This window comes from Capricornis sumatraensis, chromosome 11 (genome assembly GCF_032405125.1).
Source record: "Capricornis sumatraensis isolate serow.1 chromosome 11, serow.2, whole genome shotgun sequence".
NCBI classification, from domain to species: domain Eukaryota; kingdom Metazoa; phylum Chordata; class Mammalia; order Artiodactyla; family Bovidae; genus Capricornis; species Capricornis sumatraensis.
The window spans coordinates 32,085,492-32,157,580 of record NC_091079.1 but is presented as its reverse complement, the minus strand read 5'-3'; the positions used below and the strand labels follow the sequence as shown (position 1 = coordinate 32,157,580).

General features: G+C 44.9%; 1 protein-coding gene across 1 annotated transcript; it reads left to right on the top strand.

Moving 5' to 3' along the window:
* The first annotated feature begins 42,356 nt into the window (after positions 1-42,356).
* MYC (MYC proto-oncogene, bHLH transcription factor) lies at positions 42,357-47,344 on the top strand. Its single transcript, XM_068983606.1, has 3 exons — positions 42,357-42,733; positions 44,456-45,221; positions 46,476-47,344. Exons 2-3 carry the CDS (start codon positions 44,465-44,467, stop codon positions 47,036-47,038), a joined length of 1,320 nt encoding a protein of 439 aa, XP_068839707.1. The 5' UTR covers positions 42,357-42,733; positions 44,456-44,464; the 3' UTR covers positions 47,039-47,344.
* The last annotated feature ends 24,745 nt before the right edge of the window (positions 47,345-72,089 follow it).

Below are 72,089 nucleotides of genomic sequence, written 5' to 3'. Positions count from 1 at the left end.
ATTTCTCTTGTGTCTGATTTCCACACCTACAAAAGGTGGATCAATAATACTTACCCCAGTAGGAGTTTGGAGATTTACTGAACGCTTGCAAAGCACTTTGAGATTGGAGATGAAAGGGTCTTTTAAAGAAGCTGTTAGTGCCAGCACCCAGGAGCAGTTGGTCTCCCAGGAAATATAATCAGGGTGAGGGACCACAGTGCAGGCATCTCTTGGGCTACTCTTTTCTCCTTAAGAAGCTGTGCTGGGCTTTTCACTGTTTCCTAAACCTGGTGTTCTTGCCACCAGTTCCTGTCCTCAACCCCCTCCCTCCCCTGCACATGTTGCAGCTCTCCAGGAACACTTCACTCCCATCTGCTCTGCCATCCTCCCTAACCGTTCATTCATTCATTCATTCAACAAGGTTTCAGAGTGCCTACTGTGGCACTGGGAACCCTGTTCAAGATTCCTGTCCTCATACAACAGAAGTGGAGACTGGGACTCAGATAGGTTATACAATCCATCCACGATCACATGGCGAGTTAGTGACTAAACCAGGATCGAAACTCACACATCCCAGGCTCCAAATCCCATACCATTTCTTTTACTTTATGCCACCTCCTACCACAAATTAAAGTACATGGCCCAACAGGGAAAGCATTCTGACTCACCTAATTATAATTTGCAAGCTCAGTACAAACCAGGTGGCTAAATCTCACATATGGGCTGTCCTTGACATTCCTTTCATAACTAGGTCCCTTCCCATCATGTCACCAAGGGAGTGACTTGAGGTTGGAGACAGAGGAAAGCAAAGTGCCTCATTCTAAGAAAAACAAAAACTGGTCACTCTACATGCCCCATTTCACAATCCCCCTGGCCAACACTGCTTCCAGTCAGATTGTCACTGCTGAGTTCCTCTCAAATGAAAACTCCAGAGACTTCATGCTCTCTCATTCCTGATGCCAGAAAGAAAATACAGGAGTGTAGGTAGTGATGTGGGCTTTGAACAGACCAATAAGAGATTCCTGCCTTGTCTCTTACTGACTGTAAGACCTTGGGCAGATTAGTAAAATTCCTTGGGACTCAGTTTCCTCATCTGTCAAATGGGCACAATGATGGAGCTTGGCACCCTCCCATGGCCACACATCAAGTATCTCAAAAAGTCATTTAAAGAGCCATGGCCAAGTGATAATTCTACTGTTTTGGTGCAGAGAAGCAAAATTCAGGAGGATGTGAGGCTCTGGGATGCTGGGAGTTGAAACCTCTCCAACTACATCCTGCACGGCCTCCAACTCATGAGGGCACCCAGGACTCTGAGGCAATTCTGTAGACGGTGCACAAGAAACCACCAGATCATGTATATTTCTTGCCTAGGCTTTGCAGGCATTTGTTTTCTATGCCTAACTGAACAGTATCTGGGACTTAGAACATACTGTTGCTTCTGCCTGGAAGGCCCTTACCACCCTAACACTCTTTCTCAGCCACACTGACTCCTACTTAGGAGTTCTACTCACCCTTCAAGACAAACTCATTGATCACCTCCTCCAGGAAGCCTTTCCTGATGGCCACCTCCACTTTTCCCTGCCTGGGTTCCTGAATGTTTCTGTTATCTACTGCTGCATAACTAATGTCTTGAAACAACAATAAACAGTCATTATCTCCCAGTTTTAATGGGTCAGGAATTTGGGAGCAGCTTGCCTAGATGATTCTGGATCAGAACCAGGCTGCAGTCATCTGAAGGCTTGACTGGAACAAGGCTTGCTTCCCAGATGACTCATTCATGTTAGGCAAATTGGTACTGGCTGTTTATTGGAGAAGTCCATTCCTCACCATGTGAACTATCTATAGGACTAGTTACATGTCCTCGTGACCATGACGTGGCAGCTGGTTTTTACTAGAGAGAGTGATTCCAAAAACAGGGCAAAAACCACAGAGTTTTCTTCTGATCTTGCCGTGTAAGTCATGCTCCATCATTTCTATAACATCATGGTTTTTTTGGGGGGGAGGGGGTTGTACCACGCAGCATGCAGTATCTTAGTTCCCTGACCAGGGAGTGAACCTGCACTCACTGCAATGAAAGAGTGGAGTTTTAACCACTGGACCACCAGAGAAGTCCCTACAGTATCATTTGTGCCTCTCAGGTCAGCCTTTTCACAGGAGAGGGGACCAGCTACATAAGGGTATCAAATATGAGGACCTCTTGGGGTTGTCATGGAGACTGGGTACCACATTGAGATCCAATCGGCTTTCTACGTCTGTCCTGGCACTTTTCATGTAGTATTAAAGTGTATTATTGCCTTATAGAGCTCTCCCAGGAAAACTATGACTTATTAAAGGGTTATCTCTTTGAGACTGATATTCCCTGTGCTGGTAAATAGTAACTATAAGCTCACTGAGGAAAGAAGTCTTTGTCTCTCTCATTTCCTGATAAAGCTCTATCACCCATAACACCGTAGATGCTCAAAAAATTATCATTGATGTGAACAAATAGATGAACCAATTTACTGGTACCCCTGAGTCTAGAGGTCAGAAAATCTGCCATGCTATTTTAAATCAGAGATGAAGAAAATTCAAGATTCTACTTCAGTTTCCAGAGAACATTCTGACAATGCTCAGAGGTGGATCAATGCATAAGCATTTGTTCAGGACACAAAATGAGGTTATGGATCAGAAGCCTAGCTCTGTGCTCAGCATGCAGGGGGCATCCGCCCAGGCTAGGCTGCTTTCTGTCACCTGTCACCACCTGAACAGGGGCCACCCTCCACCCAGCTGTAGGAATCCCCATCATTCCTACAGTGTGATGTTCAAGTTCATGAACTAACTGAGGATGACTGGGGGGTCAATCCCCGACTGCCCTCCTGATGATCTAAAGGAACTTCAGCAAATTATTGAGCCGCTCTGTACCTCGACTTTCTCATCTGTAAAATGGGAATTGAAACAGGTGCCTTCTCACACATTTGAGGTGAGGGCTGAATGAGATCATGTGATCATGTGTTTCCTTTAGCACCGTGCCTGACGCAATTAAAAGAAGCATTTAATCAATGCCGAATATCTTTATTCAGCACTGACACAGCATATGATGGACTATATTAGAAACGTCAAAAAGATAGATTTAATAAACAAACAAGATTTTTAATGGCCACATTAGTATGGATTAGAGGATTAAATCTATTCTAACTCCTGCTGACTGGTTAATATGCCAGCTGTGCATATGTGCTAAGTCACTTCAGTTGTGTCCGACTCTTTTGACCCCAGAGACCATAGCCAACCAGGCTCTTCCGTCCATGAGATTCTCCAGGCAAGAAAACTGGAATTGGTTGCCATTTCCCTCTCCAGGGGATCTTTGCAACCCAGGGATCGAACCCACGTCTCCTGCATCTCCTATATTGGCAGGCAAACTCTTTGCCACTAGCACCACCTGGGAAGCTCCAATATGCCAGGGAGGCATCCTCAAATACAAAATCACTTTATCTACCTTTCATTTAAAGGAGCAGGGGGGAATCAATGAACTTTTGTTTTCCTCTCTTACATTTGCTTACTTATATGCCAAAGAAGGTTATTGTGCAAAGCACCACGGTGTGACCTCTCAATGATCACCAGCCCCTTTGTGTAGCCAATATCAGCACAGAAAGGTTCTGAAAGGACTTCTTTTGTCCAGATCGTTTTTACTGTCCCAGATCTGACCCTAAACATAAATGCTGGCAGCCTGGTTGGCATATAAAAGCCCGGTTGACCCACTGACCCAGTTTACGGAGACAGCACCACACAGAATCACTTTAGCCCTGGCTGCTGAGGAACCTCCTGGCACACAAGCCTAAAGCTTCTCATTCATTCACTCTGATTAGTCCTGGAAAACCCACCATCCGAGGGCTCTGGGCTCAGAGATGGTCGTAAGCTGTGCCAACACCCAGCTCTGTCCAGGGCTGACTTGAGTCCTGTCTGTTATGAACAAAGAGTAACAGAGGTGTTTCTGATGTTTCTAAGAGAAGCGGTTGATAGTATTGCTTCCTGATCGAATGAGAAAGCCCACCTGAGTCAGCGCCAAGATCCATCTCCTCCCAGTAACAGAGCAGATCCTCTGTATGGAGCCAACATCCATCTTTCTTTCTGTTTCCCTGTCTACTGTGCTATTCCTGCTGAGTAGAACAGAAAAGCAAAGAGTCTCACCCAACACAACTCATCCCCACAGGAACAGGAAGCTGAGAGAATGGACAGTGTGGGCTGCGCTGCAAGGATCACCCTAAAAACAACATCTCAGTCCTACTGCCTCGGCTCGTCTTCTGGAAGCTGACCGTCAGCTAATCATCCCAGCTTCTCTGTCTTGACACCAGTTGGAACTCAGAGCCCCACTGGCACTGAAGAAATCACAGCCAGTCTGACTTCTGGCAACTTCTAGCTGATAAAGAGTTATCCCGTGATGTTATTTCATTTGATCCCATGACCACTCATTCAATTTTGTGTGTCAGTCCCAGGGTACAGATGGACACACTGAGAACTTGTGAGGCAAAGTAGCTTGCCCAAGGCCATGTGGTTAATAAACAGCAAATTCATGAGGTCAAACCATGTTTATCCATCCTGGACCTTGTAGTATGACAAAATGGTTACCTGTGTGGGCCCTAGAGCTAGCTGGCTGCTGCTGCTAAGTTACTTCAGTCGTGTCTGACTCTGTGCGACCCCATAGACAGCAGCCCACCAGGCTCCCCCGTCCCTGGGATTCTCCAGGCAACAACACTGGAGTGGGTTGCCATTTCCTTCTCCAGTGCATGAAAGTGAAAAGTGAAAGTGAAGTCGCTCAGTCTGGGATCAAATTTGAGCTCTTCTCTCAAGCCTCCTCATCCATATGTCCCTTCATTTGGTTCTTGCTGAATGGTATCTTTTATAATAAACCAGTAAATGCAAAAGAAAAGGAAACATTTATTTAATACATGAATGGAGGAAAGAAGGGAGAGAGAACGAGAGGAACAAAGGAAGGAAGGAAAGAAAGAAAAGAAGGGGAACATCATTGCTCAGATAAGCAGTAACATTATAAAATAATAATAATAGTCATGTGTTGAGAATCAACAACATTTCAGAACCTTTGCATCCATTTTTTATCTCATTTAGTCTTCACAGTGATCCTGGAAGACAAGAATTAGAAACCCCATTTGACAGGTGAGGACCCCAGGGACTAGATGACAAGCTAGTATCCTGTAGCTAGTCAGAGGCATGGCGTGGGTCCACACTTGGGTCTTCCTGACTTTCTCCAAAGACAGCTAGCTGCTACCCACTGGTATTGACATGGGTATTTGAAATCTGTGTATCTCTACCTGAAAGAGTTCATAAAATTTGGTTAAACCCGTTGAATATCTAAACAGCCTTCCTCCTAGTTGATGGTTAATTCCTTAAATATTTTCCCTACCTTAAAAGGATGACAGGTTCATTAAGCTGTGAGATAGTATCTGTTCATTAATGTGTGCTAAATTGCCATGCAATTTCTATTGAATTAAATTACATATTCAATGAATACGCAAATAATTCATCAAGACTAATGTGACTTCTGTGAATGCCAAAGCAAGATTTGGGCCATTTACTTATCAAATGTTGATTTCTTAAAAAAAAAAAAAAAAACTCACAATGAAATAATAAATAATCAGCTCGAAAGTTTCATTTGGTATTCTGGTTCAATCAGGGACATATGCATAATACCAGGGGCCCTCGTTGGCTTCCAAATAAGGTGGCACTCAGAAATATGAGCCCATTCATTTTCATTCAGCTGTGTGATTACAGGCTAAGGCTGTACAGCTAACATACACACACATAACCAAGCATAGCATCTAGGCTACTTGATGGGAACCATAGGCAAGGGCAGTGAAAAGTATTCAAGCAAATGTGGTATTTTATGGGATCTGCCTGACCTGAGCACCAGCAGATTGAGACGGGGAACAGGGTTGCCTCCCCGCTATGGAGTTCTCCAAGTGTGGTCGTGAGATCAGCAGCAGCTGCATCAACTGGGAACTTAATAGAAACTCAAATCTCAGGTCCCACCCAGACCTTCTGACTCAGAAACTCTGGGGGTGGGGTGATTCCTCCAGGTGACTCTGATACAGCAAATGTTTGAACCACCAGCCAACCTGTAAAAAAATACCAGAAGAGCATGGGGTTTCCCCTTATGTAGATCTAAGTTTGAATCCTGATGGCTACATACCAGTTGCATAGCCCTGGGCTGGCTATTTAACTTTTCTGAGCTTTGTTTTTATCATTTTTTTTAAAAAAGGTTAAAATACGAATGTGACCTGCTTCCTAACCTTGGTGGTGGGTCCATGGAGATGATATGGGCAATGGGAACACAGGGAGCCCTGGCATTTTCCCTTGTGTGGGGATGTCTTGAAAGATTCAGCATCATCTCTCTCCCTGAGAAGTTCACCTCCTGGCTGCATAAAGGGAGCTGGGCTCATTTCCCAACTTTTCTTTCCTTGTGTGGTTCCTGGGAAGAGCTGGCCAGTGAGAGACCCGATCCTGGAAAGCACAGGGGAGGAGGGACTGTTTGCTTCGGAGGAGGGAGTAGCAGCCAGGCTGTGAGATTCACAGCAGCTTTCCAGCGGGCTCCTGAGAACACCCGCTTTCCTGCTGTAGCCCAGGAACTTCGGGTTGTTGCTTCCCAGACACACTTGGGAATGAGAGCTCATGAGAACCTTTTGGCTGCTTCAGGCTAAGACCAGCCATGGTAGTTTTCCTCCTCTAGCTGTTCCAACAGTCTTACTTGCCCCTAATTCCTTTTAGTAAAACCCTTTTTCCCTAGAATCTACAGAGTAGCTCTTGTTCTCCCAACCAAACCCTGATTTATTCACAGCTCTTGGGTTGGCTGATAAGTTCGTTCGGATCTTTCCATAAGATGGTATGGAAAAAAAGAACAAATTTCTGGCCAATCCAACATTTTCCTCCCTGAGAAAAATCTTCCCATGATGAGCGGAAGAATTTCACTTCCTTCAGAACTGGGAGGCTCTCCTAATTACCTAAGGGGACCCCCCTCCCCCTGCCTCCCTCCAAAAGCATGCAGCCCCACCGCACACATGGAACGTTCTTCCAAGAATCCAGTATGTTCACTGGCATGTTACACTCATATTTCTGGCCTTTTTTTTTTTTTTTTTGGTATTTAAAATAACTGCTTAAAGATTTTCTACACTTTTGAGTGTGATTTCACATCGTTGCAAGCCCCCTGCCCCCATGGAAACCAATCATCGTTCTTTATGCAAATCAATGGGGAAATATGATTCAATTAACAGAAACTGGCTTAACAGTCATCAGCAAGGGCTTGTTTTTTTAATTTGACTTTTAATGTTTTTCTAATGTCAGATAAGCCATTTTTCTCCCCTCTTCCAGAAAATGATTCTAAATATAAAAGGCAAAATAATAATGAAACCTCAAATAGGTGAAGCACTGACAGCACTTCAAAGCCCTGTGATCTTTCATCTCTGGTTGTCAGGTATTCTCAGCCTCACACAGAGGAAGCCACTGAGGCATGGAGAAGGCATGAGCATGACATTAGGTCACACAGCTCGGGAGAGGAAGAGTGATAAGAGCACTTCAGTTCCCCGAATACCCCCAGCAAGTCCCAGGTCCCTGTTGGTTGGAAATCACTCTTTGATTAGATGCTAAATAAATTATCAGTCCTTAGTAATAAATCCATGAGTAGCAGAATTAGTCCAGAATTGCAGAAGTGGGGCTTGCTCTCTCTCTCCCTCTCCCTCTCCCTCTCTCTTTGGAATTTTACTCATGCAAATCTGAACACGGGCTTGAGTTCTTTGGCTAAAAGATCTTTCCCAGAACATGGGCTGGTTTCCAGACTTCTGTTTTCTAGTGAATATGCGCACTGTTTTGGACTCCTTGGTTTTCCAAGGTCATGGCTACCCAATCTGGCTGTGGTAGGGACACTGATACACTAAATCAATGAAGTTCTGTAATGCAGACTGTTTTCCAAAATGAATTCATGGAGATGCTATCATTGAGAATATGGAGGAGGAGGGGATGTCCTAACCAAGGCATTGGCCACATTGATTTTCAAATTGGACACAGAACATATATGGAGGTAAAAAAAAAAAATGGAAGTCAGAATATTCTAAAATGACTCTTTAAACGAAATGCAAAAGATAATCAAAATAAGTAGCAAAAATCTGTAAGTAGCTTGTTTAAATCTCTGGTACAAAATTGAGTGTACAAAAAGGATCAGTACCACCATCTGAGCTACCAGGGAAGCCCAAGAATACTGGAGTGGGCAGCCTATCCCTTCTCCAGCAGATCTTTCTGACCTAGGAATCAAACTGGGGTCTCCTGCATTGCAGGCAGATTCATGACCAGCTGAGCTACCAGGGAAGCAGAAAAGCCCAAGAATACTGCAGTGGGTAGCCTATCCCTTCCCCAGGAGATCTTCCCAACCCAGGGATCAGACCCAGGTCTCCCACACTACAGGTGGATCTTTGACAAGCAGAGCTACCAGGGAAGCCCACCACCCAGAAGATGATGGCTTTTCTCCTCCAGGATGAGCTGGTCCCTCCAGGTCACTCTTTTGAGCAGGACCTAAAATGACCCCACAGAAAGTCTCTCCCTGGTCCATAGAAAGTATAGAGACTGACAGAGGATCCTGGGAGATTTCTTTCAAGAGAGCTATTCCCCCACCCAATGGGAGGTTTGATTTGCTGTCTTAGTAATCCTTTGCTATAGGTTATACCATCCCACAGCTGAGGGCTCAAAATCACCATAATGGTTGGTGATCCCTCATGGTTTTGTGCGTGAGAATTTAAGTCAGCTCTGGTTCGGGATCTCCTGTGGTTACAGTCAAACGTTACCCAGCGCTGCACCATCCAAAGTCTCCACTCTACTGGGGCCGAAGGATCCACTCCAAGGCGCTCACTCACACGGCAGGCAAGTTGGTGCTAAGTTGTGGCCAGGTCTTTTTTGTAATGTCATCACTCTAGGGCGTCTTGAGTGTCCTGACCGCATGGTAGCTGGCTTGCCCTGGAGAAAGAAAACCAAGGGATCAAAGACCTGCCCTTGGATGTCACACCCACGGCTTCCACAGTATTCTCTTGGTTATACAAGTCAGTCTTAGCTCTGCACCAGAGAGTGTGAAAAACAAGAAGCTAGTATCCTTGAGCGCCATCTTGAAGGCAGCCAGCACTCAGCACACGGCACATGACTTTTGCTGAGAAATCTAAAAGGGAAAAGGCTGATGAAGCAGTAGAGTCAGCAAGCGGGGGGTAGAGGATGTGGGTTTCCCATGGACCAGATGTGGACCTCTCTGTGAAAGAGCCCTGCTGAGGAGTCAGATTAGAAACGTGATGAAATATAACCGGGTTATATTCATCAGGACAGGCTTCAAGCAGGGCTCTCAGAAGGGCCCCACACTTGGGTTTAATGCTCAGCTACTGTCATTTTGAAATTCTGAATACTTTTTTTAACAAACAGCCTGATGCTTTCATTTTGCCCTGGGCCCCACTAATTATGTAGCTGCTCCTGGGTAGAGGCTAAGGAAGAAGATAACCATCCATGGACATAAAGATGCCATTGCTCTATCCAGGAAGTACGGGTGAGCGATCCCCAGTGATGGGGTTCCCTGAAGAACCCATGAAAGCACCTCCCAAAGAGTCAGTCTTAAACTGTTGAGAAATCTGAAATGGTATCTAATGGATAGATTTCTGTTTTAACCCACTGATATTATTCAGTCACTAAGTCATGTTTGACTCTTTGCAACCCCATGGACTGCAGCACGCCAGGCTCCCTTGTCCTTCACTGTCTCCTGGAATTAGCTCAAATGTATGTCCATTGAGTTTTAGCCTGAGCACTTCCAAAAAGCATAGCTTAAGACAAGGGCTTGCAGGCAGGTAGTCCATTTGAGGAAATGACTACTAAATACAGGTTTGGGGGTTCAGAAGGAGCACAGCATGGGGAGGAGGAAATTATGGTCCATGCTTGTTTCATTGAGCTCCCTTCTCTAGGCAACCAGGGCTCTGTCTCCCTAGGAACCATCCCAGAGGTTTATAGGGTGCCCCTCGGATCAACCTTCTGAGACATGGGAAAGGGGAGCACTAGTCCATCAGGAGCCACCCCCACTCATCAAGGGTTGCCCCACTGGGTTCTCATCCCTCATGCATACATTGGAAAGGCTGAGAGGAATCCTTCAGCATCATGGAGAGTAACAGTAAAGAAACTCTGGGACAAGAAGCAAAGAATAAGCTTGTGTTTCCAAGTTGCTCCTACTTGCCACTGGTTGTTGCAGCAAAAGATGGAGCAAACTGTCAGGCTGAGAAGTTCACATGGCAGCTCATTGGTCTCCATGCAGTGTCAGCAGAGTGGAAACCTCCCTACCCCTCCCTGAATTCTGAAGCTGGAAGGCTCAGAAGCCTTGACAGGAAGACAAGGACCAGCAGTGAATTGGAGAAGCCAATTCTCTGCCCCTTCCCCAACTTCAGGCTTCCCTCTTGAGCTGGAGGAAAAGTAAAGTCTCAGCTCTCATCAACATAGAATTATATTGAGTGACTCCTACACTGTTGGTGGAAATGTGAATTGGTGCAGCCACTACGGAGAACAGTAGGGAGGTTCCTTAGGAAACTAAAAATAGAGCTAGCATGTGACTACAATCTCACTCCTGGGCATATACCCAGAGAAAACACGATCCAAAGGATACATGCACCCCAATATTCATTGCAGCACTGTTTGCAATAACCAAAACATGGAAGCAACCTAAATGTCCATACTACTCGACCATTAAAAAGAATGAAATAATGCCACTTGCGGCAATATGGATGGACCTAGATCTGAGTGAACTCCAGGAGTTGGTGATGGACAGGGAGGCCTGGCATGCTGCGATTCATGAGGTTGCAAAGAGTCGGACACAACTGAGCGACTGAACTGAACTGAACTGAGAGAGTGCCATACTGAGTGAAGTAAGTCAGACAGAGAGGGAGAAATACTGTATGACATCCCTTACATGTGGAATCTAAAAAGAAATGATACAAATGAACTTACTTACAAAACATAAAGAGGCTCACAGACTTAGGAAAAAAAAAAAAAACCTTACGGTTGCCAGGGGGATGGGAGAGTTAGGGAGTTTGGGATGGTGATGTACACACTGATATATTTAAAATGGATAACCAGACAAAGACCTGCTGTATAGCACAGGGAACTCTGCCCAGTGTTATGTAGCAGCCTGGATGGGAGGGGAGTTTGGGAGAGAATGGATACATGTATATATATGGCTGAGTCTCTTCACTGTTCACCTGAAACTACCACAGCACTGTTAATCGGCTATATCCCAAAACAAAATAAAAGGCTCAAAAGAAAAAAAAGTAAAAAGATAAAAACAACCGCAACAGAAAAAAGTCATATTGGGTGAGACATTTTAATTCTTCCATCAAAATGCTGTTTGATGATAAAGTGAAGAGACACCAGGGTAATCCTTGGGCCTGAGTTTTCTCCTAGGACCAGGAGGATTAGCAGGCTCCCAGAGTGGACTTAAAAGGGTGGAAGGCAGGCTGAGTAAAGCACATTTGTGATCACCCCCAACGAGTCATGCTTTCTCAACCTAACAGAATATATTCAAAATATATTTGTACTGATGGTACTTGGGCAGAGCAAGAAAATGAAGTTAATGGGGGAAATAGAAATCTCCTTTATATCACTGAAATGGAAACTGGAACCCGTGTCCCTTTCACAGCTTCCTGTTTTTCCATAGGCTGTTATTCTGCCTAAAACCTCTCCTCTACCATCCTATTTTCCTCCTCTCTATCATGTGTCAGCTCAAGGGTCTCTTTCTGATGGTGAGGGGGGAACGTGTATTGTTATTTTTGTTTTTGTTATGTCATCTTTTTCTGCCTAGAGCAAAAATATCCCAGGAAATCTTAAAATAAGATAGAAATGACATAAATTAAAAGGTAATGAGAATGAAAGATAGCAACTTAAGAAAAGATAAGAAATTACAACAGAATCTAGAATGAACTCCTGTAACTCTACGAATGCCTTCAGTTACTGACAGGCGCAATGGGGTGAGCCAAAACTTTGGTTCAAATTTCATCAACAACTGATCTCTAAAGGGGCATCTAATCTCATCCCAATCAAGGCAAAACTGAATCATTTCTCAGAAAAGAGATTTGTTCTTGCTGAGGCCAGTTGGTCAATTGCTCTCCCAGAGTTCTCCTAAAAAGGACGCACAATGTCCATGTGTTCAGTACCATTCTCCACAGCATCTTCTCGCCAATGATTTTTCATAAGGTCTCTCCACCTGTGACAAAGACACCACAAACAGAAAAGAATCTCCAAGAGCCAGGTTGGTGGCCAGCACCTTCAGGCCACACTAACACCCCTTCAGAGCCCTTACCATTTCCTGTTGTAATCATTTCTACACCTATCTTTGTCTCTTTTAGTCTGTGAGTTTCTTAAGCGTTAAAAACCATGTCTCGCATATCCCTGTGCCACCACTGGCAAGCATTTTGCTTCCTGTACATGCAAGGAACTCATACATATTTTCTGCTTAAATGGGAAAATTACAGATTAGCACTGTTAGAGTATATGGGGCAACATTCAAGGCAGGAAACAAATAAATAGGTGTTGCTTAGTCTGGGGCTCTGGAGAAATTTGGCCTCTAAAATGTATGAAACCAGGTGGGAAGGAATAGTCTGAGTAAGGGAATCTGAATACAAAACGCAGGAATCTTTTGGCTGCAAAGTTTCTCAAAACTTGTGTCAACGTCCATGTTGGTTATTTATTTCTCCTGGCCATTTCCTCATAGAAATGAGTGGCAAAAATTCTTTTGAAACAAAAATATCCTTTTTGTTGGTCTTGAGGCAACAGAGAAGGAAAATCTATCCCACAGTCCGCATCCCTCATCCTGTTGAGTGAATCTCTCCCCCCAGCATTTAGGATCATGTGCTGACCAATGGTATTTGACCTCCATTCCCTCAACAGACATTAAGTGAACCCTATTCTTCTCAGTACAGAAGATAAAATGATAATCAAGACAAAGCCTTTTTCCCCAAGAGACCCTTGTCTATTTGAATTTTTTAAATGATGAACAAGATTTCTTCAAATCCTAGTTTGGTCTTTCGTTTAAAAAAAAAAAAAAAGGATACAATTTACTGCACACCTAAGTCAAAACCCCTCTAGTCAAGGCTATGGTTTTCCTGTGGTCATGTATGGATGTGAGAGTTGGACTGTGAAGAAGGCTGAGCACCGAAGAATTGATGCTTTTGAACTGTGGTGTTGGAGAAGACTCTTGAGAGTCCCTTGGACTGCAAGGAGATCCAACCAGTCCATTCTGAAGGAGATCAGCCCTGGGATTTCTTTGGAAGGAATGATGCTGAAGCTGAAACTCCAGTACTTTGGCCACCTCATGTGAAGAGTTGACTCATTGGAAAAGACTCTGATGCTGGGAGGGATTGGGGGCAGGAGGAGAAGGGGACGACAGAAGATGAGATCCCTGGATGGCATCATTGACTTGATGGATGTGAATCTGAGTGAACTCCGGGAGTTGGTGATGGACAGGGAGGCCTGGCATGCTGCAATTCAAGGGGTCGCAAAGAGTCAGACATGACTGAGCGACTGAACTGAACTGAACTGAAGTCAAAACCCACACCAAGACCTATCACACAGTGATCTTGTCAAAAAGACATGTTGGAGTGAAAACCAGAGATGATATGGATCCTCAGAGGATTTTTAACCCTTGCTTTGTGGTTTCTTGCTCAAATCTTGTCTTTTCCCACAGCTCTATGAGATACACTTTCAATGCCCCTCTTGGGTGATCATGTTCTGGAAGATTCCTGAAATACGGAATGAAAGAACTAAGAATGAGTTATAACAGCTGCCTTATACTCAACTTTAATTGCAGAAAAAGCAAATCCCTTGCTCCCCTCACTCAATGTGACTTCCATGATGTCACATTGTTACCTCCTGATACTCCTTATGAGTTCAAAGGTGATGTGCCATTTTCAGAGAGAAAGTTGGCCAATCTGCCCATCCCAACACAAATGTGTATTATTAAACAAACACTAAGTAGAACCGCAAACCAAATCTAAGTGTGCTAAAAAAAAAAAAAAAATTGCTGGGCTGGTTTAAAATATTCTGAGAACCAAAGCAACTGCTCTCTTCCAAAAGCACTGGGGAAAAGATTGTTACACAAAATCTCATTGCTGCCAGTGAATATCTGAACAATATATCTCACTATGAACATAATTTGAGAAGAGTGGCTCCTGTCTAAACCCCTATTTTTGGTTCACTCAAACAAGAAAAAAAAAATTCTTTCAGCCTTAAGTTTCTCTGTCTCGGCCTCTAGTCTGAGGACCATATCCGTTTGAAGACTTCGGCAATTTCTGTGGAGCCATGTTTAAATTGGGTGAGTGAAAAACTAACTCTCTTTAATAAAAGTGGCATTGTTTTGCAGTCAGGTAATTCCAAGTGGGCTCACTTTTTACTTTCCATGGGAATAGTCCTTGAGGAAGAAAGGACCTTTGTTGAGTTTTGTTTTGTTTTGAGAACAGTCAATTGGTTCTTTCTATCCTTCCTTCTGGGGCACCAATCTCTCCAAGAAAAACCACAAAGCTCAAGCAGAAGCAGTGAAAAAAGAAAGAAAAGAATCTGTACTGTATGTAAACCCAATTTGTCATTATCTGGGGTTGTTTTCTATCATTATACCCACCCCTCACCTTCCCCAGCCCATACCTGGCAGAGAGTCAGAGGACCCCCCTCACCCAAAACTCTCTGCTTTGTCCCTATTTCTGTACATAAGGATGTGTGGAGGTGAAACTTTGCTATAAATGTCCTCTTTCTCAAGTAATCCTGCTTTCTAAGTTTCTGCATAATTGACTTCTTACCTTCAAACTCACAGAAGTTCTTGTTCGATTCAGATAAGGGGTTGAGATTTTTAATTGTTCTCAATTGGTCCATTTATCAGTACAGCTGTTTCAGTTTCTTCAAGACAAGTGATTAGGTCCTCCAGTCTTTATCAGCATGTCGCAGTGTGCTCTTCAGGTGTGGACTCAACTTTGCCCTCCACTTCCAGCAGCCATTTCCAATCCATAACTAGGGTATAGATACTTTGAACACACACACATACATTTGCTCCAGGTTATTTTGGAAAGTTTATTATCTACCACTGACATCAAACAACCACAAAAGACTCTGTTTTCTCAAAAAGGAAGCACTACTCTATATCTGAGTATGAATTGGGAATGGATAAAAACAAAAGAAATGAATAAAGCAGAGAGTGATAGGGAAAACTAGGCATTCTCAATAACTGAGAAAGAGAGAATAAAGTAGATGAAGTGCCTATAAGAGGTCAGGGGCTCCCCAGGTGGTGCTAATGGTAAAGAACTTGGCTGCCAGTGCAGAAGACTTTAAAGACACGGTTTGATCCCTGGGTGGGGAGGATCCCCTGGAGGAGAGAATGGCAACCCGCTCCAGTATTCCTGCCTGGAGAATCTCATGGACAGAGGAACCTGGAAGGCTACCGTCCATGGGGTTACAAACAGTCGGACACAACTGAAACAACTTGGCATCCACATGCCCAGCTGCAGAAATTGAGGTTCAGAAAGATGAGGAGTGGAAGAGACTGTTACAAGGGAGGGCACATGTGTATACCTATGACTGATTCATGTTGATATATGGCAGAAAAGAAAGAAAGAAAGATCGTGCTAAGTTGTGTCTGACTCTTGCAATCCCATGAACTGGAGCCCACCAGGCTCCTCTGTCCATGGGATTCTCCTTTCTCTTTCCAGCGGATCTTCCCGACCCAGGAATTGAACCCAGGTCTCCCACATTGCAGGCAGATGCTTTGCTGACTGAGCTATGTGGGAAGCATATGTGGCAGAAGCCATCACAATATTGTAAAGTAATTATCCTCCAATTAAAAAGAAAATAAAATTAAGAAAAAGAGATGAGTAGCTTGCTGAATGTTATATAGGCAATAAGCGGTGGAACCTTGCAATAAGACCAATCCTTTTCACTTTTTAAATAAAAAGTTATTTTTTTGGCAGCATCAGGTCTTAGCTGCATCATGCAGGATCTTTTACTGCATTACGCAGACTCAGTAGTTGTGGTACTTGGGTTTAGTTGCTCCCTGGCATGTGGGATTTTAGTTCCCCAACCAGGGATCAAACCTGAGTCCCCTGCACTGCAAGATGGCTTCTTAACCACTGGACCACCAGGGAAGCCCCCAGTCATTCCTTTTTATTAGCCAAGAGAGCAGTGGGACATAGTGGAAAGAACCTCAAGCTAGAAGTTCGTGGATCTGCATTGTAGTCCCAGCTCTGCTCCAATAAGCCATCCCTCCAATGCCCCTCTTTCACAGTTTTACAACAGAATGAATTGGACAAGACATTCTGTGGCTCTAAGAGCAGTGCGAGAGATTCTACTGTAGACAGCACGTGCACAATAACTATTTACTGAATTAGCTCTTAACTGACTGATTACTGAGGTGCATGGCAAGGTAACAACCTAATATCTGCAGCATGAGGACGTGGATATCAGAGAAGACCACCGTTACATACTTCACTTTAAATTATTTGATCAAAAATTCTCTCTTTAAATGCTTGATCCCTGGTTGGGGAACTAAAATCTCACAAGCTGTGAAACAACTAAACCCAAGAACAGAAACTTCCCTCCTGGCAAGCTTTCTGAGAGTAGGGATTTTGACTTGTTCATGGCTGTGGCCCAAAAGCCAGAAGAGTATCTGGCACATAGATGGTGCTCAATAAAATGAGCAAATGAGGGAATGAATACAGTAAGAATTTACAGAGCAAACCAAGGAAGGTTTATAAAGGCAGGAGCATTTGACCAGAATCGAGAAAGATTCTTAGAATTTCAAAAGTGAAACAAAAAATTTGTTTTAGCACTCACCATGTGTGAGCAATATTACAATGGATTGTTGACCAAAGGACTAAATTCGGAAAACAGTCCAGGAAATAGCTTGGAAGAGTCAGATTTCGAGAGCCATGAATGGGACAAGGCAGCAATATATAACAGCTACCTACTGCTGCATATAAACCAGCCAAGATGTAGTGCCTTAGAAAAAAAAAGAGTAACTTTATGGTGGAGAAACCTGGCAAACACTCCTTTAACCAAGTGTCAAGCTTAACATCATCAGTGTCGTCAAGTGGATCTCAGGATAAGAACAACCACTTCTGCAGGATTTTAAAAAATCCATAGCCCCAGTTTCAGACAAACCCAAACTGAGACACCGTTTACAAAACTCCCAACTAGTACCCCTCTAAATCTCAAAGTCATGAAAACTAGGAAGACTGAAAAACTGTCACAGATTGGAGGCGACTAAGGAAATACATTAACAAAATGAATTTTGGTGTCTTGTTTTGAACTCTAGAATAGAAAAGGGATATTAGTGGGAAAACTTGCAAGATCTAAATGATATCAACAGTTCTGTTCATAGTGATATGCCAATGTTAGTGTCAGTTTTCACAAATGTACCACAATAATATATAAGATGGTAATATTAGGGGAAATTGAAGCTAGGTGACAGGCATATTACCTTTTCAACTCTTTCAAAAATTTGTAATTGTTCCAGAATAAAAAGGCTATTTCAAAAATGGGATGTTTTCAAACAACAACCATTCATTTAGTGCACAACTGCATGGGCAGACAGTGTAGGCTGGGCTCAGCTGAATGGTTCTTCTAGTATTGGCTGGATTCAGCCATGCATAGAGTCTACTGAAGCTAAGAAGGCAGCTCTGCCTCTAGGGCTTCGCTGGCTTTGGGCAGAGGCATCTTGGTTCTGTTCCATCTAATCTCCCATTCTCCAGCACCGTAGCCTGAGTTTGTCTTCATGGCATCTTGGCAGGGTCCAAGACAGAATAAACAGTACTGCACAAAGCTTCTTGAGACCTAGAGTTAAAAGTGGCATGCCATCAACTCCATTTTGTTTTAATGGCTAAAGCAGGTAATAGGGCTAGCCTAGACCCATAGGACAAGAAATGGACATTATCTCTTGATTAGGAGCTGCACCAGCATAGTGCAAACACATTAATTCCTGTCATTTCTACAACCCATCTTACATGTGGTGTCATTTTATCTCGTTCTTCTTGATCCTTAAAGCACTTATGTATGGTCAAGAAAAGTTCAGTGAAACAGTTTCTTGTCATTTGTTTGCAGCCATTGGTAAATAGAGTCTCAGAGTGGGGAGGTCCAGCATTAGCAATTCTCACTAGGACTCCTGGCATAAGCAGAAGAACACAGACATTGCAGACATAAATCTGAATCCCAGCTCTTCCACCTATGACTCTGTCATCTTTGCCAAATTTTACCTCTCTGCAACTCAGTGTCCTCCTTTATAACATGGGGATAAGAGTAACAATGGTAAAGAGTTGTTATAAGGATAAACTTTATATAAGGCAGTGTCTGGCCCTACCTACATTCCTCTTTTCAGCATGGACTTGACTGTAGGTGAGGAAAACATCAGATGCAATTCTCATTTAAGAATTTTCAAGCACAGACACATCACAGCTCTGCCAGAAAGAGCAACTCAGAGCAGCTTCAGGTTCTGCCTGGTCTCTTGAAAAACCAGATCATCCTCTGTAGAGTTTGAATTGAACAATAGTTAACTAGACACCAGACCTCAGGTTAAGACACCCAGTTGAGAGGTGCTACGATTCTTGCTTTATGGAGAATGAGGAATGCAGAGCTTGTCACATCACTATGAAGTGAGAGAATAAGCCTTAGAACCAGGCTGTTGGACCTCAAGCCCAACCTGGCAACTCAAGTTATTGTCTCCACCACTAGCTATCTGATCCTTCATCATCCAGCCCCCACTTAACTACAGGCTCCGTTCCAAACATAGTAGAGTCCTTGATGGAGACTGGGGTGCCCCAGGGACAAACTCTGAGCAGCATTTGGTCACTTCAAGGTTCTACATTAAAAACTCCAAATACTCTTCACTTTCCCCAGTGGAACTATTACCAACATTGTTATTCCAACACTCCTTCCCCCCAAAACAATATTTGTTTAGAAGCAAACATTAGGGAATAAGATAATGAGACTTTGAAATTACCAACATGATTCAACCCCAAAGCTCAAATGGAAGCATTTGCAGCTTCCCGTCCACCCCCACTGATGTCAGTGTCTCTCTGTCACCACTGAGGAACCAGGAGAGGTGTAAAGATGCAAATCCCTACGCTTGCAGAGCTGAGAAAGGAGCTAGTCCACTGAATGGCTAGCCCAATGCTTTTATTGCACAGATGCAAAAAAGAAAGCCCAGGAAGACCAAGGGACTTGTCCACAAGGCTAACTGGAAACATGAGGAGTCCAAAGTGTTTCTCTGCCCAGGATTGCCTGTTACAAGGACATTATGAGGCAATAAGACACAAAGTGTTATTTTGCAAAAGAGAGGCTGGGTTGGCAGATCAAGAGCTTGCAGAGGATTTGGGCAGAGCTGGGAATAAGACTGCTGATGCATTAAATAGATTCATCTGACTCCAGTTCAGTTCAGTTCAGTTCAGTCGCTCAGTCATGTCCGACTCTTTGCGACCCCATGAATTGCAGCATGCCAGGCCTCCCTGTCTATCACCAACTCCCAGAATTCACTCAAACTCACATCGAGTCAGTGATGCCATCCAGCCATCTCATCCTCTGTCGTCCCCTTCTCCTCCTGCCCCCAATCCCCCCCAGCATCAGAGTCTTTTCCAATGAGTCAACTCTTCGCATGAGGTGGCCAAAGTACTAGAGTTTCAGCCTTAGCATCATTCTTTCCAAAGAACACCCAGGACTGATCTCTTTTAGAATGGACCGGTTGGATCTCCTTGCAGTCCAAGGGACTCTCAAGAGTCTTCTCCAACACCACAGTTCAAAAGCATCAATTCTTCAGTGCTCAGCTTTCTTCACAGTCCAACTCTGACATCCATACATGACCACTGGAAAAACCATAGCCTTGACTAGACGGACCTTTGTTGGCAAAGTAATGTCTCTGCTTTTGAATATGCTATCTAGGTTGGTCATAACTTTCCTTTCAAGGAGTAAGCGTCTTTAAATTTCATGGCTGCAATCACCATCTGCAGTGATTTTGGAGCCCCAGAAAATGAAGTCTGACACTGTTTCCACTGTTTCTCCATCTATTTGCCATGAAGTGATGGGACCAGATGCCATGATCTTCGTTTTCTGAATGTTGAGCTTTAAGCCAACTTTTTCAGTCTCCTCTTTCACTTTCATCAAATAGCTTTTGAGTTCCTCTTCACTTTCTGCCATAAGCGTGGTGTCACCTGCATATCTAAGGTTATTGATATTTCTCCCGGCAATCTTGATTCCAGAAGACTCTACACATGGATATCACCAGATGGTCAACACTGAAATCAGATTGATTATATTCTTTGCAGCCAAAGATGGAGACGCTCTATACAGTCAGCAAAAACAAAACTGGAGCTGACTGTGGCTCAGATCATGAACTCCTTACTGCCAAATTCAGATTTAAATTGAAGAAAGTAGGAAAAACCATTAGACCACTCAGGCATGACCTAAATCAAATCCCTTATGATTATACAGTGGAAGTGAAAAATAGATTTAAGGGACAAGATCTGATAGACAGAGTGCCTGATGAACTATGGATGGAGGTGCGTGACATTGTACAGGAGACAGGGATTAAGATCATCCCCATGGAAAAGAAATGCAAAAAAGCAAAATGGCTGTCTGGGGAGGCCTTACAAATAGCTGTGAAAAGAAGAGAAACGAAAAGCAAAGGAGAAAAGGAAAGATATAAGCATTTGAATGCAGACTTCCAAAGAATAGCAAGGAGAGATAAGAAAGCCTTCCTTAGCAATCAATACAAAGAAATAGAGGAAAACAACAGAATGGGAAAGACTAGAGATCTCTTCAAGAAAATTAGAGATACCAAGGGAATATTTCATGCAAAGATGGGCTCGATAAAGGACAGAAATGGTATGGACCTAACAGAAGCATAAGATATTAAGAAGAGGTGGCAAGAATACACAGAAGAACTGTACAAAAAAGATCTTCAAGACCAAGATAATCATGATGGTGTGATCACTAATCTAGAGCCAGACATCCTGGAATGTGAAGTCAAGTGGGCCTTAGGAAGCGTCACTACAAACAAAGCTAGTGGAGGTGATGGAATTCCAGTTGAGCTATTTCAACTCCTGAAACATGATCCTGTGAAAGTGCTGCACTCATTATGCCAGCAACTTTGGAAAACTCAGCAGTGGCCACAGGACTGGAAAAGGTCAGTTTTCATTCAAATCCCAAAGAAAGGCAATGCCAAAGAATGCTCAAACTACCACACAATTGCACTAATCTCACATGCTAGTAAAGTAATGCTCAAAATTCTCCAAGCCAGGCTTCAGCAATATGTGAACCGTGAACTTCCAGATGTTGAAGCTGGTTTTAGAAAAGGCAGAGGAACCAGAGATCAAATTGCCAACATCCTCTGGATCATGGAAAAAGGGTGAGAGTTCCAGAAAAACATCTGTTTCTGCTTTATTGACTATGCCAAAGCCTTTGACTGTGTGGATCACAATAAACTGTGGAAAATTCTGAAAGAGATGGAAATACCAGACCACCTGACCTGCCTCTTGAGAAACCTATATGCAGGTCAGGAAGCAACAGTTAGAACTGGACATGGAACAACAGACTGGTTCCAAATAGGAAAAGGAGTACATCAAGGCTGTATATTGTCATCTGACTCCTGATCCATCAAATGGACAAGACGATGTCTTGTCTTGACTTCGACTTGTAACTTGTCTTTAGGTAAATCAGGACTTCTCTGAACCTTAGTTTTCTTATCTGTGAAACAGGGATAAATATGATCATACCACAGAGCCACTGAAGGAATTAAAATGAAAGAATAGGGACTTCCCTGGTGGTCCAGTGGTTAAATCTACCTGCCACTGCAGGGGACATGGGTTTGATCATTGGCCCTAGAAGATTCCTCATGCTGCAGGGCAACTAAACCTGTGTGCACAAATACTGAAGTCCTAGAGACCGTGCTTGGCAACAAGAGAAGCCACCACAACAAGAAGCTGGAGCACTGCAACTAGAAAGTAGCTCCCACTTGCACAGCTGGAGAAAGCTCATTCATCGCAGCAAAGACCCAGCACAAGTATAAGTAAATAGATTAAAAAATGGTAATTGTGCTCCCTGATATTTACTCAAAGCAGCTGAAAACATGTGCACACGAAAATCTGCACACAGATGTTTATAGCAGCTTTGTTCATAATTGTATAAACATGGAAGCAACCAAGATGTCATTATATAGGTGGATGGATAAATAGAGTGTGGAACCTCCAGATAATGGTTATTATTCAATACTAAAGAGAAATGGGCTAAGAAGCCATGAAAAGATATGGCAGAAACTTAAATGCCTATTGCTAAATGGAGAAAACTAACCTGAAAGGGCTACATACTGTAGGGTTCCAATTATGTGACATTCTGGATCAAGCAAAACAATGAAGACAGCAAAAATATCAGAGTTGTGGGGTGAGGGGTTGGGAGGGGGAGGATGAATAGATGGAACACAGAGATTTTTTAGAGCTGTGAAAATCTTCTGATGATACCATAATGATGGATATATGTCATCACACATCCATCCAAACCATAGAAAGTACAACAGCAAGAGTGAGTCCCAGAGTAAAGTACAGACTTGGGGTTTGTATGCACCAGTGTAGTGTGCATCAGTGTAGACTAATCCTTGGTAGAAATGACCCATTCTGGGGAGTGTGGTTGATAATAAGGGAGGCCATGCATGAGTGGGGGCAGGGAGTATATGGAAAGCACATGCATCTTCCTTACAATTAGGCAGTGAGCCTAAAACTGCTCTAAAAACTCTTTTTAATTAAAAGTTAATAAAATGAAAGAATGGTGCATTGAGCTCTTGATGCAGAATTTAGCAGGTGACACATGCTACGTGAGTGACAGCTGCTTAGAGGATCATTTTATTTCCAAACCCAAATTTTTACAAAGTAAAAAATTCCATTACTGAGTAATGGAATATGACTCAGTCATAAAAGAATGAATGAATGCCGTGAAAAGAATGAAATAATGCCATTTGCAGCAATGTGGATGGACCTGGAGATTATCATACCAAGTGAAGCAAGCCAAAGACAAATATCATATGATATCACTTTCATGGGGGAATTAAAAAAAAAAGAGAGCGAGCAATACAAATAAATTTATATACGAAACAGAAGCAGATCCAAAGACATAGAAAACAAACTTATGGTTACCAAAGTGGGGGGTGGAGGATAAATTAGGAGTTGGGAATTAACATATATGTACTATTATATATAAAATAGATAACCAACAAGGACCTACTGTATTGTACAGAGAACCATACTCAATATTTTGCAATTAGGCTATAAGGGGGGAAAAAGCTGAAAAACAATAGATAGATGTAAGTAAAACTGAATCACTTTGCTTTATACTTGAAACTAACACAACATTGCAAACCAATTATACTTCAACAAAAATAAAATTTTAAAATATTATGCCTTATCTGGAGTTTTTAAAAGGTTTTGATGGGCTCGCTGGTCTCCATTCAATTCTTTTCCTCTTTCTTTTTCCACCAAAAGGGTAATTTAAAGTGTCAGTTTCAAGACACTGAACTTTTGTTTGAGCTCTGATGTAATATCTAGATGATTTATTCACAGAAGCTAATCTGCTAACTCAGGCACCTTGTTTTATGGTCCAAACTCTTTCCATCTCATTCAACTCAGCTCTAGCCAGTTCCCCAGAGACAAAGTCTAAACACTGCTTTCTGAGACAGAGATCCTACTTTGATCCTGAGCAGCAGAAAAGCACTAGATTTTGTTTTGTATTGTCTTATTTTGTTCTGTTGATCCTTGATGGCCTAAAGGAACACAATTCACAGTCCATGTCGAGAGGCCTTACGTCTGAGTGCATCCTAGTCTGTTCCCAGTGGACCTTGGGTCCCCCTTTCTCCTGATCTCTACACATTAGATAAGTTCTGCAGGCCTATCTCTCAAAAATTCTCACCAGTCAACACATTTCACAGCAAGAGGCTTTGTAGTTAAAACCTTTGACCTCAGAATTTTATCTTATCCCCTTCCTGGGTCATCCAAGACATTTCTACCAATCCCATAGAGTACAGGTGAAGCTAAGCAAATATTTGTTGAAAGAAAGAATGACTAAATATTAACAGCTAACATTTGAGTATTTATGATGCACTAGGCAATAGAAGCATATTATATGCATAATCTGATTTATTTCTTCTAAGAATACTATAAGGTAGGTACTAATACAATCCCCATTTTAAAGACAAGAGGACTGAGGCTCAAAAACTTTTAGTTCAGATTTATAGGGCAGGGACAGCAGGATTTGAACCCAGGGGCTTCTTTTCTCTAACCACTCATGGTTAGAACCACTCTCTGCCCACTTCATGGATTATGACTATGAGAATATACAAGTAAATGGATAATTGATAGGAAGGTTCCAATTCTTTCTTCAGACCTTGGCCCTCAAAAGCATATGTGTGGGTCAGTTGATCTTTCCTGATATCCTATTTCAACTGATTTAATTGATATCTTTCAGGAAGCCAAGGTTGGCTCATCTGTTTTCAATGAAAATTCAGCCTTTTTTTTTTTTTTAGTCAGGAAATGTACCACAAAAGAATGGATATACATATAGGTATTGCTGAGGCCCTTCGCTGTTCACCTGAAACTATTATAGTATTGTTAATTGGCTATAACCCAATACAAAATTAAAAATTCAGAAGAAAAAATAAATAAGAAATCTACCACAATAGACCACATTTTCCCAGTGACTTACATGATTTTGCTCTCCAATTTTTTTATAATATATATTGTATTTATTTATCTGGCTGCATTGTTGCCCCATGTGGGATCTTCATTGCTGTGTGCAGAGTCTTTAGTTACAGAATGCAAACACTTAGTTGCAGCCTGTGGGATCTAGTTCCCTGACCAGGGATGGAACCCAGTCCCCTTGTACAGAGAGTCTTAGCCACTGGATCCCCAGAGAAGTCTCCTTTGCTCTCCAATTTGAAAGTCTCCATTCTGCCCTCTTCACACTGCCTGAGTCTGAATCCTTGCTTCATTGCTTACTAACTATTCGATCCTAGGCAGATGATTGAACCTCCTCATGCTGCAGTCACCTCTTCTGCAAGGTGGAAATAAGAGTGATGATATGCATTTGGTGGGGTTGCTGTGAGGTCTAAGTGCTGAGTACATGTCAGTGCTTGGAAGAAAGTCTAAAGATGGAAATCTGCTCTCCACCTTTCAACGTGTCTCTGGAATTGCATTTATAACCTCATTTGGAGACAAGGGCCAAATATCTCTTTGTGAATGAGGGAATGGACCAAATGGGCCTCCTCCTTCCTCCTCCCACTCCCCAGCCTAGGTTCCCTGCTGAGAAATCACAGAGAAATAAAATATTCCCTGTGTGTGCATGCTACATTGCTTCAGTTGTGTGCAACTCTGCAATTTTATGGACTGTAGCCAACCAGGCTCCTCTGTCCATGGGATTCTCCATGCAACAATACTGGAGTTGGTTGCTGTATCCTTCTCTAGGGGATCTTCCTAACCCAGGGATCAAACCCACATCTCCTGTCTCCTGCATTGGCAAGTGGGTTCTTTACCACTAGGCCACCTAGGAAGCCCCCAAATATTCCCCAGGTAAATCAAACTAAAACAAAACATTTGAAGACTCTTAACCTCCCAGAGTTCACTAAGGCTTCTTCAGTCACAGCATTTTCCATCTTAAGTCCCATCACATGTGCCTCCAGCAGCTCTGTCACCTGCAATGTGTGGATTTTTTCCTTGCACTGTCCAATGTAGCCATCATTCACAGGGGAGTAGGCCTCTCTATTCTGATAAAGCGTAAAATATGAGCTACAGAGTAACAGTCCAGCCATATGTCCTTCTGCCTTATCTGCAAATCCCCTTATCAGCTGTTTTATTGAGGCTGTTCAGGACACTTGATTCTCCTATCCTCACCAGAAAATGCCCTCATTCAGTCTTTCCTGGGATCCTGCAGGAAATGCACCAATAATGTAATATGTTTTTTTTTGATTGGCATATCAATTAAGACATGCTACCATTGTTTGTATAATCATTAGATTTGTCCCCACTGTTAATCAAAGAAATGCAGATCCAGGCAAAGCTTTCCTTAGAATGATAATACACCCAGGGCTGACACTGTTATATATATTGAAGGCAGTCTAAATCACTGCAACATCTTCTCTGGGCTAGTACTTTAGCAATAGACTTCAAGGGCCTTCAATGCCTCAATAATTTCACTTTTGAGACTCTATGCTAAGGAAATAATCCTAAACATATAAAAAAGATCTTTGTGCCCCAAGATGTTCATGTCAGTGTTATTTACCATAGCAAAAGCAATGGAACCATATAAACACTTTTTTAAAAAAAGGAAATGGTTATATGAGCTATTTTATAATGACCTCATAGAATACTTTGTAGCCATTTAAAATGATACTTTCAATTAAGTTGACAATTTTTGTAATATCACGTGAAATGGGGGAAAAGGCAGAATACAAATCTACACATATTGTTGTTGTTGTTCAGTTGCTCAGTTGTGTCCAGCTCTTTGTGACACCATGGACTGCAGCACACCAAGCTTCCCTGTCCTTCACCATCTCCCAGAGCTTGCTCAAACTTATGTCCATTGAGTCTGTGATGTCATCCAACCATCTCATCCTCTGTCATCCCCTTCTCCTCCTGCCTTCAATCTTTCCCAGTATCAGGGTCTTTTCCAGTGAGTCAGTTCTTTGCATCAGGTGGCCAAAGTATAGGAGCTTCAGCTTCATCATCAGTCCTTCCAATGAATATTCAGGATTGATTTCCTTCAGGATGGACTGGTGTGATCTTTTGCTTAAAAGAAAGATGAGAAAACATAAAGACACTAACGAATGAATGCTGTCACAGTAATGGTTCAGAATGCTGTGAGAGTGGATAAGTGTTCAGATTTAGACTGGAGGAGCAGGGAAGCCTCTCAGAGAATCTAGAAGTTAGCCAGGGAAAAGGACTACTCAAGGAAGAGGAAACAGCATGTGCAGAGGTTCCGAGTCAGGAAAAACACAACAAATAGACGTTTCTGAGGCTCTGACTTCTGGGTGCTAACAATGCATCAAAGTCTTTGTTTTAGATTTGCTTTCCTGTCCAGAACCAGGAGCTAAAATTTCCTTGTAAGTAATAAGGATTAATATCATCTGAAAGTGAAAAATCACTCAGTCGTGGCTGACTCTTTGTGACCCTATGGACTATATAGTCCATGAAATTCTCCAGGCCAAAATACTTGAGTGGGTAGCCTTTCCCTTCTCCAGGGGATCTTCCCAACCTAGGTCTCCCTCATTGCAGGTGGATTCCTTACCAGCTGAGCAATCAGGGAAGCCCATCTGCTGAAAAGACACTGGCAACTCAGTTTGACCTTGGCATGTCATGGGGAAAGGAGCAGTAACAGCACTTGTCACCTGCAGTTGTCAGGGGGCTGAGGATTCCTTCACTTAAGCCCTTAAAACAGGCCTGGCAAATGGCCAACAAGCACATGAAAAGATGCTCAATATTACTCGCCATCAGGGAAATGCAAATCAAAACCACAGTGAGACACCATTCCACACCAACTAACATGACTATAATTAAAAAAAAAAAAAAAGGACAGATAACAACAAGGGTTGGTGAGAATAAGGAGAAATCAGAACCCTCATACACTGCCAGTGGGGGCAGTGGTGGTGGGGTGGGAGGCAAGTTTTGTCCTACTCTTTGTGACCTCATGGACTGTAGCCCACCAGGCTCCTCTGTCCATGGGATTTCCCAGGCAAGAATATTGGAGTGGGTTGCCATATCTTGACTCAGGGATTGGACCCTGGTCTCCTGCATTGCAGGCAGATTCTTTACTGACTGAACCACTGCAGCTCAGCACACTGCCAGTAGGAATAAAAAATGGTTCAGCCACATGGGGAAACAATTTGCAATTTCCTCAAATGGTTAAACATAGAGTTACCATAAAACCCAGCATTCCCGCACCCAAGAGAAATGAAAACCTATGTCTACATAAGAATGTGCAGAGGAATGTTCATAGCAACATTATTCACAATAGGAAGAAGTGGAAACAACCCAAATGTCCATCAACAACCCAATGGATGAAGAGATAACAGAGATGTGATATATCCATACCATGGAATAGTATTCATTAGTCAAAAGAAATTAATAAATAAATTAACTTAAAAGAAATGTAATATCAATAAATGCCACAACATGAATCTTGAAAACATTATGCTAAATGAAAGAGGCTGTCACAGAGGACCACATGTAGTCTGATACAATGAACACGAAATGGCAAAAATAAACAAACCCATGGAGATAAAAGAGTACTTGATGCTCAAGACAGGAGTGTTGATGGGAAATGGAGAGTTCCAATAGGTACAGGGTCGCTTTTGAGGGTGATAAAAATGTTCTAAAGTTGATTGCAGTGATAGCTGCATAACTCTGAATACAGAAAAAGAACTCTGAACCGTGCACTTTTTTTTTTTTTTTTTTTTGGCTGCTATCTCACAGCTTGCAGGATCTTAGTTCCCTGACCAGGGACTGAACCTGCACCGTTGGCAATGAAATCATGGGGCTTTAACCATTCGACCACCAGCGAATTCCTTGAACCATGCACTTTAAGTAGATGAATTGTATGATATGTGATTTTTATCTCAATAGAGTTGTTACAAAAAATAGGGTCAGACCAATGGGCACATAGTGTGTGCTTAATGTTGGCTAATATCATCACTATTCAATAAATACCTCTTTTCTTTGGATGAAACTTTTCCTTACAATGGCAACTGTGAATCAACCAGGAAATTTTCTGAATCAGGGTCATAAATTCAAAGGCTTACAAAAACCATGCGGAAGCCAGAAAAAGGTCATAAAGTGAAGGTGCCCAGAGTAAGGGAGTGGTGGAGACTGAGTCCAAATGGAAAGCTGATTGCTTCTCACCTCCATCCACATGGGAATCTAGGCCCAGAATTACCAGAGCTGGCTTTTCAAGGGAAGGCAGACTTTCAGATTTTTATGTGAAACCTATTGACTTCTAAGTACTGGCATGCATACCTGCATGCTCAATTATGTGCAACTCTATATGACCCCATGGCCTGTAGCCCACAAGGCTGCTCTGTCCATGGGATTTCCCAAGCAAGAATTCTGGAGTGGGTTGCCATTTCCTCCTCCAGGAGATCTTCTCCACCCAGGGATCGAGCCCATGTCTCCTTCGACTCCTGCATTGGCAGGTGGATTCTTTACCACTGAGCGACCTGGGAAGCCCAAGTATCAGCACCTACATTAAAATGTTATAAACACTGAGAAGGTCAAAACTTACACTTGAGCCAACATAGCAGCAGGAAAATTTCAGTCTTCAAGTTGCTCTGTTGTCTCCGCTCACAGTTCTTTAGTATGATTCCCAAAATTGTCCCCTGTCCACTTCCCTCCTCCTAGACTCTGGTTTATTCCTCACTTCCTCTGCCAAAACCTATCCAGGCTAAAGAGACAGAGAGTGAAGTGAAGCCGCTCAGTCGTGTCCGACTCTGCGACCCGTGGACTGTAGCCCACCAAGCTCCTCCATCTATGGGATTCTCCAGGCAAGAATACTGGAGTGGGTTGCCATTTCCTTCTCCAAAGAGACAGAGAATTCATACATAAATAGTTTCTACACATTCTGGTAGATGCCAAAGTTAGAGTACAGTAGCATGGAGAGGGATTGGGGGCACATAGCTTTTGATTCCTAATCCAACTAGAGAATCCTACAATAGAGTTTTTATTCAAAGACCAAATTTAATGTTCAATCCTACATCTCCAGTAGGGCTTTCCTGGTGGCTCAGATGGTAAAGAATCTTCCTGCAATGCAGGCGACCAGGGTTTGATCCCTGGGTCGGGAAGATCCATCCCCTAGAGCAGGAAACCCACTCTGGTATTCTTGCCTGGAGAATCCCACGGACAGACGAGCCTGGTGGGCTACAATCTGTGGGACTGCAGAGTCGGACACGACTGAGCCAGTAACACTTGCATCTCCAGTGAAGCCGGTTTTCATTAATTTCCAGCACAATATTCAGATATACTGGCCAGAACTTCAATAAGTTTTTATTTAGTGTTTAATCCTTTAGAGCATTACAGTTAATTATTTCAGCTTTATGGCACACTGGAGGCAACAAGCATCCAAGCAGGATGCCTTCTGCCTCTCCTCCCACCCAGTCAGGCCAGGGAGGTGGCAATATAATTATTTAAGGAGTTGAAAGGTAAAGGACAAGGAAGAGGAAGGGAATTGAGCCCGCAATTATGCACTAATGCTTCGACAGAGAAACAGATGGCATTCCTTGCATAAATTATTATTTATCCGTGGAATTCCCCTCTGCCTATTACCAATTCCACCCTTTTAAAAAATTCTTTGTTGGGCCTGTGAAGTCCCCTGGCCAGTGTCCAACGTCAACTCCCTCCCCCACTTCCCTCTCGGTAGAGACGCAGCGAGGGTGAGAATTCCAAGATGGCCGCAGGCGGGCAGCAAGAGTTTCCGAGGGCATTGATGTTGCGGTCACAGGGAGGAGTTCACTTTAATTTGTAGGCTGGAGGCAGGGTGCAGTGACTGCCTGGGTGTGCAAGCAGAAAGTGACGAGCAGGGTTACCCAGCCTCTGCTTCACCCTCAATAATGAGACTACGTTCCCTGGTGGTCTAGCGGTTACAATTCAGTGATTTCTCTGCTATGACCCAGGTTCAATCCCTGGTCAGGAAAGGGAGATCCCCAGGCCATGCAGCATGGCAAGAATAATAATAATAATAATAAGACCTATTACATATGGACACCCACCAAAATGCCAGCTCAGGCAACATAGCTTGGAAATTACTATGCATGCCCCCATAGAACCCTTGCATCAGCCCCCAAGGCAAGCAAGAGCATTTCATTGTGGAGAAAAAAAAAAAAAAATGAAGAAACTGGAAGCTGTGAGATAAAGAATTCTGCTAATCCTAATAACAAGATACCTTTTTTTAAAGACTATATAGCTGCATTTTTCTTCTTCCTTTTTTTTTTGTTTTTGGCTTGTACAGAGTTATAAAAATCATTTCTACCTTTTCAACTATATGTTTTTTTAATTCTTATTTTTTTCTGAAGAGAACAGGACTTTTAATCCATGTAATTAAATGCCCCCAAAAAACAGTTTTTAATTCCAGAATACTGAAATGAAAACAAAACCCACAAGACAGTAATGATACCCAAAACACCTATGGTTTTTGAAGACAGCTGGTATTCTCAGCTAACCTTCAGGACAATTCTGGGGGGTTAGGCTTGTTACAATTTCCTACAGATGGGGACACTGAGACTCTGTTCATTGAAGTCATTTCTCAAAGCCTCCAAATCCACAGTCAGCATGATGTTTGAACTCGGACTTACAGGGATTCCCAGGACAGCCACAATCTAGTCTCTCCTATGTATACCACCACCGCCCTCACTCTCTCACTAACATAGAAATCTACTTCCCAAACACACATATTAGCTGTCTCTAGACATTTTTCAGCAGAGAGAGAACAAATCCTCTTGGAGGGCAAAGATTATCCACTGTCTTGACACTCATGCTGTTCTTGCCTCCTTGGCAATTATAAAGCAGGATATAATGGGTATATATAAGAGGGTGTACATGTGTAGGGTAGCCATGAGAAGCAAAGTGCTCAATTTGATCCCGCTAGCATTTCGCAGAGAAAACTGGCCCTGGCCAGCAGCAGCAGAGACATGGCAAGCACTGGGCATCAGGGCTGACTGAGGCTTGCGGTGGAACAGATGAACCCAAGACTGTGGCATCAAAAGGATTTGGATGCTGAATGCCACCTCTGCCACTCACTGTGTGAGTTTGAACAAGTCCCTCCAAGGCATTAATTTTCCCCATCTGTAAAATGGAATACTAATCTGCACCTCATAGGATTACTGTGGAGACATAATGAGATAATGCAGTGAATTTCTAACATTTTTAATACACAATTAGAAATGCGGATGGTGACTGCAGCCATGAAATTAAAAGACACTTGATCCTTGGAAGGAAAGCTATGGCATACCTAGACAGTGTATTAAAAGGCAGAGACAAACATCTATATAGTCAAATCTATGGTTTTTCCAGTAGTCGTGAATGGATTTGAGAGTTGGACCATAAAGAAGGCTGAGTGCCGAAGAACTGATGCTTTCAAATTGTGGTGCTGGAAAGACTCTTCAGAGTCCCTTGGACTGCTAGAAGATAAAACCAGTCAATCCCAAAGGAAATCAACCCTGAATATTCATTAGAAGGACTGATGCTGAAGCTGAAGCTCCAGCAACCTGATGTGAAAAGCCAACTCATTAGAAAAGACTCTGATGCTGGGAAATATTGAAGGCAAAAGGATAAGGCGATGGCAGAAGATGAGATAGCTAGATAGCATCACCAACTCAATAAACATAAGTCTGAGTAAACTCCAGGAGATAGTGAGGGACAGGAGAACCTGGCGCACTGGAGTCCATGGGGTTGCAGAGCATCAGACACGTTAGTGACTGAACAACAAAAGAGATGTAGTGCATTTCATGTCATAACCAAGTTCATACAGAGAGAAGGGGGATTCATAAAACCATGCTTAGTAATATTCTTTGATAGCTTGGATACTTTCTTTGCTAGTCCACTTTTGTGAACTACCACACCTATGGTTTTTGAAGACAGCTGGTATTCTCAGCTAACCTTCAGGACAACACAACCAGCTAAACTGACTTCATATCCAGTAAAGGATCATAACTTTTCCCTGTGAAAAGCCAGACACAATAAGCTTCTCCCTGCCCAGCTCCAATAACCGTGTTCGCACACCTCCTTTCTTCTGCTGGATTCTGGTAAGAATTTCCTCTGGGTTTGATTATAAACTTGTGAGGAAAGGGACCTGCAGGGGTGCTGTTTTAAGTGGTTGTGAATTCTGGTTTCGTTTTTATTTTACCCTCTTTGGTTTTTGGTCGTTGAGTACAGTTCTGCTTATCTGGATGGCTTCTGTCTTCATCGTCCTCCTCAACCATCTCCAGGCTTCAGCTATCCTCAAGGAATGTGAACAAGACCCACCCATCAGTGGAACTGAAGCAAGGAAGAATTCTCAGATCTCTCTCTTTGGATTAAAACTGGGCTGGGCTACATATGTCTTCCTCTTGGGAGCTCCCTCTGATAGCACTCATTTAATAAGCATTTATATGACTTTCCTCATGGTCCAGGGGTTAAGAATCCATGCTCCCAAATGCAAGGGGCCCAGGTTCAATTACTGGCTGAGGAACTAGATCCCATATGCTTCACCTAAGACCTGGTTCAGGCAAACAGAAAAATAAAAATAATAACTTGTACATGAGTGTTCATAACAGCACTATTAGTAACAGCCAAAAAAAAATGCAGCAGGCAGTGTGCTAGGCCCTGGAGATCACAGACTCTGCAAGTGGCAATGCAGAGGCTTTCTTAGTGGGTGCCAACGTGAATATGACACAGTCCTTCCTGACCCCAGAAATTTCTGTGCCTGGAATCACAAAAATCCATAAAAGCAGTAAACTGTTAGATTTCTTATCACAAAAGCATGGACAGTTAAGACTCTCAAGGGGAACTTCCTTGGTGGCTCAGTGATAAAGAATCTGCCTGCCAATGCAGGAGACATGAGTTTGAACCCTGGTCCGGGAGGATCTCACATGCCAAGGAGCCCACGCACCACAACTAGAGAGTAGCTCCCACTGGATGCAACTAGAGAAAAGCCTGTGCAGCAACGAAGACCCAACATAACCAAAAAATCAATAAATAAAAAGACTTGCAGTGGAAGGGGAAATACTATCAGAAGAGGAACACTCTTTAGGTGGCTTATTAACATGTAAGAGCAGAGATCTCAGACAGGCAGACTGAGCGCTGAATCTATTCCACAAGCAGGTTTCGCTTCTATATATAATCTTCCCTGGCAGCTCAGCTGGTAAAGAATCCGCCTGCAAGGCAGGAGACCCCAGTTCGATTCCTGGGTTGGGAGGGTACCCTGGAGAAGGGCATGGCAACTCACTTCAGGATTCTTGCCTGGAGAATCCCCATGGACAGAGGAGCCTGGTGGGCTACAGTCCATGGGGTCGCAAAGAGTCAGATGCGATTGAGCAACTAAGCACAGCACAGCATAATTTTTAAACTGAGTCGCCAGCATTTGATATTCCACCTTCCCTGAAATGCCACCTTCCCTGAAAAATTGGAAGTGTTGGCACCAATGAGCCCGTATTGAAGGACAACAACCCACAGATGCCGAGTAGCAACTGCCGGCTGCATACAGACGAATGTTCTCCCGTCTGTCGCAGTCCTCACCACTCCCTTCAGGCTTCCTCATCTACATTCCCTGCTGGGCCCCTGGAAGCATTCTAGTTTGCACCCCTTGATCTAAAACATGATGAAGGAAATGTGGATCCGAAGTTGGGAAGAGCTTTTCAATTAGGGTGTCAGTCTATGCTTTAAAGGAATAGTTTTCCCAATGTCCCTGTCAGTTCACCAGGGCAAGAAAACAGATGTAGATTTCAGCAGAAGCTTTGTTCAGCCAGGAATTCACTCTGGGGTTGGCAGGACCACACTGATGGTCAGTTACTAGATAGTATATGAATTCAGTCAAAGGAGGGCAATTCTAACAGAATGCCTGGATTTGTATTAATTAAGAACAATGCATAATTTGACCTTGCAGATCTTCCAGAATTTTGCTCTTTCTGGATGAAGGGATCTATGAAACGGCTTAAAGTAGGAAGAGTCAGTCAGTCTTACAGCAGATGGAGACAGGCAAGGGGTGGGTTAGGAATTAGTCATCAAACATTATGTAATCTCTCTGGGAGAAGAGACACCCCCTCCAGTTCTCATCTGTCCAATGTCACATGTGTACTCATCCACCATTTTTCAAGTTTGATGAAGTGATGGAGGCAAGAAATGTCATGGAACTCTCTGGGAAGCACCATGACATAAGAATACATTAAACTTAAACTAACTCAATCCATAACTTTCTGCGAAAATTCTAACAATTGCTAGCATTTACTGACCATAGGCCAAGCATTAGTGTGCATGTGTGTGTGGGTTCAATAGAGTCTGACTCTTTGTGACCCCATGGACTATAGCCTGCCAGGCTCCTCTGTCCATAGAAATTCCCAGGAAAAGATATTAGAGTGGGTTGCCATTTCCTACTCCAGTCCAAGTACCAGGTTCTGTATCAAATGCATTATCTCATTTAATCTTTATGATATCCTCAATAAGAAAGAGAAGGCGATGGCACCCCACTCCAGTACTCTTGCCTGGAAAATCCCATGGATGGAGGAGCCTGGTGGGCTGCAGTCCATGGGGTCGTGAAGAGTCAGACACAACTGAGTGACTTCCCTTTCACTTTTCACTTTCATGCATTGGAGAAGGAAATGGCAACCCACTCTAGTGTTCTTGCCTGGAGAATCCCAGGGATGGGGGAGCCTGGTGGGCTGCCGTCTATGGAGTCACACAGAGTCGGACACGACTGAAGTGACTTAGCAGCAGCAGCAGCAGCAATAAGAAAGATGCTATCCTATGTACAATAGCCAGGACATGGAAGCAGTCTAGATGTCCATCAACAGATGAATGGATAAAGAAGTTATGCTGCATATATACAATGGAATATTACCTAGCCATTAAAAGGAATGAATGTGAGTCAACTGTAGTAAGGTGGATGAACTGAGAGCTTGTTACAGACTGAAGTAAGTCAGAAAGAGAAAAACAAATACTATATACTAATGCATATATATGGAATCTAAAAAAAAAAAATAGCCAATGAACTTATTTACAGAGAAGAAATGGAGACACAGACATAGAGAACTGACTTGTGGACACGGCGGGGGAAGGAGAGGTTAGGCCAATCGAGAAAGCGGCATTGACATACATACGTTATCATGTGTAACACAGATAACTACTGGGAAGTTGCTGTATGGCGCAGGGAGGCCAGCCTGGCCCTCTGTGACATCTAGAAGGGTGGAATGGGGAGCAGGAGAGAGGGAGGGAGTATATATACAATTATGACCAATGCTCATTGATGTACAGCAGAGACCACTACAATATTGCAAAGCAATTATCCTCCAATTAAAGAGAGAGAGAGAAAGACACTACGATGACAGCAGTCCCGCTTTACAGATGAGAAAAGTAGTGAGACTTAGAGATGTCATGGGATTTGCCAGATTTAGCAGTGAACGAATCAGTGCGCAAGGTTAACTGGAAGGGGACCCTCAGAACCTTTTGGAATCCACTGCAAGCCAAATCTAGGAGCGACCTGTAGAGAAGAAAGAAGAGTCAACGGTGGAAATGGAAGAAGCAGCTGGATATGTTAATGTCAGGAGAAGGAGTCACACTGGGATTCTCACTCTGATGTATCAGGGCTGACACTGTTCTGTTGGGGGGCTGTCCTGGGCACTGTTGGACATTTAGCAGCATTCCTGACCTCTACCCAGTGTATGCTAGTAGGAACACTCCTTGGTAACAACCCCTGAACGTCTCTAATCATATTCAAATATCCCCTGAGGGCAAAATCACCTTCAGTCAAAGACCACTGATCTACCAAAGAAGAAATCATCTTCGAAAGCCATCTGTCTCCCTGGCAGCAGCAAAGTTAAGAAAATGGGAAAGGGCCAAGGTGATCCAAGGGCACTAGGTACTTTCAAGAAATTCCCTTCTGTCACGAAATCCGTTTAAAGGTAGTCACAGAAGGAACAGAATTTAAAACTACGAGCAACCAAGGGTGAGATATTTGCACAAAGTCCGAAAGCCTTGGTCTGGGATCTCCACAAGCCTGTCCAAAGAATAGTCTCCCATCCCCCTGGCTTCCAAAGGAAGGTCAAAGATTGAAAAGTAGAAGTTTCTACCCAGTGAGTCTCCATTTCAGTCATCTCCTCACCTCCAACCCAGCTAGGGTCCATCCTGGAGACAGATGTTGCCCAAAAGGACCATGGCAAAGACAGGCCAAGTGAGCGAAAGTGTGGAAACTTCTGAGATTGGCTTGGGTTTGGCACTTACAGAACAATAAACCAAGCCTTTGAAGAGGCTAAACAAAGGAACCATTTGTCTATTCTAGCAGCTACAAAGCGAGGCAAGATTACAGCGAAGGACTAAGGAGCAAAAGAAGAATGCCAAGCTGGAGAGGAGACCAGGGTTTATCGAGTCCAACTCGGACCCTCTGCCAGCATCTAAGGTCCGTGGGTAAGACAGGCAACTGAACGTACTCAACGCGACAGAGGAAATGTAGGCTTTAGAGCTTTATGTTAAAAACACTTGCTGAATTTTTTTTCTTTCTCAGCTTCTTTAATGTATGCAGTGTGCTAGAAGCAAGAGTGGGGGGAGAGAAACAACATTCAAAAACATGCATTTTTAAAAAGGCACAAAGCTTTTCTTCACTGCTTTTTTTTTATATCATTCCTATGAATTAATGATGCTAGATTTCATTTGCTTGTCTGTTGGAGAGCTTTCCTGTACTTCTCTCATTGGGAACAAGGTTGGCATTAAAATGCTCGTCAGACTTTCCCTTCTTTTAACATTCCCTGGCTAGCTTGGTTTTAATCTAACAGTCCTTTCCAAATGATCTTTCTGCTGGAGCTATGTATGTATTTATCATTCTCCCCCGACCCTTTCCTTGACAGTCTTCAATGACTTGAAGTGTTTTTCTTTCTTTTTTAAAGTCAGTTACTTATTGATTTTGGCCACACAGCATGTGGGATCTTAGTTCCCCAAACCAGGGATTGAACCCAGGCCCCCTGCATTGAACACACAGAGTCCTAACCACTGGACTGCCAGGGAAGTCCCTAAAAGGGTTTTGAAATAGCATTCCAATCACCTTTGAGGGGCTTTCTGTCTCATCTCCAGGTTGTAGCTAGCTTTTTGATCACCCACGTCCATTTTCTTTCCAGGGCTCTTGTCTAAGGAAGATCCATAGCAAAGTTTCTCAGGGTGGGCTGGAGGGGGAGAGATATTCAAAGAAGGGGAGGAAACTGGTGTTACGTTATACAAGTCACGCATTCTGAATCTCACCATCCTGTGCCTGCAAAGAAAGGAGAAAGTGTGGTCACATTGCTCATTCTTTCTGTACTTCATTTTTCCTAAGTATAAAACTGACACATGACTGTTATTGTAAGAATATGCAGAGATCGAATGACTTCCAGTTATACCATCCTGAAGGAAAAAAATAAATGTTTCCTGCAGTGACACAATGTTCTCTTCCATGAGGCAATCATACTGGACCCATACTGGGACTGGAGTCCCAACCCTGTGGGTGAAAACAGAGCTGCCGTTTGGGCAACCTGTCTCTTCTTAGAAATCCAGCAGCACCCCAGAAAGGAAGGAGACACACAGCTTGGGAGCGTCCTTAGACCAGCAAACCAGAAATGTTCATTTAATAGACGCCTTGCACTGACTTTCCAAAGGAAGTAGAAAGACCGAGGCTGTCCCTTAAAAACTTTTCTTAAAAGACAAACATCATCAGCTGTCTCCAGGTGATCAGGATCAGAAACTCTTTCGTTTCATTCTAAGTTCTGTTATTTTTCTGTTTATAACTTTTATTTTACAGTAACGTGCATCTCTTTGGTCATCTTGAATGATATTATTAGTTTAAAATTCCCTTGCCATTTCTCAACCCAGCAAATGTCCCTTCTAGGTCAAATGGCTCTTTAAAATTACTAAAAGAAAGATAGAGAAGTCCCTTAAGACAAGCCTTGCTGAGACATGGCCTTCCATTTCCTCAGCTGTGAAATGGGATGGCCCCTACCTTATTTGGAAGCACAAAACTCCAGGTTGCTACTTGAAAATAACACCACAGTTGATACTACTAGCCTGGGAGAGAAGGTTGAGTCCTGAACCCACCAACAGCTTCTCTCCTTGGGGTTCACATCGCCTACACATGGCTGGCATGGTTTGGTAGTCAGACCTTAAGACAGGTATAACAGTCATCTTTAGCAGCTTTCAGAAACTACCATCTGAGATCAAACTAGACCTACTTTTATTGTTGTTGCTTGATTTACTGGTTTTGAGTTTGTGTGTGTATGTGTGTGTGTGTGTGTGTTTTCTTGCCACAGTAGAGAGCAGTCATTCAGCCTCCACAGAGTGATGCCAAAGTGCAAGATTCCTAGGAAAACAGCTCAAGAGACCTTTTCCAGGAAGGAGTTCCTGCTGTCACGTTTCCTGAGGATCTATCTAGGTGATCAGACACTGTCAAGCATCCTTCTGGTCACAGAGACCTATCTGAAATATTCACACTCATTAAGCATGCTATGTAAATTTCCTGCACATTTACCTCCACCTTTATCGCTCAGTTGTTTTGATATGAAAGCTTTTTATTAAAATGATCCTTTACACTTTTTTCCCAGTGGAATCCCAAATGCCCCGCCCCTTCATCGTTATGAAAACATCTGGCTCTTCACCAATTTTTTATTTATTTAAATAAAACAGTAAGCAAAATTAACTCCTCACCTTTCCCCTTGCCTTCACTTCCCCAATAAATCTAACGTCTTTCTCTAAAACTTGGTGGCTAGAAGATGATTGGTTTCGATGGTGTGTGGTCTAAAGCGTGTTTTGCTGCTTTAGAATTTTGCTGGAATTTTTTTCATGTGCATACTTGTTAATTATTTCACCGTTTCCCATAAATGGAATCAGCTCTCTATAGGGTGATGTTCGTTGTCTATAAGTGCCTGCGTGCTCAGTTGCTCAGTCATGTCCGACTCTGCGACCCCATGGATGATAACCTGCCAGGCTCCTCTGTCCATGGGATTTCTTCAGGCAAGAATACTGGAATGGATTGCCATTGAAACCTTCAGGGGATCTTCGCGACTCAAGGATCGAACCTCCGTCTCCTGCGTCTCCCGCATTGGCAGGCAGATTCTTCACCACTTAGCCACCTAGGAAGCCAGCCCGGAGGTAGCTATGGGTTAATTTTCACCACCTCTTATGCAGTTGGACAGCCGCCTCTGAATCACTTTTCTCTCCGGTGATTCCTCTTCTTTCCACCTCTCTGCAATTGGCCTGAAGGAATCATAAAACGGCGGCTGGAAACTCATTTTAAGGAACCGCCCCTTCCTCAGCCCGATGCTCCCGGACGCCCCTGCCCCCACCCGACCAGCCCGCCCTCAGCTGGCATCCAGACGCAGCTACCTAGGCTGCCAGTAGAGGGCACACTTACTTTAACTTTCGAAACCTGGGGCGAGGGTGCAGCTCTGGGAGGGGGCAGGGAAAGACGCTTTGCGGCAAAACCCTGGCTAGGGATTGGTCACTTGCGTTTGCGGCAAAGACCTGGAGGCTGGAGCAATTTGCAGTCATTAAAACCGACTTGTGCCTTGTGCCTGATTTGGAGGAAGTTACTACTCTTTTAACAATCGAATGCCGAGCAGCAAACTCAACGGGTAATAATTTATCTCAAACACAGGCATGACATAGGCGAGCCCTCCCCATCCCGAATTTTTTTCACTTTTGGAAGGAGGGGGAAGGGGCGTGGAAAAGTTATAACGCCCTTGGATGAGGGACTGGGGCTGGGATAGATCGCCTCTGTATAATGCAAAATAGTAAATCCCGAGGGGATATGTATTATATATTAAATATAGATTCATTGAGGGAGTGAACAAATCATGTGCCGTGTTGGGCAAAATTCTAGGTTGACGTGAACATGAAAAGTATACACATGTACGTGGATTCTATTATACATACACAGTTCACTATGGTATTCAGAAAAAAATTTAAGAGTCAGTGAACTAGGAAATCAATGCCTGAAATTCGGCCAATTTTTAATTGGCTCAAGACACTGCCAGCACACCCCCCCCCCCAGAAACGGAAGTAATACTTGGCTCCTCTCCTTAGATGAGAATCGATGCATTGTGTGTGTGTGTGTGTGTGTGTGTGTGTGTGTGTGTGTGTGTGTGTGTGTGATTTCGAGCCCAATGATAAAGAGAAAAGCAGACTCAGAAAGGAAGTCAACGTTCGGTTTGTCCGAGCAGGAAAGAGTTAACGGTTTTCCTCACCGGGGACTCTGCAGACTCCCCAGGCAGGATCCGCCGGCTTGCCCCCTTCCCTATTCTGGAGAGTCTGGTCCCGCGGCTCGCGCCCCCCTCCCCCGGGCTGTATCCTCCCGTCTAGCGCCTTCGATTTTTCCCCAAACCTGGGGGCCCCAGAGTGGTGCAAACCGGCGCCACGGGGCGCAAAGAGGATTCGTCTCTCTTCTGAAACCTGGCTGCGGAATTGGGAACTCCGAGAGAGAGGCGCGGGGGTGGGATGGGGGTTTAGAGGGACGGGGGTGGTCCCCCGCGGCGCGCACCCGCAGGCGCGCTCCTCCCTTATTCCAGCTCCGGAACCCGCAGAAAGATCTCAGGGATTAGCGCGTACTGGGTGGGGGGAGGGGCAGGAGGAACGCTGGCTCCCACGGAGATCCGTGTAGGTCTGCGCGGGCAGAGCCAGGAGTGGGGGTCCTCTGCGACTTTGGCAGCAATCGGGGGATTCATTGTGGGTGGAAGGTGCACAGTCGAGAAAGCTGCGCACACCCAGAATGCATAACACCCCCAACAAATGCAATGGGTGTTTATTCATACCGCGCTCTCCAAGTATACGTGGCAGCGCGTTGCTGAATTATTTTAGTAATTCCAGGCACCATTTTTCTTCCCCATACCTCTGATCATGTATCCCATCGACACTTAACAACCCCCCAGCACACACACACTCAGAGCGCACGCCCATCAATACCCCTTCTTTCCTCCTCTCTTCGTAGGAGTTATTTTCCAAAGGCTGCCCCTTCCCCGGCCTTAGGGAGGCGCCTGTCCACCCGGGACGTGCATGGCGCAGCCGGGGGTACACGGTGTATTCTCAGCATCGAGGGATCAGCGGTTCTGCCCCAGATGATTTAAGAACACAGGACAAGTATACGGTTTGTCCAACACAGCGCTGCTCCACAGGAACCAAGCAGCAGAGAGACGGTTTGAGCGGGAGCAAAAGAAAATGGTAGGCGCGCGCAGTTAATTCATGCGGCGCTCTGACCGTGTTTACATCCGAGAGCTCGGCGCACTGGAGTGCCAGGCTCAAAGAGCTGAATCTCCTCCCCTCCCGCCCTCCCTCCCCACCAGCGCCCCTCCCGGGTTCCCAAAGCAGAGGGCGGGGGAGACAGAGAAAAGATCCTCTCTGGTGAGTCCCCGCCCACCAGCCCTTTATAGGCGAGGGTCTCCGCTGCGGAGGACCCCCGGGCCGCGCATCTCGCGGCTACCGCTGCGGCTGGTTCGCCGTGGCCGCCGCCTGGCTCCACCACTGCCTGGAAGGGCAGGGCTACTCTGAGGCTTGGCGGGAAAAAGAACAGAGGAGGGGCCGTACCTTCTCGTATAAAAGCCAGTTTTTTCTGGGCTTTATCTGACTCGCTGTAGTAATTCCAGCGAGAGGCAGAGGGAGCGAGCGGGAGGGCCCTCCAGGGTGGAAGAGCCGAGCCAGCCTAGCGAGCGGAGTCGCGCTCCGGGCGCCCGGGGAAGGGAGATCCGGAGTCAAAGGGGGGCTTCTGCGCCTCCAGCCCGGCCGGCCCCCACCCCACCCTCCCCGCGGACCCCTGCTAGCGGTCCGCCACCCGCGCCGCATCCGCGAAACTTTGCCCACTGGAACTTACAACACCCGAGCGACACCAAGACTCCCCGGACGCTGAGAAGCTCTTCTGCCTTTTTGGGGAGACACTTTCCCCCGCCGCAGCCCACGACCCGCGCCTCTGAAAGGCGCTCCTCGCCGCTTTTTGGACGCTAGATTTCCTTCGGATAGTGGAAATACGGGTGAGCACCCGGACCTATTGGCCTTTTTCATTTATTTTTGCTACCGCCTTAACGCCGCGATGAGCAGAACGCCCGAATCGAGCGTCTTTTCTCCCATTCCTGCGCTATTGACACTTTTCTCAGAGTAGTAGTGGCTGGTCGGGGTGGAGTGGAGAGGAACCAGAACTGGGTCGGGGTACAGTGACTTGTCAAGATGGGAAGAGAGAGGAAGGCAGAGGGAAACCGGGGGTGCGTTTTCTGAAAGTAGCCTTTAGAGGTTTTTGCTCGCCTTAGATGGACGCTGACCCCGGCCGGGTGGACACTCATGCTTTATTGCATTAATTGCTTTTTTGCCTTTTGTCGGGGAGAAGGGTATGCTTCGGGGTTGACAGAAAACCCTTTACATCCTGAACTCCTTGGAGTAAGAATTACACATTGCATGTCTGAGCGAAAAGAGCTCCGCAGCCGCTGACTTTTCCCTGTCTGGAAAAGGGCATTTAAATTTCGGCTTACTGCATTTCTGACAGCCGGAGACAGACACTGCGGCGCGTCCCGCCCGCCGATCCCCTCGGCGTCTCCAACGCTCCCGGCTCCTTTTAGAAGTTGGCCTTTGACTTTTTTTTTAAAGGATAGTAAAATTAAAGATTTTGGTCTACCGAGAGGTTAGGATTCGGTGTTGGGAAGGCGCGGGGACGGGGAAAAGGAAGCTGGGGCAAAGATGTGTCCGAGTCTCCTGGAATTATTGACTCGGCGGTGGTGGTGGGGGGGTGGGGAATGAGGGCAAAATCTCTGCACCTAGCCTTGGCTCCCCGGCCGCCTCCGGGGTCCCCGCGCGGGTGTCCCTGCGCCCCCTGAGATGCTGAGGACGGCCAGGAGCGAGGCACCGGGCTTTTCGAGAACAGCTGCTACCCTCGGCGGGTGAGGGAGAAGACGCCCGGCTCCGGGCGCGAATCGTAGCAGGGTCTCTGGCGCAGTTACGTCGCCGTATTGAGTGTTGAAGGGAGACGTCTCTGTTATTATTTAACACTCTCCTTTTATTTATGAGGGTCGGGGGTGGGGGGTGGGGGTTGGAGAAGGGCTAAAGGCTCGAAGCTGAGCTCGCCACCCCAGCCGGAGAGAGAAGGAAAGCCCGCAAAGGAAAGAAGGGGGTTGAGCTGGGGGTAGGGATGCGGGAGGCGGAGAAGGGAGGCTGGGAGGGGCGGCGGCGCCGGCAGGGGAAACAGCGAGACGAGGGCGCGCGAGTGGGAACGGGCGCGGCGCTAGGGGCCCGGGAGCGGGAGGGGGCCGAGCGCAACCGCTCCAGCCGCGGCGTCTCTCGCCGCCTCCTTCAGGTGGCGCAAAACTTTGCGCCCCGGCGTTTGGCAGATCCTATTCCCCACCGCCGCCGCCGCCTACCCGGGCCTGTGACGGAGGCCAAAGCTGATTTCGATTGCTGGGCGGTCGCGGGGCAGACTCCCGGGCTTCGCGCTCCAGGCTCCCCGGAGGGGAGCAGAAAAGCCCCGCGGCGTTGCGGAGCTGGTTCGCCAAGTGTGTGTCTGAGATAGTAGAGGGTCACTCAGAGCGGGCTAAAAGGGTGCCTTTTTTGTCCGTTCCCCACCTCCCATCAGCCTCATTTGGGGATCGCGCTGGAAGGGGAGTGGTTCTGGATTGTGGCGCGCAGAGCGCGCTGCGTGGGGGTTTCGGCACCATCCAAGACCCCTTTAACTCAAGACTTGCCCCGTCTTTGTGTGCCCCCTCCGGCAGGCTGCCGCGATGCCCCTCAACGTCAGCTTCGCCAACAGAAACTATGACCTCGACTACGATTCGGTGCAGCCTTATTTCTACTGCGACGAGGAGGAGAACTTCTACCACCAGCAGCAGCAGAGCGAACTGCAGCCGCCGGCGCCCAGCGAGGACATCTGGAAGAAATTCGAGCTGCTGCCCACCCCGCCCCTGTCCCCTAGCCGCCGCTCCGGGCTCTGCTCGCCGTCGTACGTCGCGGTCGCCTCCTTCTCGCCCAGGGGAGACGACGACGGCGGCGGCGGCAGCTTTTCCTCCGCGGACCAGTTGGAGATGGTGACCGAGCTGCTGGGAGGCGACATGGTGAACCAGAGCTTCATCTGCGACCCCGACGATGAGACCCTCATCAAAAACATCATCATCCAGGACTGTATGTGGAGCGGCTTCTCGGCCGCCGCCAAGCTCGTCTCGGAGAAGCTGGCCTCTTACCAGGCTGCGCGCAAAGACGGCGGCAGCCCGAGCCCCGCCCGCGGGCACGGCAGCTGCTCCACCTCCAGCTTGTACCTGCAGGACCTGAGCGCCGCCGCCTCCGAATGCATCGACCCCTCGGTGGTCTTCCCCTACCCGCTCAACGACAGCAGCTTGCCCAAGCCCTGCGCCTCCCCGGACTCCACCGCCTTCTCCCCCTCCTCTGACTCTCTGCTCTCCTCTGCTGAGTCCTCCCCGCGGGCCAGTCCCGAGCCCCTGGCGCTCCACGAGGAGACCCCACCCACGACCAGCAGCGACTCTGGTAAGCTGGGACCCTCCAGGCGCGTCAGAGGGGTCGGCTGGCTCTTTCCTATTCTCATTGGCTGCCAACTCAAGGGGCCATACTTCAGTTGTCCCCCACTGCCCCCCACTGCCTTTTTCTCCTTATATTTGAAAAAGAAATGTCAGGTCTGGAAGAGTTTGGGAGCTCACCATCCCTGAAACACTGAGCTTTAGTGTTCTTCCCACTCCTTCCCCTAAGATCGCCCTAGTGGCCAGTCCTCTCCTTTCCCTTCCCTCCCCTTAGGAATTTCTTTTGGGTTTTTAAATCTTCCAGCTTATCTAGCAACTCAATCCGCTCCCTCTTACCCATCTTAAGCATTTTAATTGCCCTGGAAGGGGGCGGGGCGAGTCGTCGTTGTGGAGTTAAGAGAGGATTGATCTCCGAGAGTGAATGAATTACCTCCCTCCTCCCTTCTGAGTTGTTGGGATTTAATGGACTACAGATCAACAAAAATGAGGAAGGGCAGTGTACAGAGACCGGGCAGCCTCCCCCTGAGCTCCGGGAGCTAGTGAAAGTGCCTTAAAAGTGTATGGACTGAGTTGGGATCTTTGCACCTCTTTTGAACACTAAAAGCCAATCCTTTACAAAATTGGACTTCGTTTTTTCCTTCCCCCACCTTCTAGGACTTCTGGCAAAGCTGCAAGACTTGTTTTTTTGTTTGTTTGTTTTTTCTTTTTGCACTTCCAGTAAGATAGGGAGTTGCTAAAGTTATACCAAAGATTTGCAGCTATCATTTGCAACACCTGAAGGGTTCTTGGTAAAGTCCCTTGCAAATAGGAGGTGCTTGGGAATGTGCTTTGTCTGGGTGTGTCCAGGGCCTCATTAAGTCTTAGGTAAGAATTGGCATCAATGCTGTATCCTGGTAAATTGTAATTTTCTTGTCTGTGCCATAAACCCAGCTGTCATTTTCCTCCCTGAGACTCTGCCTTCTTGAGAAGAAAAGCAGAGATCATTGGCTACCTGTCTGGGAATAACTTTGTGCCAGGGTCCTTTTTTTTTTTTTTTTAGCCTCACCCAATGGCATGTGGGATTCTTAGTTCCCCAATCAGGGATCAAAACTTGCCCCCTGTGTTGGAAGCATGGAGTCTTAACCACTGGACTGGCAGGGAAGTCCTCCGGGTCCTCTCTTACCTAATAATCCCTCGTGTTGGCATAGTATTAATTTCATCTAGTCTTTGATTGCTTTAAGGAAACCGTTGTTAACTGGGTGATTTTTTCCTTTCTTTCTTAAAGAGGAAGAACAAGAGGATGAGGAAGAAATTGATGTTGTTTCTGTGGAAAAGAGGCAGCCCCCTGCCAAAAGGTCAGAATCGGGGTCACCCTCTGCCGGCAGCCACAGCAAACCTCCTCACAGCCCGTTGGTCCTAAAGAGATGCCACGTGTCTACCCATCAGCACAATTACGCAGCGCCCCCCTCCACTAGGAAGGACTATCCCGCCGCCAAGAGGGCTAAGTTGGACAGTGGCAGGGTCCTGAAACAGATCAGCAACAACCGCAAATGTGCCAGCCCGAGGTCTTCGGACACGGAGGAGAATGACAAGAGGCGGACACACAACGTTTTGGAGCGCCAGAGGAGAAACGAGCTGAAACGCAGCTTTTTTGCTCTTCGTGACCAGATCCCAGAGTTGGAGAACAATGAAAAAGCCCCCAAAGTAGTTATCCTTAAAAAAGCCACAGCATACATCCTGTCGGTCCAAGCAGAGGAGCAAAAGCTCATTTCAGAGAAAGACGTGTTGCGGAAGAGGCGAGAACAGTTGAAACTCAAACTTGAACAGATACGGAACTCTTGCGCCTAAATTGACCTATTGGAGGGAGGAACTGAACTCCCTCAGGAAATTCTCATTTGTTACTAAGGGAAAGTGAGGAAAAAGGTTCCTCTGTCAACTCCTTACATAGGAACGTCTTTCATATGCATGAACAACCTCACAACCTTGGCTGGATCTTTAAGACTGAAAGATTTAGCCATACTATAAACTGCCTCAAATGGAACTTTGGGCATAAAAGAACTTTTTTTTTTTATGCTTACCATTTTTTTTTTTCCTTTAACAGATTTGTATTTAAGAATTGTTTTTAAAAACTCCTGAATTTCACCCAATTTTCCTTTGTAAATATAGCCATTAAATGTAAATAACTTTAATAAAATTTATAGTAGGTATACCTACTATATAGTATAATTTTTTTATTTAAGTACATTTTCCTTTTTAAAGTTGATTTTTTTCTATTGTTTTTAGAAAAAATAAAATACCTTCAAATATATAATTGAGCCAAATCTTAAGTTGTGTTTTGTTTCTTTCGCTTTTTCCCCCCTCATTCCCTTTTCATTGATTGCAAATTAACAGTATTTGGCCCTTAAGGGAATGAGCTTACAAGGATGGGAAAAGAAGTCATTTAAGAAAGGGTAAGGGCTTTTCTTTGTTCTGATGGGTCTGGGGACTTAAGGTCTTTAAGTTCTCAGGGCTATAAGATGCTTCCTGGAGATCTGTGATAAGGGCCAGAGATGATACTTCAAAGAATGAAAGGGCAATAGGCTAGTGAGAGGGTTAGAGGTAGGTAAAAGGGATGCTAGAAGTTAAAGATAACAGTTATGAATACAAAAGAAGGTGAGGACTAGGGATTTGGAAGAAGATGAAGGAAAAACTCAGTTTGGAGGTTCCATGCCATTCCCCAGCTCCATTGGAACCCAGAGGTTCTGCCCACTGAAACAGTCAATGGCAAAAGAGTAGAAACTGACTTTTGCTGCTAATCTGCAGTAGCAGGCACTCTGGGAGACAAGTTATTTACCCTATTTTACCAAAAAAAAAAAAAAAAAAGGAATATAGAAGCTCAGAGTGGTTACAGAACTTCTCCACAGCTGCACAGTAAAAGGCTGAATCCAAGTCCCGTGCTTGTTGAAAAGCACTCAACACTTGGCTATCATGCTTGAGTTCTTTCTGTATTGGCAATACTGAGATCAAGGATGCTTTGGGGTTGGGGCCTGATGGGCTGACACAAGAAATAATCATAATTATGTTTCAGGTGTTTTTCTAAGCATTTTCCTTCTAGTAACTCCCCCCAGCAGCCGTATGAAGAAGGTACTGTTGATTTCTCCATGATAAGGATACTCATCCACGTGCATAAGGTGCACTGATAATGAAGAACAGAACCAGGATTCCAACGCAGGCTTAACCTGTGCTAGACCACCACCTCTCAAACAAGCCAGTAGCATTAAACTGGCCGGTCTCAAGGACCTGAGGTTTCAGCACTTAGGCCTGATGGAACCTCAGTTCTTCTTTTATTTTGTATTTGTTTGTATTTTGTTGTTCCTTGCTTAGTTTTTCCCTTCCCAAAGAGAAACTCACGGCTCATTCACGCCTGTTGCTCTTCAGTCACTAAGTCCTGTCTGACTCTTTGCAACTGTATAAACTGCAGCAGGCCAGGCTTCCCTGTCCTTCACCATCTCCTGGAGTTTGCTCAAACTCATATTCATTGAGCCAGTGATGCCATCCATTCACTCCTACCTTAGTCATTTGTTAAATGAAACTTATCAGTTGCTCCTGCAAAGCAGCCAGTATGGAAATGCTACTGTCCAGATCATAAAACATACTTGGTCTTCATCGTGTGAGTCATTATTATTTTGGAAATGACAAACTTGCAACCCTTCCTTTCAACCCCTTTCACACAGGGACATGCATGATACATGCTCATCACTAGAACATGAAAGGCATTTTTGAAGGTAGATTTTAGGCTTCCCTGGTGTCTCAGAACAGTAAGGGTAAAGAATCTGCAATGAGAGAGACCTGAATTCGATCCCTGAGTTGGGAAGATCCCCTGGAGGAGGGAATGGCAACCCACTCCAATATTCTTGCCTGGAGAATTCCACGGACAGAGGAGCCTGGCAAGCCCCAATTAGTGACTAACATATATACACACATATTATTAATTATGAACCTTTGAAAACCCCACAGTCCAAACCAGAAACTAGAACTTTGACAACATAGGTAAATGGAAGTTACTATCACTGTTATAATTATCTCATTGTCTCAGCCTCAGAGTAGATCTTCAGATCCCTGTACTTCCTTGGGAATTTAAATCTATCGTGACCCATAAATCGATAAATAATTACTGTCTTTGGCTTTGGCCTCTAAAATAATTTGTCCAAGTCCTTAATGTCTGTTTTCTTGAGGCTTTATTCTGGATCCTAAATCCTACCCTAATAGCTTCAAGCTGTCTCACCCTATATCCTAATTCAAAGGAAGATACTATCCACAGAGGTGGAGTAGTTCAAAGTGTTAGAGAAGCAGAGGCAAACTTACAGGATTCACTCTCTGCCCCTTTGTGGCTGGAGAACAGCCCTGGAGTGAGTCACTGGGGAACACGGAAGGTGTTAGTTTGAATCACTAAGTCTGGACAAGCCTGTGGAATAGGAGAGAGTGTTTCTCACTAGAAAAACAACTCCCCGTTCCAAATGATCAGGAAACAACTTTCGGGATGCAAATCTTGGCTGTGAAGAAAGGGAACCATTCCAAATACATATCGGGCTCCCCCCACCTCCTTAGGCTTGTGAAGCCAGGGAACATTCTGAAAACAGAATAGATGCCAACTTCTTTCCAGAAAATCAGGCTGACCCTGACCCTCAATAAATTGGTCCTCCTAGCCAATCCAGAGTATCCCCAGGGTTTACGCTGTTGTGTAATCTTATTTTGTAGGTAACAATGATCAAGAACTGGAGAAGGAGGGATGGAGCTTATGATTCGGTCACGATTATACAAGAAGGAATAAGTTAATATTAATATACCTTTAACTCAGGATGCTGTCCAGGAATTAATGCCTTCCCCAGGGGATTCCTGGAGTGGTTTTGCTTAGGGATGGAATGTATAAAGAGGAAAAAAGTGTTATTTTATGCTGCCATTTGGATAGAGATCCACATTATAAAAACAATCAATCAAATTTTTAAATGCACAGTTTTCACAATCTCAGCCTCAGAACTGGGTACTTACAGCTAGGATATGCAAATAGAGTTCTCTGCTGGTCTTTAAGACAAAGTTTGGGAAAGAGAACAAAATAATCATGTTAGGGTTTTGTTTTGCTTTGTTTTGTTTGGTGTGGCTTGGTTGCAATAGCCCATGAGAATTTATTTGTTAGTGTACATGCTGAGGGCCTCTGAAACATTTCTTCCCAACAATGCATAAACTTTAGGTTAGAAGAGGCTGAAAGGTGTCCCCTGACACTATAAATGCATTTTTAGCTTTACAAAAGGATCCCCTTTTAAGATTATAAACCTTTTGTTGCTGTCCTTCAGTTGCTCAGTCATGTCCAACTCTTTGTGACCCCACGGACTGCAGCACACCAGGCTCCCCTGTCCTTTACTATCTCCTGGAGCTTGCTCCAACTTACGTCCATTGAGTCAGTGATGCCATCCCACCATCTCATTCTGTTGCCCTCTTCTCCTTCTCCTCCTGCCTTCAATCTTTTCCAGCATCAGGGTCTTTTTCAATGAATCGTCTCTTCACATCAAGTGGCCAAAGTATTGGAGCTTCAGATTCAGCATCAGTCCTTTCAGTGAATATATATTACATGCCGGTTTCAAAGAAGGAGGTAGACACAGCTAACAGAATGAGAACAGGTACCTGTTTGGAAAAAAAAAAAAAAACTACAAAGATTCTACCACCCAGCACAAAAGCTGTAGCAATAATGTTTCTCTAGTCTAGATCCTTCCAGGGTGAAACTAGACTAATTCTATTTATTTATTTTTATTTTCATCACTCTAGAGATTAATTCCAAATGTAAAAGAAATACCTAAGAATGCTCATTTTGCCAAACTGGTTTGAAGTGACTCAAAATGACCCTGAGTTGATTTCTCATTTTGTTTTAAATCTTGTTTCTTTCAATATTAGTCTACAGTAAATTCTTTAGGAAGACACAGTGGAGGGGATGTTAATGGTGTGTAGACCATCTGAGGTTAAAGGAATGTGCTTTGTTTTTGCACAATGCCTGGGAGCAGCTCAATCACAATCCCCAACACTTTCTTCCTTTGTCACCCCATCAGCCCATAGAGGGATAAAACAAGCCAGTGCAGTCAGGGGTGTCTCCGGACTAGGAAATGGGAGAATTTAGGGAGAGAGGATTAACCTTCTTTACACACCTCCTACCTCCTTCCATCTCTTGGGCCCCTCCCAGCAGCCCACCTAGAGAGTAATTTTTTAATGCAATGACACTGAAGTTTAGACAAGTTCTCCCAAAGTTACATAAGCAGCCAACAACAAAAACGAAACGACAACAGTAGTCAGTCTACACTGTGAATTTTATATACAATTTTCTTAGTTCACCACCCCCAAGCAATGTGTAGAAGATAAATTCAATTGCTAATCCCTAATTTACATATAAAGAGATTGAAAACTTCTAGAGATTAACTAATTTGCCTGCATTCACAGAGCTGGCAAAATGGTGAGGGCAAGATGAATTGTTGTTTGTCCATAAATATTTACTGAGCACCTACTAGGTGCCCACAGTGTGCTGGGGGTGTGAAGAGATGCTGAGATAAATGAGACAGATAAGGTCCTAGCCCTGAGTCACCTATGGACTGCTGGAGAACAAAGGAACCGAAGACAATTAGACTCTTAAGTTATTTCACAAACACTTTCAAAGTGTGCTATGTGGCAGGAAAGTGTTCAAGCTCTGGGAGCTGCTGAAGACCACCCCCAGGCTCCCAGGGTAAATGGAATCTGGGAAAGAACCCAGGAAATGCTGGAAGGGAAACAAAGGAGAAAACACTATTATTACTTAGCAGGGAGAAGGCTCTAAGTAGGCCCTTTTATCAGAAGTGTCAGAGACAGCAAAAGGGGGAGCAGAATGTGCAGAGAATGGTTCCATGGGATTTAGCAACATGGAGGCGTCTTCTTAACCACACCTCCTCCCCAGTGGGACAGCAGCCTCATCCAGCCAAGATCCTTTCTCTTCTTCATTCCTTTCATTCAATCCATCACTTAAAACAGCAGCCTAATCATTCTTCCAGCATCCTCAGTTCAGTTTGGTTCACTCAGTTGAGTCCGAATCTTTGCGACCCCAGCACACCAGGCTTCCCTGTCCATCACCAACTTCTAGAGCTTGCTCAAACTCATGTCCATCAAGTCGGTGATGCCCACCCAACCATCTCATCCTCTGTTGTCCCCTTCTCCTCCTGCCTTCTAATCTTTCCAGCATCCTGGCCTCCCACAATACCTTCTCCAAGAGTTCTCAAAGTGTGATTCCTGGACCATCAATACTAACACAGCCTGTGAATTTGTGACAAATTCAAACACATTGTCCCCTGAATTGGAATTTCAGGAAATGGCTCCCAAGCTTGGGTTTTAATAAGCTGCTGCAGGGCTTGAAAAAGTTGAGCACCACTCACTGTTTTCTCCATCGCTGCCACTCCCAGGATCTCTCTAAATCACAAATGTAATTATGCCCTTCCCTTGCCTTCCACATGTGAACTCCAAGGTCCTCCACATGCTGGCTTCCACAGACTCAAAAATCTCATCACTCTGGTCTTCCAATATCCTATGAGCTTTTTCAGATATTTTGTCCCCTCTGTTTAAAAACTTTTGACCCACATTCCATCTGTCCATCAACACAACACCCACAAGCCCGGCACACTCTTATTCATCTTTCATGGCTCACCTCCTAAAGCTCTAAGGCCATGAGACAAGGTTCCCTAGGAGACCAGGACTGTCTGCCCAAACACTCTCCACTCTTTATAAAATCTCTTGTCTTGCCTTGAGGAATGGAATCACATCAGTCCTGTTCAGCAGTGAATCTTCATCAGCAACAACATAAATGCCTGACACTGAACAATGACTCAACAATTCCTTGGTGAATGGCTGAACAATGACTCAACAGTTCCTTGGTGAATGGGTGAATGCGGCACCATTTTCCTGGTGGTGTGGGCTTTGACAGTGAGTAGAAGGCAAAGGACAAAGTACAAAATACCACAACTTTTCCAAGAAGCTAGCTCTGAAGACAAGGAAAGAGATGGATTTATTAAAAGAAGACCAAGATTTGCATGTGGTTGATTTTCCATCCTAAAGGAGATCTGTCCTGGGTGTTCACTGGAAGGACTGATGTTGAAGCTGAAACTCCAATACTTTGGCCACCTCATGCAAAGAGCTGACTCATTTGAAAAGCCCCTGATGCTGGAAAAGATTGAGGGCAGGAGGAGAAGGGGACCACAGAGGATGAGACGGTTGGATGGTATCACCACCTCAATGGACATGGATTTGGTTGGACTCTGGGAGTTGGTGATGGACAGGGAGGCCTGGAGTGCTGCGGTTCATGGGGTCACAAAGAGTCAGACACGACTGAGCGACTGAACTGAACTGATTTGCTTGATTGGATCTCAATTTTATCTTATTAAAGATAAGTGAAGTTGCTCAGTCATGTCTGACTTTTGCGACCCCATGGACTGCAGCCTACCAGGCTCCTCCATCTATGGGATTTTCCAGGCAAGGGTACTGGAGTGGGTTGCCATTTCCTTCTCCAGAAGATCTTCCCAAGCCAGGGATCGAACCTGGGTCTCCTGCATTATAGGCAGACGCTTTACTGTCTGAGCCACCAAACTTCCTTATTAAAGGTAAAGAGATTATTAGTTTGTAGGCTGATGGGATGAAGTTGAGAAGGTGAGAAGTAAAGATACAGAAGAAAAGGGGTAATGTATCTAAATGTAAGTATCTCAAGGGCAGCTTCCATCTTTGTCTCCCTGGTGCCAAGCGTGCTGCCTGGAACTCTAAAGGGGAAGATAAGGATTAGGTGGACTAGGTTGAGAGGGGCATGCCTTCTTGAACATAGTCACCCCTTCAGAGTGACTCTTCCTAGTTATGACGTCAAAGACCAGGCCAAGTCTCTTCTAGGCTCACAGGACATGTTCATCCATGTAGAACTAACCTGTTTAATTCTCTTTTTCCCTTGCTAGACTCTAAACTCCTTGTGGACACATGCTACGACTTTTTCCATCACTGTACCCCTTAGGGCAGACATAGTATCTAGCATATAAGATTGTGCTGATGGAATGAATGAGTGTATCGACAAATGAATGAATGAATGAACCTATTTGCCATATACTTCCAGTTTCTACACCCTGGAGTTGCCCTTCTTTTTTACCCTGTTCAATCCAATGCTCTGTGCTCAGTTCATGCCAAACCTATTCCCCGCTGTAATGTCTACCTAATTCATTCCAAAGAACAGAAGCCTCAGCAAAAGCTTCTCTGAGTCTCAGTCAGAATCTAGAGGTTGCAAGCAACAGAAACTCAGCTTTAGCTGGTAGACATGGACAGTGGGGGAATGTATATAATTAGTTTTTGTAACTGAAAAAGGCCAAGGCTGACTGAATCTAGGGGCTCAAACAGACAGTGGCCTCAGGATTCTTTCCATACTTCCATCTCAGTCAGGATCTGCCCTCCTGGAGGAAATGGGTGCCAGCAACTATAAGCTAACATAGGCTCATCAAAGAAAGCACGTCCCTCTTTCCCTGATTGTTCTTCTAGGGTCACTTGCCCACGCTAAGGTTTGGCTCCCAACCCTCCTCCTTGGGTACAGTTGGGGCCCTGAGTGTGACTGACAACCTCCCATCCAGCAAGGGAAATACAATTAATTCCTGAAATACAAAGATGGACGGACACAAAGAAGAGCCACTCCCAAGACTGGCTCACTGGGTAACAGTGATGCTAAGCCCCTTGGAATTGCTTGGAAGAGGCCAGATGTTTTAGAAGCCTGATTCAATCTCAAAGTCACCTGAGGATCTTTTTATAAAATGTCCACCTCAGAGCTACTAAACCAATGTCCAGAGGGTGGAGACAGGAATCCCATTTTTTCTTTTTTTTAAGGTTCCACAAGTGATTGGGATGAAGACATGAGTTTGAGAACTAACAGTCATCATCAACAAAGGCATCTGGCGGCAGGAGTCCCACAGACTTCAGTTTCAGTCCGGTTGAGTCACCAGCTGGCCATGTGATCCCGGGCAGAGGACGTCACTACTCTGAGTCTGACTTTCCCAATTTGAAGGGAGAAGAAAGTAAAGGGGAGGCTGGGGGTATGTGGGAACCATTCCTCTCTGCCAGGACAGTTGAGAGAATTAAATGGGATTGTATACAGGAAACGGCCCAGCAGGGCTCAGTAAATGAGCATTCCCTCTCCCTCTCTGCCCTCTCTCCCCCTCCATTTCTAACATATCAGCAAGTCCTTCAGATGCTCTCTCCTTACCTCCACTTGGCTCTGATCCCACGTCTCACTGATGACAGCCACCCCATCTCTCTCCCCACCACCACCTTGTGCCTAAGTCTCCACAGTAGCGTCTTCCTGACTCTAACATGATCTCCTCAAAGCAACAGCTATGGTCTTCTTCAAAAACTGACTGATCTGGGACTTCCCTGGTCACCAGGGGTTAAAGAATTCGTCTTGCAATGCAAGGGAAGTGGGTTCCCTCCCTGGTCAGGGAGCTAAGATTCCACTTGCCGCAGAGCAACCAAGCCAACGTGCCACAGCTGTTGAGCTGGAGGGTCACAACTAGAGAGCCCGTGCACCATAAGGAAAGACCCCGAAGCGAAGACCCAACACAGCCAAATTATTAATTTAAAAAAGACGACTGGCCAGGTCCCTCCCTGACAGACGAGAATTTAGGAATCCTCCTTACTCTGGCTATAAAAATATAAATATCTTTGTACTTCTTCCTAACCTGCCCCAGCTTACCTGTCCAGCCTGCTGCCGTATCACCCCTTGCAACTTTATTGAGGCAATTTACATTTTTCTTTTTCTGAACTGTCAGGCACATTCCCTCCTCTGGATCTCAGTTCCTCGACCTGCCTGGTATTTCTCACACACTTTCGTGTCTCATTTTGAATGTCACCTCTTCAGGGAAGCCCCTCAGATTGCTGCTTCCTCAGTTCTCTTCTCTACACCTTTGCAACTAATAAGAGCTAAGCACCATGACACCCTTCTCATTCAGCAGGTCGTTTGCCTGTCTTATGTCTCAACATCCTCGTGAGATGAAAACCCTTACTTCCTCATCACACACTTCAGGGTCCTGAGTTTCCAAGTCATTGGGTGACTTCCTCAGGGTCATAGAGCTAGGCAGTGTCAAAGGAGCGGTTCAGCCTAGGTCCCCTGACCCCACATCACTAGGCTTCTCCACTTCCTGCTGTTTCCCACGTAAGAGATTCCCTTCAAACTGCCCATGTGCTCCTCTGGCCTCCTCAGTGGAGTTGGAGCTGCTTGCTGATGTGTCTTGATATCGCCACTGCTAAGCACTGACTGGGCACATAGAAGGTACTGGGCTAATGTTGCAAAACAAATGCAACCGATAAGCTTCATGGCCAGAAAAAGGCAACAGGTTGATGCTTAAAGGAATTTGTTCTTGCCGTGCTCCTTGAGGGACACATGACATAGAGCTGGAGGTAATGTAATCTTAACCTCGGCTTTCTAGAAGAACCCACCAGAGAAGACATAATCTTCCCAAAAGCCTTCTACTCATTTTTGGCTGACTTGGTTCAAGTCTTTCAAAATAAAGGCTTTGTTTCCCTGCCTTATCTGAATCCAGGATAATCTTCTAAACTAGGGACATCCGGAGAAGGCAGTGGCAGCCCACTCCAGTACTCTTGCCTGGAAAATCCCATGGGCAGAGGAGCCTGATGGGCTGCAGTCCATGGGGTAGCGAAGAGTTGGACACGACTGATGCGACTTCACTTTCACTTTTCACTTTCATGCATTGGAGAAGGAAATGGCAACCCACTCCAGTGTTCTTGCCTGGAGAATCCCAGGGACGGGGGAGCCTGGTGGGCTGCCATCTATGGGGTCGCTGCACGGAGTCGGACACGACTGAAGCGACTTAGCAGCAGCAGGGACATCTTACCACTGGGATGGATCTTCCAAACGGGCTCAGTGCCAAGGCCATGCCAGGTCTGATCCCCACCCCTAGACCACCCTCATCAACAAATATTTATTGCATTACCACTATATACAAAGTAGGCACCAGTGTGGAAGAAATAGCTTAAACAATCTAGTGAAGACACATGATATTAAATAAATATTTACACAAGTAATTAAATAAATTCAAGGACCCAATGTAGTAGGCTGAGGAAGAACAGAGTGTTATGGGGGTGCCTGACAGCCTAGAGGTCCAAGGAAGGTATTCAGCTAAAACATGGAAGATGGGTATGAGTTAGTCAAGTCAAATATTTCCAAGACTCTCCTATGGAAGAAAGGAAGAACCTAGAGGAACCACGAAATTGGAAGGAACCCGATAGCACAAGAAAAAAAACATCCCTGGCTCAGGCTTAAGGTGTGGGCTCCAAGCTGGATCACCCAGGGGCCACGTGAAGGGATTTGGACTTTGTCTAAGGACAGACTCTGCAGTGGGGGAAGTCACATCATTCCCACTACATTTCTCTGAATCCTTTGGTCATGCTGGCACCATCCCTGGGGACTTGGGTTATGGTCAAGTTGAAAGTCATGATGCTGAGTATTGGGACATGAGATTTTCCAAATGGCTGCTGTCCAGACAAGTTGTATTCTGTATCTTTGTCTGTAATAAGAATCAGTAAGCCGGATCAGGTAATCATAAATATGATATTCTTTCCAACTGGAACATAGCAATAAAAATCCTAATAATAATAGCAACATTAACATATATCAAGGGTTTTCTAAGGGGCTAGTACTGTGCAAAGCGCTTCACATGCATTTTCTCCATGAATCTTCACAATAAGCACACAAATAAAGGACTGTGATTATGTCCATTTTACAGATGAGAAGAAAGATGCAAGGAAAACGTAAGAGAATGGCACAAAATCCTTTAATGAAATAGAAGAGACGGGATTTGGGCCCAGGCCTGCTCCATTTCCCTGTCTGACTTTCTTACCAGCCACATCATACAGCTGTCATCCTTTAGAAAGGCTTGCAGCCTCAAGCACCCAGATGATTTGTGCCAGTCTAACCACAAGGGCTTCCCAGGTGGCACAGTGGTAAAGAACCCGCCTGCCAGTGCAGGAGCTGCAGGAGATTGGGCTCGATCCCTGGGTCAGCAAGATCCCCTGGAGTAGGCATCCCACTCCAGTATTCTTGCCTGGAGAATCCCATGGACAGAGGAGCCTGGTGGGCTACAGCCCGTGGGGTCGCAGAGTCGGACGTGACTAAGCACGTGCACAGCCATGTTTAAGGTCATTTCAGGTTCTTTGAAGTTTTGACAAAGTACCCCATGTGACGCTGGAAGATCCTAGATGGAACACTACAGAAGCATTCCGTGAGGCCTGGGAGCCAAGGCAGGCAGCCCCACAGTGTGAAGAATCTGGAGTCCCAGCCACCACCAGATGAATCCAGGCCAGACACGCATCCCGGGGCCGTTATTTCCAGGAGGCTGGCATGCCCCTCTCCTCTTCTTAACAAACTAAGCTGTCATTTCCCTCACCTCACAAATCTCCCTCGCAGGCGCTGAGACTGCTGCCTTTTCCACAATAAATTTGGAAACTTATCATGGAATGCTTCCCAGGCTGGCCTGGGGGATTTCGCCAGCAGGGCACTCACTGTTCACGGGCTCATCAGAAAGGAAGTCAGTACTGTGAGCTGGGAGTGGACCAATTAGTCATAATGAAATAGGAAATAAGAGCAGCAGAAGCGGCCAGGGAGTATAGAAACATTCTGCATGGTAAGCCCCTAATATCTGGTGAACTGACCGTTTTTTGCAGATGAAAAAGTTGCAGTGAGGCAGGGGAAGGGCTGTTTCTAGAGTATTCAGACTTCTGGGGGCACTCTGGGAGAGTAACTCTCGAGTTTCCTATGCCCACTTTCAGGAGTCCTCGGGGTGCTGGGGCTGCAGGCATCCTCTGTTTTCTTCAGGTAAAGTACCCCCGTCTCCTTTCGGAATGTCCTTTTACCCAGTGTAGGTGGTCTGGGCAGGTTCAAGGGAGTGTCCTGGCCTCTTCCAGCCATGTAGATGCCCAGGGGAGACTAGGCAGATTTTTTTTTTTTTCTCTCAGTACTTTGAGTCTTGACTGGAGTGAACCAAGAACAGGAGAGAGAGGTCTGAGTGCGTTCTTTCTGGTCACTCACTGTCCCCAGGGAGACCAAGTTTTCTGGCTCTGTAGGTGCTTGGAGTTGTTTCCCAGGTCTCCATCAGTCCTGGGATCTCCCCAACATCCTTTTAGAAAATTATATTTAGGACTCAATGACTCAGTAGGAATTTCTATTTCTTATAGCTAACAAGCCCAGTATGACATGAAGCTTGCTTCAAGTTTGCCCCCACAATAGGATACTGCCTTGTTCTGGGGACAAGACAATAATAATGTTCATGAAAAAAAAAAAAAAAAGCAAAGAGTGACAGAGGACTGAAAGCCATAAGGTGTAAATACAATCAAATCCTGAGCCCTGATATCCTTTGAGTCGCATCTCATTGGCTGCATATTTTGTTCTCTGGTTATCTACAATTAGGGATAGTTTGCACTGCCGTCCAGGCCGACAGATACAAATGACAGCAGGCCGTCTGGATGCTATAGTGTCTTCACTCCGACTGTCCAGGAGTTCTTCCTTCATGCAAACCCAAATAAACTCTGCATAACTTAAACACAATCCTTTTTCTCATGTCCCATGTAAGAAATAATTGTTTTGTGACAGGTATTGCACTAAGGATTTTACATATATCGTTTAATCATCTCAACAAATTATGCACTGTGATTAGCTCCACTGTATGAAAGAAAAAACTCCAAGATTGAGGAGAGGGATAATAAACGAATTGCCAGGGTCACAAAGTGAATAGGTGGTAGACCTCAGATGTCAACTCAGTTTAGTCCAATTCTGGAGGCTTTGCTCTGAAGCCCTAAAGCTGAATTGTCTGGGAATGGACCAGAGACAGTTCATTCAAGTGGTTCTCAGTCTGGAAACCCCCTTGAGGTAGGAAACCTGAATACCAGAACTTCCTCGGAAATCGTTGTTTGAAAAGCATATGATATTATAATTTCACATTTGAAAAGTAAAAAATCAAAGCAGTCCTATAGTTTTGCTTGTTTTTATTTTACCTAATTATTTATCTGGCTGATCCACATGGTAAATAGGATCTTAGTTCCCAGACCAGGGATTGAACCCATGTTCCATGCAGTGGGGTCTTAAACCACTAGACTGCCAAGGAAGTCCTAGATGTTTATTTATTTTGTTTTATTTATTTGGCTGCTCCAGGTCTCAGTTGCAACATTCAGGAACTTCAGTTGAGGCATGCAAACTCTCAATTGCAGCATGAGGGATCAAACCTGGGCCCCTTGTATTGGGAACACAGAGTTTCAACCATTGGACTACCAGAGAAGTCCCCTCCCCTACTTTTTCTCTGGCTTGACTGATTTTTAATACAAACCAGGGCACCACTGAGAGTGAAAGGGGCTGCTGTGAACGATCAGGTCTGGATTCCCCCAGGAATACCTCGATTTGTGATCACCATTTCACAGGTGAGGAAACTGAGCCTCAGGTAGAGAAGGATCTCACAGCAAAGCAGTGACAGGGTCAGAGCTGAATCCTGAAAGAAGCAGAGGAGGCCCCCTACATTCCCCTGGATGACTTTTCTGAGAGCCTCTGCTAATCTTTTAAACTCGCTTATAGCAGAAAGGGGCTTCCCTGATAGCTCAGTTGGTAAAGAATCCCTCTGCAATGCAGGAGATCCCAGTTCGATTCCTGGGTCAGGAAGATCCCCTGGAGAAGGGAATGGCTACCCACCTCAGTATTCTGGCCTGGAGAATTCCATGGACTGTATAGTCTATGGGGTCACAAAGAGTCGAACACGGCTGAGCAACTTTCACACACACACTTTCACTATAGCAGAAAACCCTTCCTGATTCAACATAGTTGATTTTTTAAAATAACTTACCTTGTCCTGCTCTTCATTACTTCTCTCTTGATTATGAGCTGTCCGTGCTTTCCCCGGGAGTGCTGGGAGGGGGTGTGCACAGGCACGCTTGTATGGTTCCATGGTAACTGAGGCTGGGGCTCAGCTACCACGGGGCCCGCAAGGTGTGGACGCAGTTCTGATTTGCTCGTGTTTCGGTTAATACAGTACCTTGCAAAGTGAGGGGTGTCAGCGTTCTGTTTTTCTCTTACAGTAGTAAATCATCAGATTTTGGGGGCTGCCGTAGCAAATCATCCCAAACTGGGTGGCTGACAGAACAGAAAGGTACTCTCACAGGTGTCAGCGAGGCTGTGCTCCCTCTGAAGGCTCTCGTTGTTTAGCGGCTCAGCCGTGTCCGACTCTGCGACCCTGTGGACTGTAGCCTGCCAGGTTCCTCTGTCCATGGGATTCTCCAGACCAGAATGTTGGAGTGGGTCACCATTTCCTTCTCCAGGGGGTCTTCCCAACCCAGGGATGGAACTTCAGTCTTCTGCATTGCGGGTGGGTTCTTCACTGCTGAGCACCAGGGAGGCCTCTGAAGGGCCTAGGGGAGAACGTTTTTCTACCTCTTCCCAGCTTCTGGTGGATTCCGGCGATCCTTGCCATGCCTGGCTCCCAGCTGCATCACTCCAGTCTCTGCCTCTGTCATCACACGGCCTCTCCCCTGTACTTGTGCTTATCTCTCCATCTCCCCTCTCCTTATTCTAAGGACATCAGTCATTAGATGGGGGCCCACTCTAGTCCAGTATGAGCTCATCTTAGCTAATAGCATCTCTGCAGAGATGCTATTTTCCAAACATTCCGAGGTTCCTGGTAGATATGAACTCTGGGACGGGGGGAGAGGACAGACACAGTTTAGCCCAGTGCAGGTGGGTCAGCCCCTCCAGGGCCGGATTTGTGGCATCGATGAACTCCAGTCTCAGTGCCCAAACTGGGGAGCACATCACAGGCCCTCCAGGAGCCTGGTGGGGCCCACTGATGAAGGCAGAACTGGGGGAGAGCAGCCAGGAACTCAGTTCACTGGAGGCCAGCTTTCTCTCCACGCCAACGCTCTGCACAGCAAACCACCTCCAAGTCCCCTTCCTTCCTTTCTCGATGTAGTTTTTTTATTTCTGCCTCCTACCCTGCCTTGCTTCCTTCCTCCTCATGACTCCCCATGAGTGGCTGAACCCACAACGGGATGTATGTGTGTGTGTGTGCTGGCGAGAGGAGAACTCCCTCTGTTTGGTGCCTCTGTCCTCGGCACTTCGAGTTCCCTCACCCACCCAAGCATTTCCTTACTCTGCGCTTTGACGGGACAAGGCCATTCCTGCCCCTGCAGAAAGTCCAGCTGAATTCTCAGCCCTTGGTCAGATTGCCTCTCTCAGCCACATACCCTTTTGAAATTTTTTTCTCTAAAAGTCTCAAATGAAAAGTTCCCTCATGGGGAGCGCTGCCTGTGTCTTCCTCTTTCTCTGGTTTCTGGACACCAGTTCACTTTTTCTGATAAAAAAATAAATAACATAACAACAAAAAATGAATAACATGTTGTCACTCAATGAACCTTTACCTTGTGCCAAACTGTGCCACACATATCACACTAATTAGGTCACATACTCTGTTGTTTTGCTTTTGTTTTCCTATGTTGATTTCTTTCTTTATTATTTTTTTGTAGAGATACAGTTGACGTACAATTGCTTTTTATTTTTTTGTCCACACCTTGTGGTTTGCAGGATCTTAGTTCCCCAATCAGAGGCTGAACCTGGGACCTTAGCAATGAAAGTGAAGAGTCCTGATCACTGGACCACCAGAGAATTCCCTGATATATTAATACAATATTATATGTTTCAGATGTATAATACAGCATAGTGAGTCACAATTTTTAAAGGTGATAATCCACTTGTAGTTTTTATAAAATATCGGCTACAGTCTCTGTATCATACAATATATCCTTGAAGCTTATTTATTTTATTAAAGTATAGTTAATGTTTAATATTACATTATATAAGTTTCAGGTGAACAATATAGTGATTCACAATTTTTAAAGGTTATGCTTCATTCATAGTCATTATAAAATATTTGTTGTATTCCTCGAGTCGTACAGGAAGTCTTTGTAGCTGATTTTATACATAAAAGCACGTACCTCTTCTTCTCCCACCCCAAGCATCTTTTATTCTTGACATGATTGTCATCAGACAGATGAGATGAGGTCTTAAGCAACTGTATAGTTCACCCCGGGTCAGGCAGCCAGCTCAAGGTAGAGTCAGAATTTGAACCTACATCCATCAGATTCCCCAGCACTTTCTCTTCCCCACCCTGGGGTTATGAAAGGAATTCTTGGAAATTGTCTTCCTTCACATTGCTTGCCAGTAAAGCTTCTGGAAAACATATGAGACTGTTGCTTTCTTTAAAGGGTTGGACAGACTCTTTCCATTTGCCATCTCCTCTGTAATCATTGTGGGGAGTTGCTATAAAATGCTATTAAAAGGGAACCCTGCAGACAAAGTGACAGCCTGCAGATCTTTATCAAAGGTTCTCTTAGAATCCATTTTTCTTAGAGCAGCTACTTTGGGCTTCTGGCTGCAATAACTTAAGCCCTAAAATGCAAACTTCTCACACTTTCAAAAAGCTTGTTGGCAGGTTTCCACCAAACTTGATTCAGCATGTTCTGCATGCTGGGGACAACCAGCCAGTGTCTCCTCAAATCAGAGTCAACTCAGCCTCACATACCCAATACCTCAACCCTGGCAAATTTCTTGCAGTTTCACAAGCAAATCAGTTTACTCCTGTTTGTTTGTACCTGTTGGTCCCTCTGCTGAATGCCTCCCACAAATACAACTTGCTGCGGAGTTTGCCCTTCAAGGCACCAGAGCACCAAGGAAGGCATTTCCCCACCATACTGCAACTTAACCCTGGAATAGGAAATGGCAACACTCCAGTATCCTTGCCTGGAAAACCCCATGGACAGAGGAGCCTGGTGGGTTATAGTGGATCATAGTCCAGGAGGTCGCAAAAAGTCAGACACGAATGAGCATGAGTCAGACACACACAGTACACCTTAAGGAATTCTCATCTGAACCCTAACACAGCCCGCTGGTGGGTCAGTCTCAGGGTAGTAGTGGGGAGGGGATTTCAGACTCTAAGATAAAGTCTGGGAAGCATGCATCTTAACTAGTTCTCCAGGCTCTTGGGAAGATGTCCTAGGCTGAGCCTCCAGCTTCCCACAGTTGTTCAAAATTTTTGTCAAATTTTGTTAAATTTTAATTCTTATTAAAAAAAAGAATTAATAGACACTCACACTGGTCTCTCTGTGTTCCAGGTACTGTGTGCATTTCACACGATCCATTCTCACAAAAGCCAGAGTAACTCAGTGAGGGACACATCGTATTAGCCCTATTTTTCGGATGAGGAATGATGGTGTGTGTGTGCTCAGTCGTGTCTGACTCCTTATGACCCCATGGACTGTAGCCCACCAGGCTCCTCTGTCCGTGAGATTTCCCAGGCAAGAATATTGGTGGAAACTGAGGCATGAAAAGATCGAGAAACTCGTTTGACTTTACCTGAGGAGTAAGTGGCAGAACTGGCTTATCTGTGAATTTCTTTCTTCAAGTCATCTCATGTTTTGAATTTAAGTAAGTTATTTGAATTTGATGTGAAATCCATGAAGGCCAAGATTTTCAGCAGTTTGTTCACTTCTGGACCCTCAGTAGCTAGAATAGTGACCAGGTACAGAGTAACCAACACTGTGTTTGTTCAATGAATGAGTAAATTCATAAAAACAAAAACATTTAGCATGAGATTGAGATGTTGGATATATATTTTTTCTCATTCATACTCGAGGTACATTGATATATACAATTATTGCTATTTAAACAGTGTGTACCATCTAAAGTGAAAGTGAAAGGGAAGTTGCTCAGTCGTGTCCGACTCTTCGTAACCCCATGGACTAGCCCACCAGGCTCCTCCCTCCATGGGATTCTCCAAGCAAGAGTACTGGAGTGGGTTGCCATTTCCTTCTCCACCTAAAATCATGTTGTGTTTCTATACTGTAGCTTTATCCCAGCTTGGGAAGCCCTGGGCTATAGCTTTCCCCTCCTGTCATTATAATGACTCCTTAGAAAAAGAAAGTAGAAAAGTGAAGTCGCTCACTAGTGACCGATTCTTTGCGACCCCATGGACTGTAGCCTACCAGGCTTCTCTGTTTGTGGGAATTTCCAGGCAAGAATACTGGAGTGGGTTGCCATTTCCTTCTCCAGGAGATCTTCCTAACCCAGGGATTGAACCCGGGTCTCTCGCATTGTAGGCAGACGCTTTACCATCTGAGCCACCAGGGAAGTCTGATAATGACTCCTTGCATGTGTGCTAAGTCACTTCAGTCAGGTCTGACTCTTCGATTATAGCCTGCCAAGCTCCTCTGTCATGAGATTCTCCAGGCAAGAATACTGGAGTGGGTAGTCATTCACTTCTCCAGGGGATCTTCCTAATCAAGGAAGATCTTCCTAATCAAACCCAAGTCTCCTACATTGCAGGCAGGTTCTTTACTACTGAGCCAAAGGGGAAGCCACAACTGATTCCAATTTTCTCTTCTATGCTGTGAGCTCCTGGAAATGGGGACTGGATTTGTTCATCTTTGCATCCCTGTGCCTGGGGTAAAAGTCAACTACTGCATTCTTCATTCTTACCAGAAGGAACTGATTTAGATTTGAAAGCTAAATCTTTTCCAATCCTTTAAGATCAAAAAAGAGGTAACAGGATTACCTGTGTGTGCATGCTCAGTAAAGTCCAACTCTTTACAACCCCATGGACTGTAGCCTGCCAGGGATTTTCCTTGCAAGGATACTGGGGTGGGTGGCTATTTCCTACTTCAGAATAGGATTGACTGGATGGCAAAGAATGTGTTGTTGTTCAGTCACTAAGTCATGTTTGACTCTTTGTAACCCCATGGTCTGCAGCACGCCAGGCTCCTCTGTCCTCCACTGTCTCCTGGAGTTTGCTCCAATTCATGTCCATTGAGTTAATGATGCTATCTAACCATCTCATCTTCTGGAGGAAGAAATGGTAACCCATTCCAATATTCTTGCTAGAGAATCCCATGAACAGCAGGAAAAAGCAAAAAATAACTAGAAGGTTAAGGAAGCCTGAGACATTGCCCAAAAAGAGAAAGTGAAAGTCGCTCAGTTGTGTCCAACTATTTGCGACCCCATGGACTGTATAGTCCATGGAATTCTCTAGGCCAGAATACTGGAGTCGGTAGCCTTTCCCTTCTACAGGGGATCTTCCCAACCCAGGGATCAAACCCAGGTCTCCCGCATTGGAGGCGGATTCAACAAAGAGAGGAACCCCTCATTTCATCTGTTGCAATAAGGAGGTGTGAACTCTGCCCTGGCTGACCCTTGGTGCCCCAGAGCCTGTCTTCTTCAAGCTTGTGGCCTTTCTCAGTCTGTAGAGTCCTTGTAGATAAAGACTGTCCTTCTTGTTGCTCCCCATTGTATCTTCAGAACGTGCTGAGTGCCTGGTAGATAGAAGACAATAAAAACTGTACGGACTGCCCTGGTTGTCCAGTGGATAAGACTCCATGCCCCCAATCCAGACGGTCCAGGGTTCGATCCCTAATCAGAGAACTAGAACCGCATGCACGCTGCAACCAAGAGTCAGGTGCCATAAGCAAGAGGCCTGCATGCCACAGTAAAGATCCTGAGAGCTGCAGCGAAGACCCAGCGCAGCCTAAATAAATGACTTTTCTAATAAATAAATAAATCTAAAAACTGTGGGTTGAATGAATCAATAAAGGAGATATTGTTAAATATGTTCTCACGAGAAAAGTGGAACATATCTTCCCACTTACTTCCCTATTTTCACAGTCTCCGTGGCTCTAATATTTCCATGTAAAATACTTTTGTGGGAGGCAGTTGGGTTGGAAAGGATGACCGGAAGTTGTCTGAGAAGAACATTTTACAGAAGCTGGAAGAATAATAGTATAAAACTGGGGGATACTGGAGATTGTCAAGGAGAAGATTCTGTGTCCAGCCTCATCCGAAGTCCCACGAGGTACCTAAACTCCATTTTCCTGACTGTCCGATTCTGGGGTTGGTGCAGCGACCTCACCAGACCTCATGTGCTTCAGCTCATTACTCAGAACATTGGTTCTGCTTGGGACAAGATGCCAACGAGAGTATCATAAGCTAACGACAGGGAGGCAGGCAGGCAGGAAGTCAATGGTAATTAAACTTTCCTTGGAACACAGCAGCCAAGGCCAGAGCACACAAGAAAGATAAAGGCAGAAGCTGCCAGGAGTTGAGTAGTGCGGAGGGCATGAAGACACAGGACTTAAGAAAGCATTAGGGACTTCCACGGTGGTCCAGTGGTTAAGACTCTGTGTTTCCAATGCAAGGCTCACAGGTTCGAATCTATTCCGGGGACTAGGATCCCACATGCTGTGTGGTGCAGCCAAAAAATTAGAATTAAAAAATAAAATAATCTTAAAAAAAAAAGAAAGCATTAAGGGTCCCATTTTGTAGGGAATACCCAATTGTAAAGAATATCCTGATTGGATGGAGCAAAAACCAGGCCAATGGGAGAAAAGAAAAAGAAGGCTGATGGACACACATCAGATCATTAGAAAGATTAGATGATGTGTTAAATTCTTTCCAACCCTGAGATTCTTGATAGAAAGATAAGCACGTCCAATAGCATGTACCCAATAGCTTGCCAATTCCTTTGCATCAACAAAGAGAGGCGTCATCTTCTAATACATCAAAGAGCCTACACAGAGTCAAAGGAAGGGAAAAGAAAAGAGAGAGAGAGCAAGCAAACTTAGAAACTGTTTACAGTCACCAGGCCAGATGTGTTCATGTGTGTTGTTGTTTAGTTGCTAAGTCATGTCCAACTCTCTTGCCGCTCCATGGACTGTAGCCTGCCAGACTCCTCTGTCCGTGGGATTTTTCAGGTAAGAAAACTGGAGTGGGTTGCCATTTCCTCCTCCAGGGGATCTTCCCGACCTGGGATCAAACCCATGTCTCCTGCATCTCCTGCACTGGCAGGTGGATTCTTTACCATTGAGCCACCAGGGAAGCATTCATATGTATAAAAGAATATTACACTATATCCCCCAGGGAGGTACATCCTATTACAAGTGCCTTCTTGTACATGAGAAAGCTTAGGTGGGTTGAATTGTCTGCACAAGGTCACCGAGTCAGTGGATGGTAGAACTGGGATTTGCCAACAATCCCATGGTGGAAAGTAGCCTCTAAACGGCCCCCGGTTCCTCACCTCCTGGGATTCTCATCCTTGCCTAGTTCTCTCCCTAGGTGTGGGCTGAACCTAGCAACTCGCCTATAACAGACATACGATGGTAGAGGTGATGGGATGTCCCTTCTGAGGTTAGGTCATAAGGGACTGTGGCCCCATCTTATGTTACTTGTTGTTCTTCCTCAGATGACTCACTCTGGGGAGAGCCAGCTGCCATACCATGAGCCTGCATGATGGAGGGGCTTACTTGGTAAGGAGCTAATATCTCCAGCCACCAAGAAAGACCTAAAGTCTTTTGAAAGCCACAGGAGCGACCATGGAAGGGAATTCATTCCTGGTCCAGCCTTGAAGTGACTGCAACTCTGACTAGTCCCTTGAGAGTGGCCTCAAGAGAAACCTTGAACAAAAATCACCAACTAACTGAGCCTAGATTCCTGCCCCTGTGAAACTGTGAGATAGTAAACATCTGTTGTTTCATTCATTGATTTTGGGGGTCATCTGTTACACAGCAGTAGATGGCTAATACACCTAATTAAAAAAAAAAATTACTCCATAGGAATAGTCATTGATTCTGTTCAGCAAATAGTTTACCAGTTCTTCCTCCTTCTGGGAAGATTACGGATTTACTTTTCCTATCCTTTGAGTTGGATGTGGCCGGATGATCTGCACTGAGAACAAATTGTGAGTGGAAGTGACATGCCATCTCTGGACAAACTTTTTATAAAACAATATATGCAAGTCACTACCTTGCTTTTTTCCTGTGCGGCAGTACTAGAAATACGGTGATAGGACCTCCCCATCTGGTCTCCTGGCTGAGGATGACAGAGCAGAACCACCCAGTACCCCAGGAGTAAGGCCTGAGAGTAAGAGAAAGCCCTTGTTGTGGCAGACCTCTAAGATTTTGGAGTTACTTGTCACCATGGCATTACCTAGCCTACTTTGGCCACTTTATCACCTTGAGAATTATAACTTAACTCAACCTTCAGTTCATCAACAAATCGTATTGTTGGTCTGCTTACCTGAATTGTTAACAATATTTTCATCTAAATCAAAATTTACCTGTGGTCACATGCTATCACAAAGTAGGCCTGTCAGTAATGACTGATACAGTCACTATAGTCACCTTTATCTGAATCCATATGAAAAAACTCTTGTCTGTCTCAGGGCCAAGATAGCTCTTCTTTTTGGAGAGAGTGATTACAATGAATTTTTCATGTGTTTACTTTATTTTAAACTCTGGGGGCATTAGGGAAAAAATGATGGATGCTATTTCCTGCTTCACCTTGGTTGCTGGGAAACTCAGAGTCAAATCAGTGTCCATCTGTAGCAAGCATATGATACTTTAAGGCATTTATTTTCAGTATTAACCTTGTTCTTAGCTTTATTTTTCTTATTGTTGTTTTCCTTATGCTAATTTCTCTACTTAGTCTTTCCCTTGGTATAATATATATCCATAAGGTATATCATATCCATTTTGAAATGAAGGAAAAAGTAAAAATAGAAAGAGCATCACTTGGGAACATCAGTGACAGAACAAGCTTATACATTGAAGTTAGAAAAAAAAACAGTTTCCATCTCAGTCTAACCATGTTAGTAGCTGTATGGACTTATAAGAATTATTGTGCCTGAGTTTCTTCTTTTCCAGAAAAGCCTGGGGTAGAGGAAATGCTGATAATATCTCCCTTGAAACTTTGTGTTGAGGATTATGTTGGGGAAAGTGCCTGTTCCTTAATAAGTGCTCTCACCAAATTTTAGTTCCTTCCTCCCTCGTCTCAAAACCCCTTGAACAGCTATTTGCTCGTGAACTTGCTCAATCATGTTCCTGGGTGACCTGATGAGCTCAGAAATATCCGTTGCTGAAGAAATGGATTTTAGCTGCGTCAGGAGAACCTTAGGTCAGAAGGAAGTGGGGAGAAAGGGCTGGATTAAGAAGAAATCACGGCTGTACAGTGCTTGCTAAGGAATTTAACATATACGAGCTCACAGGATCACAGTGGGAAAGAGAGAGCAGAAATTCACAGCTGGGAAACACTGCAGTGTGTCCTAAGAAGAGCTAAGGGCTGCCTCTAAGGGGCTTCCTCTTTGGGGTGGCCCTGCTGGAGAGCAGGGGATGGTTATACCAGTGAATATTTTAAAAATATTTCCTGCTCCTTATCTCCCAGTTCGTCCCCCCCTCCCCTTCCCCCTACCGCGCCATCCTACTGGACCCACAAGCCCTTTCTCTACATCTGTGTCTCATTCCTGGTCTGGAAATAGGTTCATCTATAACCTTTCTCCTGATTCCACATATATGTGTTAATATATATTTGTTTAATAGAAACTAGCACAATATTGTAAAGCAATTATGCTCCAATAAAAAGATAAAAAATATTCTCTATATGTGCAATTTCGGAGAAGGCAATGTCAACCCACTCCAGTACTCTTGCCTGGAAAATCCCATGGATGGAGGAGCCTGGTAGGCTGCAGTCCATGGGGTAATGAAGAGTCGGACATGACTGAGTGACTTCACTTTTACTTTTCACTTTCATGCACTGGAGAAGGAAATGGCAACCCACTCCAGTGTTCTTGCCTGGAGAATCCCAGGATGGGGGAGCCTGGTGGGCTGCCGTCTATGGGATCACACAGAGTCGGACACGAATGAAGCGACTTAGCAGCAGCAGCAGCATGTGCAATTTTGTATGATAGAGTATAGAGCCCTATTGACACTTTGGGTTTGAATGATTTTCTGTTCCAGGGGCAGGGGGCTGTCCTGGGCATTGCAGAGTGCTTACAGGATCTCTGGCTTCTGCCCACTAGAGGCCAGGATCCTCCCTGACCCCAGGTCATGACAATTAAAAATGCCCCTAGAGATGACCAAACAGCCCTTGGTTGGATGGGGGTGGGGGAAGACAAAATCGCCCCCTTGCCTCCTTTGAGAGCCACTCATGTCAAGTAACAAAGTATTTAACATCGTTCAGCGTCTACTAAGTGAAGCATCCGGGGAGACAAGAATGCTTATAATGTGGTCTCAGTCCTCAGGCAACTTGGAACTCACGTTCCAGTTGGGGAGATGGACAAGCAGACATATAATCGCCATTAAGTCCGGCCAGCACATCAGCAGAGCAATAAACTGAGAATGCAGTACACACTAGGCTCCAAGTGACAGCGGCCAGCTCTTTGGAGGGTGGAGAGTAAGCATTTCTGAGAATGGAGTCTTGCCCTGCAACCACCGACCCCCTTCGCCAAACTGGCCTCCTCCCACCTGTGCGATACTTTCTTTCAGTACTCCGTATGTTTCCTTCATAGCAATGACTATAATTTGTAACTGACATTGTTTTGTTTCTTTGAGATTTCGTTTGTTTACCTCCTTTCCCCAGACTATAAACTCCATGAAAATGAGGATCTTCCATCTTGACTACTCTAGATATCCTGGCCCCTGGCACAAGGTAGAGCCCAAAACAGGGGCTCAGCAACTATTTACGGAGGAAGAACAGTAGAAAGGAAGGAAAAGAAGGAGGAAGGAAGGGAAGAAAAAAAAAAAGGAGAGAAAAACTTGGAATTCCTTGGGGCACAGGAGGTGGGAAAAGCATTCCAGGCCAGGAACAGTGTATGCAAAGGCATGGAGAAATCAACAAACTAGGCTGCATTATTTGTCGGGTTATGGTTAGGGTTAGAGTTAGTGCAAAATAAAAGTGCAGGACCCCCTTTTCAAATGTTATTAGGACTTTCACAGCAATAGTAACAGAGCCTCAGAACAAATGTGGGCCCCTAGGCGT

Bases quoted from the DNA above. Each gene is read 5' to 3' on its own strand.
- MYC (XM_068983606.1), top strand. From the start codon at position 44,465: ATGCCCCTCAACGTCAGCTTCGCCAACAGAAACTATGACCTCGACTAC. The intron at 45,222-46,475 runs GTAAGCTGGGAC...TCTTTCTTAAAG, and splicing joins CACGACCAGCAGCGACTCTG to AGGAAGAACAAGAGGATGAG.